General features: G+C 40.8%; 1 protein-coding gene across 1 annotated transcript; it reads right to left on the reverse strand.

The window, feature by feature from the left end:
- Positions 1–15532: 15532 nt before the first annotated feature.
- Positions 15533–55526, reverse strand: LOC145822768 (uncharacterized). The gene is made up of 8 exons (XM_082920698.1): positions 55454–55526; positions 54812–55019; positions 54471–54609; positions 53960–54109; positions 53730–53840; positions 17632–17729; positions 17451–17520; positions 15533–15947 (listed from the first exon to the last, which is right to left on the reverse strand). Exons 1-8 carry the CDS (start codon positions 55524–55526, stop codon positions 15858–15860), a joined length of 939 nt encoding a protein of 312 aa, XP_082776824.1. The 3' UTR covers positions 15533–15857.
- Positions 55527–72089: the final 16563 nt, after the last annotated feature.

Below are 72089 nucleotides of genomic sequence, written 5' to 3' on the forward strand. Positions count from 1 at the left end.
AGACATTAAAGCAAGCACCAGCGCACCAGCGAACTCAAAGCTTTAAAAAATAAAATTTAAAAAAAAAAGGAAGAGAACCTGCGACAACATGGGCAGTAGGCGAGGAATGCCACGGATAGACCCACGCTGCGTTGAAGGGGCGGCGTGGTCGTCACTGGTCGGTTACAGTTGACAGGTTCAACGGTGGTGTAAGAGCTGCGTATGAGACAGACGAGCCGCATGAATTGAAGTGGTCACGCATAGAGCAGCGCCATTGTAGGTTCGCGCAGAAACCGACGGTGGCGCTCGGAGGATTGAGACAACGGACGATACACGAGCAATGGTGGTATTTGTCAGCGTTGATCAGTAAGAATGGAGCTCTGGTGTGTCTGGGTCTTTGAGGAGCTGCTCGTTACACTAAAGAGAAGCACCGAAGGTGAGTGGCAGCTTGGGCCGCGACGCCTACGACTATCAGAGCTACGACAAGTTGATGGCTAGGTCTTCGGCGACGTTGCTTGAAGCCGCGATGGAGGTCTGTGCAAACGGCAGCAGTGCTAGTTTGTTGAAGAAGAAGGATGGCCTCTCAATCTAGAAAGAGAGTAGGCTGAGAAATGGGTGTGGCAGCTGTGCAAAAAGTTGGTGAGGTTTAGGGTTTTGGGCCCTTTCCTTAAATAGAAAAAAAAGGGGGTACTATTCTTTGAATATTCCCTCGATATTCTGTATACACGTATATAAGTATATATATGTAGTGGATTTGTTGATTTGCCAAACAAGAAAAATGTGTGTATGAGCCTTACCTTTTCATATTTGTTTAAGAACAAAAACAAAAAATATAGGTGCTTTATTATTCTTTGTTGGAATAAAAGAAAATTTATATATATATTTTCTCAGATGTTATAAAAATATATATCGGTGAAAAACAAAAAAAAATGTAAAAAAATATATATCGGTGAAAAACAAATCCTTGGTGGGCCCTGATTATGTGAAGCCCCTGAAAAATGTATTTTCTTTAAAAACCCTTATGTTTGAATTATTTTCTTAAAGCCTCTCAGTTTCTTAAATTATTTCGAATCTTGTCGATTAGCATTTTTTTTAATTTTTATCGAAACATGAATATCCTAGCCGAATTAGGTTCCTTAGTCTAATTTAATTTAATTCTACATAAATAAGGTTCCAACACATGAGTTTAATTCCAAGCCCTCACTTCTTTTATTAATTTCAAGAATTGCCCCAAAACTAGTACATGTACTTTTTATACTATAGGTACCATCAAATCAATTTGAGATCTATATATATACATTGGGAAATGTGTCCATAGTACTCATATAATGAATAAAATATTCCCCATTTCCCTTCCTCATGGCTGGCCAACCTTAGAGAGTGTGAGAGACCAATTTTCAAGATTTGAAATTATGGCATTCTAGAAGCTCAAGTACCAAGTACAAGGGTTGTGTTTCTAACCTAGTTCCATTCCAACTAGAGGCTAACTAAATCTTGTCTAATCACATAATTAAGCCCCCTAATCACTCTCTATTCCATTAGACTCCAAGTAAATCCAAACTTCTCAATCCAATTCCAACTAGTGGGCCTTTATGTCTTTTCACACCAAAATTGCCTATAAATACAACCACCCTCTTAGCAAAGCATACACAAACAACACATACACACACCTACATTCAGCCTAAAGGAGAGAAAGGAGAGCAAGAGAAAAGTCTTGAGAGAAAGAGGAAGAAAGAGGGGAGCAATCTTGTTCAACTTAGTCTAGCCTAGCAAGTAAGCCACAACACAACTCTCTCTTTTATTTTCCTTTTTCAAATACACGTTCTTAAGGGTTCTACCCATTGTTTTCAGATGTATTATTAATGATTTTCTTGTGTTAAAAATGATAAGAGTTGAACCATGATTCTAGCCCTCTTGTAGTTCCCCTCATTTCGGTACAAAACTATCTTTTTCATACCAATCTCTCAAACTTTCCAAAGGCACACCTTCAAGATAATTTTCTGAGTTCAATATATATTATTTATCATGTTTTCATCACAAAAGAAATGAAAAATTTCCCTTAGTGGATCCCTTTCTCACTAATCTTCTTGTTTTGGGCATTGTGCCTTAAAAATCTGTTTTCACAGCCAACTTTCAAAATTTCTATAAAAATGTAGAAAGTTATTCTGGACCTTCATTTTATTTCAAAATCTTCCTTAAGGAGTTATCTTTCAACTAAAATTGGTTTCATTGAAAAATAGTGAGCGGTTTGTATGAAAATCAAATTTTCGTAACGGTCGACGAATCTGGACAGTGCTGCAGTGTTCCTTAAATAACTAAAAATCTAGAAAAGCTATCCCATTTCCGAAATATGTTCTGGAAACTAGATTAAATTCTCTACGAACCATAGGAAGGCCGAGTCCGGTAAAAATCTAAAATAGCCCTTTTTATTTTAATCTTTGAAGGGTATTGAATCTGGAAATTTTGTTGTGCATGGGTGTTTTACGCTCTTGTGTTCATGAATATGCTTATTAGCTTATGATCATGTCTTGGCATGATATTGCATGTGTTATGGTTATGTTCCTTATCTTCTTCATTCTAATGATGCATGCTTACGTGGATATTATTATCTTGTTAAGTTGGTCTAACATTGATTTAAAACATTTTACTCAATGGAAAACTTAATTGGAATGGTATTGGGTTTTCGATTACTTGAGTAATGAAAGATGATAATATGTGATGTATGGATTGTTGGGATGTGTTCCCTATTTGGAAGTTAGAGTCCTGCGCAAGTGGTTTTCAGAACCCTTGAACGGAGCGGTTGTATTCGGACCCTAGGTATTTGGTGTGAGGAGGGATTTGGGCAAGGCTCATTATTACCGTCTCTTTTGAGGCCCTGCGGTTGGCGCTACGCGGTATATAACCATTGGTAGGCATCCAAGATTAGTTCTACAACAAAGAAGCAAAAGAGGGGGCATACCGAATAATTCGCGTCCGATTCTTGTGGTTGGGATGACGAAATCTCTTTGGGGGATTTCTAGTTTACTAACATCTAACCTTGTAACCCTTTATTTATTTAGTTGAGTATCATTCTTTATTACGTGCTGTCATATTTGTGATTGTGTATTGGACTGGGAAAAAGGGACAGGGTGTGTGTGCATTTACTGGGCATTCAAAGCTCACGGCATATCATGCCAGGTGCCGAAGAGGAGCTTATAGCTGGAGACGACAAGCCTAAAATCTTCGAAGACTTTTTGTGATACCCCTGTTCCGTAATATGCGTTAATTGGCCCTTAATATGAATTTGATTATGTTTGATATGATTTGGTGTGCCATTATGTGATATATGTGATTCTAGAATTCTATCTGTCCACCGTAGAAATATCTGTTTGAATAATCTGCTTTGGAATTAAATTGAGGGCCTTATCGGCCACAGAACTCGAAATTGATTACGCCATTGTGGTTGGCATAATTTTTAGAGCCTACGGTGAAATTTAATTGAAAATTGATTCTGGTCAATTTAAACTGATTAAATTGATAAATTAAGTACCCCATTATTTTATATTAAAATATTTATTAGTGGGGCTTGTTGTATATTTGCATTGCACTCTCCTTTAGCTCTCTCAAAACTCAAAATCTGAGTTAGACAATTGAGAGTGAGAGAGAGACCGGCTATAGAGAAAGAAAGGAAGAGACTTGAGCAATTTTTGGCTCTAGCTTGGGAATTTGAAGATTTAACTCAAGAATTGACTAGAGTTTGGAAGATTAAAGCTCCTAGGTGAGTAACCAACCCCTAACTCATGAATTTGAGTTGTGATTTCGTGAATTGAAGATTAATTTGTGATCTAGAACATGAAAGGAGTTGGTTTTGATGAATTTGAAGACTATATATGCATGCATGTATGTATTGTTTTGAATCTGCATATTTGAGCTTGAATTACATGACTCATGTTGCAATTTTGGTTGAAATCCATGTATTTGACCATCTTTTCATCATATGAGACGAGAAGGAAGGTTATATGTCACATGCATATACAATCCATGGAAGTAGAAGCTTTGAATGCATGAAATGGTTACATTGGTAATGAGTTGGTGGAAAATGAGCCATGCATGTAGATAAAGTATGAAATTGAGCTTTAATATGTTGTAATTCTATGTTTGTATCATGTTAGTACATGATTATGTGAAGTTTGGACCGAAATCATGCACTTAGAGCCTTTGAATGTCGAGATGAAGCTCAAGAACTCAATCTGGAAAACCCAAATTTTCGATGTCCGCTCAAGCGGGTGAAGTGCCGCTCGAGCGGAGAAATCGAGCTCCCAGCATTTTCTGAAGACATGGTTCCCGCTCGAGCGGGGAAGTTGACGCTCGAGCGGGGGGCTATGTAAACAGGCAGTCCGCTCGAGCGGCCGAGTTCACGCTCGAGCTGGAATTGAAGGCAACCAGTACTTTCGCAGACCTAAGGGTCCGCTCGAGCGGGGAAGTCCACGCTCGAGCGGGAACCCTATTTTCTGAAATCCTGTTTTTGCATTTTGTGTTCTGCTTTCCGTTCTGTTTCACTTGCAAGCACTCTTAGGCAGATGTTCAGCATTGTAAATGAGTTAATGAGATAATAATAAAGCCTAAAGGGGAATGTGTGAATTAAAAAACGGATTGAACTGTTAATGACCCTTTTGTGTTCATGAAACGTGTAGGGTCAAGCTCCAGGGCAAATCCATAAGCCGATCACTGTGAGTAATATCGATATTTGAATGCTTGTGAATGTCCAATTGTCTATTCCCTTATAAGCTTTATGAATTGCTAATTGGGATTATGGACGTAAGTCTGATATGAATAAACATAAATGGACCCAAGGTCGTTTTGATAAACGTAAATGGACCCAAGGTCGTTTTGATAAACATAAATGGACCCAAGGTCGTTTTGATAAACATAAATGGACCCAAGGTCGTTTGATAAACATAAATGGACCCAAGGTCGTTTTGATAAACATAAATGGAGCCAAGGTCGTTTTGATAAACACAAATGGACCCAAGGTCGTTTTGACATAAATGATTGGGCCGACGGCCGTTTTGAAATGAATGAGTGGGCCGAAGGCCGTTTTGACACGAATGTATGGGCCGAAGGCCGTTTTAATACGAATGTATGGGCCGAAGGCCGTTTTGACATAAATGATTGGGCTGAAGGCCGTTTTGTCATAATCGAGTGGGCCGAAGGCCGTTTTGAAATGAATGAGTGGGCCGAAGGCCGTTCTGACATAAATGAGTGGGCCAAAGGCCGTTTCGACACGAATGTATGGGCCGAAGGCCATTTTGATACGAATGTATGGGCCGAAGGCCGTTTTGACATAAATGATTGGGCCGAAGGCCATTTTGACATAATCGAATGGGCCGAAGGCCGCTTTGACAAGAATGGAGATCTGAATGGGCCAAAGGCCAGAATGATTGGAGTTACAGTCACTCGATTTATATTTAGCTATATATCTGTTAAGTAGGAAAATGAATTGGGCCCAAGGCCGTTTGGAGTATGTTGTTCTACGTATTATTTATATGACTTTTGTATTTGACATTATTCACTGGGCTATCGCTCACACTCATTCATGTGTTTGTAGGTGAGCCAAGAGAAGTCCAAACCCAGCCCCAGCCCCAGTGAAGTCTGCCAGGAACAACATGAGTTTGGAGAGTCAGCCTTGTGTCTCACGCACGAGACTCAACCTTGCCATTCTGTTATGTATTTCCATTTTGTCTTGTTGGCAAGGATCTTGTGTATATCGGTATGTAGTTGTGTCATGGGTTGACTCAATTTAGATGATCCTGTCTGTAAAGGATTTTCTGGTACTGTATTTCGTTGTGGGTTATTAATGTATATGCGTATGGTTTGTTTTAAAGTGCATATAAGCACGGCTCTATGGACAAAGTTTTAAATTGCTTCCGTTTGGCCCCCTTTAACTCTCTTAAAAATACATTTGGTTTGGTTTGAGGCCGTAGGTAATCTCATGATTACTGGCCGGTTACGTCTTTAACCCATGGGGGCGGGTTCGGGTCGTGACAGAGTGGTATCAGAGCACAAGTTAATAACTCACACACTTGTCCAAAAGAGCAATAAGCGTCTTGAAAAGATCTAGGATGCATTCACGCGATAAATATAAATCTGAAAGCATCAAGAATATGCTTAAGTGTTTCGGTATGAACAGTCATGTGCTATAATTTGTAAATTGCTTGCATGGTAAACCTTTGGAATACGTATGCTCTCTGGTATATGCATACTTGTGAATCTCTGTATTAAGTATAATGCTATGTTTGGTATAAATGAATGATTTCCTAAATTCTCCTTGGACATAATTGTGGTATCCTTAGCGGAGGCCCTCGCCCAGGGGATATAATACTGTGGCTTATGGTCATGAAGCCCTAGCCCGGGGGAAATAATACCGTGGCACAGGCCCTCGCCCGGGGGAAATAATACCGTGGCCTATGTATGAGATATGTTGATATGCTTGACCAACATGATATGTCACGCTAAAATAAGTACCACACATGATTCGAATATGAGATATAAATTGTTACACTAATGTGTACAACAAGTTTGTTTTGTTATAATGCACATACATGAAAAGTTGTGTATGTGCATTCAATTCTGCCTACGGGTGACTATTTGAAATATGAATATGATTTGAGTATATAATTACTTAGTAAATGTTCAGCATGCGATATTTGATAAATATGCAATTATCTGTTACGTAAGTGATTAATTGCGTACGATATGTGAAAGGAGAATATAACAATGTGCCTATGTGCGAATGTACTCATGTGATTTTGTGTTTAATTTCGTATTGGGCATCCCAGTATTTGGTAAAGTTTGATAAGAATTTGTGTAGAGTATGGGCAAATTAAGGGCATACGGGTTGGAAGGTTCTTCCACAGCCCGACTTGATAGTCCGGAAAGAGTAGTACAAGAATTGGCAGAGATCTTGAGACAACAGCGTCAGTTGCCGCTACGGCAAGAACCTTTGCCACCACCAGTGTGAGAAACACCGAGGAGTTTGTTATCAGACTTCTGGGGCTCGTTATAGATATGGTAAAATGGACCATACGGCAAGGAACTGTCCCCGGATTGAACGAAATGTGAATGAATCCTCTGCCTTGGCTAAATCCGTACCAGTAGTAGGAATTGCTACTCAGGATGGAGTAATCACACTCATCCCAAAAAGCACTCAGAATGTTGTAACCATTATCCCAGGTATCTATACTGTTTACAAATGAATGCTTATGTGTTGATTGATTCTGAATTAGTACGTTTGTACATCTTCGCTTGGGATATTATTTGACTCGGATCGGCATATATTTCATATCTGCTGCATGTGTATCTAGATTGGTTAGACCCATATGATCGAGACTGTATTCATTGGAGGTATATGCCCTGTTTGGGAAATTTGTGAAATACGTTTTGGGATATTGATTGACTCTGCACATGCACATATATATCTACACCTATGCTCAGGGTGATTTATTATGTTACCGTCTTCAATGACTAAACCACTGGAATTATGATTCTGTAATCGTGTGACCAAGTTGAGCGCCCTAAATGATGAACTCTATAACTGTGAGACCATATATTTTGATTGGTAGAAAGTTGACTGGGTGATGTGACTAATTTAGAACTTTTGCGTAACAATCCCATACTATGTGTACCCGAGGAACTTTGTATAATGTATTACTGTGCACCATGTTCTTGCATATAAGGCTTATTTGGGAACTGCTATACTGATTATGATACGTACCTCCTAATATGAACACTTGCATGCTTATGTAACTATACTTGAACTTGTGTGGACAATACCGTATTGTACGTGATTTGAAACACTTTGATATGAACAGTTGTGATGAATGATTCTGATACGACCTTGAGAACTGACAAATTTAGGGCAGTTGTGAAACTATCAGCCATGTGCCTAAACAAACGAAGTGAGCTTTACAGAATCAAATGTACCCTATTTGAGAAAACTTCTATCTGACTTGATCCAATAGAACCTTTGTCTGAATTGACCCGATAGAACCCTCATTGGATATAATTTGACGGGACCTTTGTTTGATTTAATCTGACAAGACCTTTGCTTGGATTGATTGATAAGAACCTCTATCTAAGTTGATTTTCTAAAAGGGGGTTAAGAATTGTCTATAAATAAATGACCAGATTATTATTGGCAGGAAAACTGATGGACCCAAAACTTGAATCCGTTTGGAGTGCTTGACTTATTTGAAAGACCTTTTGTGGGCTATCAATAGATTGATCTACCTATGAACACCATTGAGAACCAACCTTCAACTATTGAGGACATATGTGTTATAGATGAACTGAATTGTACAAATCCCGTGATTGGGTGTCTTAAGGAACGATGCTTGTGTATTGTCCCATCCTGGTTGGTTTGATGCTATGGGGACTAATGATGGCAGATTGATTTGACTATAAGCAGTACTGAACAGTTGTCCTTGACTGAGCAGAATATGTTGTGTATGGGAGAGTGGTTGCTTCAGTGTTATCGGATTTTGGAAAATCAGGTTACGGTGAGTGGTATTATGTTTGTTTTGATGACATTCTTGGGGCGTCCTTTCATGCTAGGGGACGTTAAGCCTATGTAGCACCTTTGATCGAGATACCTTTTGCCACCGACGGTTTCGTACGGGTGGGTTTGACTAATCGATCTCGAGTCGGCCACCGACGGTTGTAAACGGGTGTGCTTGATTCCGAGACGATTATTCCTTTGTTTTGTCCGGAATATCATCCTTTGGTATTATGCAGATGTTATAGACATCCAAGAAGCTTTGAAAAATCCTGATTATCCATAAGTGTGCGAATTCAGTACACCTTGTGAACGCCTGCCCAGCGCCATTATATTCTGTAATTGGGGCCCTGAGGATGTGTAAATTGTGCTTAACATGTGATTGACTCCTTTGATACTACCTTTCCATTATGGAGGTTTATATATGAATTGCCTTATGCTTTTGATGACTATCAGATAATGTGGAAAGACTCGATAGAACAGGGAATTGAATATTGAACTGAATTGTGAACTGTAAACTGTTGAATGAATTGAGAACACGTGTATTATGTCAGAAATTGCCTGCTTCGATGTTATTGTACTTTACAATCAGTATTATGGGGATGTCTGGACTATGTGTATTGTGTGGGTAATTACTTCGATGTTACCTTTGTTGTTTCGGGAATCAGTATCTGGATCCACCTTATATTCCTGAAGACTTTTAATTGACCTTGGATAATTGTGATGAGTCACTGGACTAAATACTGAATCAGATCGTGAATTGGGGAATTATTGAAGAATGAATTTAACTTTTGTGACACGGAATAGACCGAACTTCTGTGATAAAGTTAGTTGACATTGAAATAAATATGTTGGTGACCTACCTTGAAGAGGGCAGTTGGTGAATATGTCTAAATATTTTTCGGTGCCAACAGGTCGAAGTTGAATTTCAGATAGTGGCGGGACTACTTCAACCTCTCTCCATTTTGGAATGGAAATGGGAATATGCGGCTACGAATTTCGTTGTGGAGCTACCTTGAGCACCCAAGGTATAAGTCCCATTTGGGCTATTGTAGGTAAAATTATTGAAGTTGCCCATTTCTCCCTATAAAATTTTGTATGATGCTTGTAGACTAGCCACTGTTTACATCGATAAGATCGCTTGTTTACATAGGGTCCCAGTATCTATTGTTTAGACAGAAATTTTAAAATGTGTTTGAATTTTGACAAGCCTTCAAGAGGCAATGAGAACTGAAATGGGATTCAGCACTACTTTCCATCCATAAATTGATGTATAGTCAGAAGGAACTATTTAGACTCTGGGAAAAATGCTCCAAATGTGTACTTTAGATCTTCGAGAAGTCAGAAAAATCTGTTCATTGTTGGCAGACTCTGCTTACAACAAAAGCTTACACTCTAGATTGGTATGACACCATACAAGCCTTGTATGGAGAAAAAGTTGAGTCGTTGACTGATTGAGAACAGAGTGTTGCTTGATTTTGAGACTGAGTAGATAACTATCAAAAGGAACAGAACTGTTGAATAAGAAAGTGTTCCGAATTGTGCCTGACTAAAGGTAAATTAAGTTTGGAGGACCAAACTTCCTAAAGGGGGGAAGACTGTGATACCCCTATTCCGTAATATGCGTTAATTGGCCCTTAATATGAATTTGATTATGTTTGATATGATTTGGTGTGCCATTATGTGATATATGTGATTCTAGAATTCTATCTGTCCACCGTAGGAATATCTATTTGAATAATCTGCTTTGGAATTAAATTGAGGGCCTTATCGGCCACAGAACTCGAAATTGATTACGCCATTGTGGTTGACATAATTTTTAGAGCCTACGGTGAAATTTAATTGAAAATTGATTCTGGTCAATTTAAACTGATTAAATTGATAAATTAAGTACCCCATTATTTTATATTAAAATATTTATTAGTGGGGCTTGTTGTATATTTGCATTGCACTCTCCTTTAGCTCTCTCAAAACTCAAAATCTGAGTTAGACAATTGAGAGTGAGAGAGAGACCGGCTATAGAGAAAGAAAGGAAGAGACTTGAGCAATTTTTGGCTCTAGCTTGGGAATTTGAAGATTTAACTCAAGAATTGACTAGAGTTTGGAAGATTAAAGCTCCTAGGTGAGTAACCAACCCCTAACTCATGAATTTGAGTTGTGATTTCGTGAATTGAAGATTAATTTGTGATCTAGAACATGAAAGGAGTTGGTTTTGATGAATTTGAAGACTATATATGCATGCATGTATGTATTGTTTTGAATCTGCATATTTGAGCTTGAATTACATGACTCATGTTGCAATTTTGGTTGAAATCCATGTATTTGACCATCTTTTCATCATATGAGACGAGAAGGAAGGTTATATGTCACATGCATGTACAATCCATGGAAGTAGAAACTTTGAATGCATGAAATGGTTACATTGGTAATGAGTTGGTGGAAAATGAGCCATGCATGTAGATAAAGTATGAAATTGAGCTTCAATATGTTGTAATTCTATGTTTGTATCATGTTAGTACATGATTATGTGATTTGGACCGAAATCATGCACTTAGAGCCTTTGAATGTCGAGATGAAGCTCAAGAACTCAATCTGGAAAACCCAGATTTTCGATGTCCGCTCGAGCGGGTGAAGTGCCGCTCGAGCGGAGAAATCGAGCTCCCAGCATTTTCTGCAGACATGGTTCCCGCTCGAGCGGGGAAGTTGACGCTCGAGCGGGGGGCTATGTAGACAGGCAGTCCGCTCGAGCGGCCGAGTTCACGCTCGAGCTGGAATTGAAGGCAACCAGTACTTTCGCAGACCTAAGGGTCCGCTCGAGCGGGGAAGTCCACGCTCGAGCGGGAACCCTATTTTCTGAAATCCTATTTTTGCATTTTGTGTTCTGTTTTTCGTTCTGTTTCACTTGCAAGCACTCTTAGGCATATGTTAAGCATTGTAAATGAGTTAATGAGATAATAATAAAGCCTAAAGGGGAATGTGTGAATTAAAAAACGGATTGAACTGTTAATGACCCTTTTGTGTTCATGAAACGTGTAGGGTCAAGCTCCAGGGCAAATCCACAAGCCGATCACTGTGAGTAATATCGATATTTGAATGCTTGTGAATGTCCAATTGTCTATTCCCTTATAAGCTTTATGAATTGCTAATTGGGATTATGGACGTAAGTCTGATATGAATAAACATAAATGGACCCAAGGTCGTTTTGATAAACATAAATGGACCCAAGGTCGTTTGATAAACATAAATGGACCCAAGGTCGTTTTGATAAACATAAATGGAGCCAAGGTCGTTTTGATTAACACAAATGGACCCAAGGTCGTTTTGACATGAATGATTGGGCCGAAGGCCGTTTTGAAATGAATGAGTGGGCCGAAGGCCGTTTTGACACGAATGTAGGGGCCGAAGGCCGTTTTAATACGAATGTATGGGCCGAAGGCCGTTTTGACATAAATGATTGGGCTGAAGGCCGTTTTGTCATAATCGAGTGGGCCGAAGGCTGTTTTGAAATGAATGAGTGGGCCGAGGGCCGTTCTGACATAAATGAGTGGGCCAAAGGCCGTTTCGACACGAATGTATGGGCCGAAGGCCGTTTTGATACGAATGTATGGGCCGAAGGCCGTTTTGACATAAATGATTGGGCCGAAGGCCATTTTGACATAATCGAATGGGCCGAAGGCCGCTTTGACAAGAATGGAGATCTGAATGGGCCAAAGGCCAGAATGATTGGAGTTACAGTCAATCGATTTATATTTAGCTATATATCTGTTAAGTAGGAAAATGAATTGGGCCCAAGGCCGTTTGGAGTATGTTGTTCTACATATTATTTATATGAATTCTGTATTTGACATTATTCACTGGGCTATCGCTCACACTCATTCATGTGTTTGTAGGTGAGCCAAGAGAAGTCCAAACCCAGCCCCAGCCCCAGTGAAGTCTGCCAGGAACAACATGAGTTTGGAGAGTCAGCCTTGTGTCTCACGCACGAGACTCAACCTTGCCATTCTGTTATGTATTTCCATTTGTCTTGTTGGCAAGGATCTTGTGTATATCGGTATGTAGTTATGTCATGGGTTGACTCAGTTTAGATGATCCTGTCTGTAAAGGATTTTCTGGTACTGTATTTCGTTGTGGGTTATTAATGTATATGCGTATGGTTTGTTTTAAAGTGGATATAAGCACAGCTCTATGGACAAAGTTTTAAATTGCTTCCGTTTGGCCCCCATTAACTCTCTTAAAAATACATTTGGTTTGGTTTGAGGCCGTAGGTAATCTCATGATTACTGGCCGGTTACGTCTTTAACCCATGGGGGCGAGTTCGGGTCGTGACACTTTTGGCTATCTTAGAAAAGTTAGAAATTTCCCTTTTGATATTTTGTAAGGCTCATATGAAGATTTAAATTTTCTTTTGGGATGTAATGTAATGGAACAAGCTTTTGAAATTAAGGATATTTGTGGTTATTATGTACTCATATTCTAATATATACATATATAAACCCTATCGTTGCTTATGAGATCTTGTGTTAATACCTTTTAAGATCTGTCAAAAGGGTAGTGCGCTGCCTAAGAAAGCTGGACTTAGAAGGGAGGCTAATTTGACTCCTCTGGCGATCTGGGATCTTACTTGGTTATTGACCATAGGACTCATTAGTGACTTTCCCTTGACTGCAACCAATAGTGTAGATTCGGAGCGTCACAGATTAATTGCCATCAAACGAGTCGAATTGCTCTAAGCCTCAAACAGGTTCGAATCCACGAACTTAGAGACTTACTCGGGCTCGGACTCGAAAGGGTTTGGATCCACGAACCTAGAGATCCGAAGCACTTGGCTTCGAACGGATTCAGACGCAATCTAGAAGCAACTCCATTAATGAAGCCCAAAACACTTGCAGGCTCGGAGCTTTCCGAGATCTACGCACCAGAACCATGGGCGTAATGGAGTTTGAACAAAGGACCCGATCCCGAAGACGGTGAGTGGAGATAAATTGACTCCTCGGTTAAACTAGCCTATACCCGGGGTGAGGTGGCACGACCCTGGGGGGTCCATGAGACTCGGCATTATTTAGTGGCGGGGAGTCCTCTAGGACTACCTCGGCCCTTTGGGATGATTGGGGATCATTTGTTAGGTGTGGCTAAGAAGAAGGGTTCGCCGAGAGGTTGATCTCCTCTTCGGGGTTTTCCTCATCCTCGGAGAGGTCACCTCCTCGGACAAGGTGGTTAGAGAGAATATTCCCCATGTACCTTGCACATGGGCTCCATTCTACATCATGAGGTGCCTATAAATAGCACCCACCCATAGCTTTACAAGTGATGGATTTTCGAGAGAAAACTCTTGGGAAAGAACTAATTTTCCATCTCCATTATCAATCTTGAGAGTGAAAGTAGGAGATCCATGAGAGAGCCTTGCCATTATTCTCTCTCTATCCACTTTGCCTTCTTCTTCACCCAATCTCTGATCTCTATCATATCATTTGTTTTGTGTTCTTAAGTTGAGACTATTGAAGAATCTAAGCCTCTCATCATCTTCTAGGGAATTCAAAGTTGTTCTTCAAGGATCTTCGAAGATTTTTTAATTTTCCAACGACGTTCTTGAACCCTCTCATGCAGACTGAATTTTTGCTTTTTCAGACACTGCATCAACAATGCATTATTTCATTTTCCGTGGGTCCATTTAAATGAAACTGGTACGTAGCCATCACTTTCTTTTTGTGTGTGTGTATAATTCATCACAAATCTTATTTTAGATCTTTACATCCAGAAGGATTGACAATCTTTATAGTTTGCTTATCTAAGAATAACAATTCAGTACATGGAGCATTAACTAATTACAGCAATCTAGCAAAAAGAAAGTATCTCGGTGCAGATATGACTCACTACTCATATGCTTTAATTTTTTTCTAATCGAATGGATTGGGCCACAACAAGAACTTTTATTTGGTTGTAAGTTTTTTTTGTATTGTTTTGTTTTTTATTTTATGTCACAGATTTTTCCTCCCTATTATTTTCTGACTCGATAACCAAAGTAATTCAAATGAAATTAGTCCCAGAGACCTTAGAGAAGGATTTTGAACCCCATATTTGGTAACACTTGATTCTGCCAAACAATCTAAGAATACAATTCACAGCACATGCAAACATTACTTAAAACAATCTATCAAAAGAAAAAGAACACTACAGCACAACCAAGATTCATGGGTCTCACCTATGGGTATGGCTACCAATTTTTTGACCCATGTTGATACTATGTAGAAGTAAAGAAACAGAAGGGGTTTTAAAATGCTAAATTTTCTTGATCAGCTCATTACTTCCCGTATCCGCTATGTCTAATGCACCATCATATGACAACACATTGTTGTAAGCACGACTGAAGGCTGAACAGAACGGTTCTTCCACCGGATCATTTTCGGATTAGATCCCATCTCCATATCATTGTTCCAAGTCTGCTGCAGCTGCAGCGCAATCTGGGGGCTCTGCTCCACATCATCAATTGATGGCCATTCTGTTCCCCAATCAAGCAGGCAATTCCTCACAATCTTGACAAATTCCCTCAAATGTTCCGGGGCTATTAACTCCCCCTAAATAAACATTTGAAAGCTGTGATTGACACAACTACTTTTTTTTGTCACAGCATTAATTCATTTTTCCTTTTGATAATCCATTAACTCATTTTCATGGGGCCATTTAAATGATATCTGTTGGTGACTGATGATTTTTTAATTTTCTTTTTTTTTAATTTTTATTTTTTATAATCCTTCACAAATCTTAATTTAGCTCTTTATAGCCAGATGGATTGACAATTCTTTTAGTTTGCTTATTCAACTGACCATCTAAGAATAACAATTCAGCACATGCAAAGAACACTATTAGGTTCGTCACACAAGTCTAAACTTGCACAACCATCACCCCCAGAGAGAGAGAGAGAGTCCCTAACTAATGATGCTATTGTTCTATTTCCATAGAACATAAACCAAATTTATACTAGAAAAAATAAATAGCCAAATCGCAATATATCCTTTTCAATCATTTTGTAAGTTTATCACTTCCTGTAATTAACCATTAGAAACAGAAATTAAGCAGGTAAAGTGAGATGGCCTATGTAACCAAAAGCCTAGCTCTCTGATAAAGTAAAAATAAAATACATGTGTGTGCTAATGATACATTCCATCCATCAAACATCAAAATTTTGGAGGATATATAAAAATGACTTGTCTTCGTCAAAATTTCCAGGGTATATAAATTCAGTTCAACTAAAACAAAAGAGAATCGCAACTACTGTAGTTTGGGCCTAACCTATCACTTAACAAAGAGGAGGATGTGGTCAGAACTCAATTGCAAATAACAGAGCACTTTAACGTATCATCAAGCCCTGCACTGCTTGTGTGGCATCTTCCGTTATCTTGTTAGCTTGAATGGTGCTAATGACATTGGTTATATTACCCTGGAAAAAGTGGCACCAAAACTTGAATCCCCAGAAAAATTCAACAAAAAATAATGTTGGCATAGCAATGGAATGACAGAGACATCAATAGCACATCCAAAAATTCACTCATCAACCTAACTAAAAGATGCTCAAGATGAGGTTTATATTGTTAGCATCAGGTCCAGTAAACAGGTAACACTAGAAGCCTGAGAAGTATCTTAGATTGGAAACTACCTTCAGCAGGACCAATATGAGGACCAAATGAACACGATACCTTCTGGACAGACAAAATACCAGATACCCAGATATAACCTTTTCCATTAGAATCACAATTCATTCAAAGATATGACTAATCTAGTGGTTGGACGGTGATCAAAGCGAGGCCAATACAACCTAAGTTTTCCCAATTTAAACACTAGTAAACCTAACATAACCAAATTTATTAACAATAATTTTGAATTATGTACTTTCAATAACATAATTTCATCATTTCTGACTCCTAATTTTCCATACACCAAGCTGACATTCACAAAATTATTCTCGCAAGTACGAATAACTATGCATTTATACAACTCTTGAGATACTAGCATTAAAAGCTCTAATGTAATTAAAAATAAGGGTAATTACACCATTTGTCCGTCTAATTTGAGAGAGGTTTTACTTCGGTCCCTATAATTTCAATTTCATCAATTTAAACATCACATTTCCAATTACGTTTCGATGTGGTCCCTCCCTCAATTGTCATTAGCTTTTTGGACTGAAAAAGGCCCCATATGACTCACACAAGCATTTTAGCAATACCCGTCCAAAAAGAAAAATAAATAAATTATAATGGTGGTCCCTAGTTATATATATTTTTTAATTCCACTTTAGTCTCTTTAGTTCCCACGGCTTTTTGGCTCCAAAATGCAAATGGCAACTAATGGAAGGACCATATTGAAACGCAATTGAAAATTCATGCAATTGAAAATTAGGGGATTAAATTGATGAAATTGGAACTATGAGGATCAAAGCAAAATCTCGCTAAAACTATATGAACCAACAGTGTAATTTACTTTCAAATAATGCTATCACTTTCACTTTGCCTAGATCACTGGCATATTTCTGTGCAGGGCTAGAGAAAGTACAGGAACAGGATTTACTTCTATTTCTTATCCACACCCACCAATAGAGATACGAATCATTTTAATTTGCCTAACGAAATGGCCTTGAATAGAATCGAGTGGAGAAGAAGGATTCATGCAGCCACCCCATTTAATGGGACTTAAGGCTTGTTTTGGTTTGGTTCCTATCCACACCCACCACCTATTCTGGGCAAACAAGCATAAACTGAACTAACACTTTCTTTCCTATTACTACGTAACAAACGAAAGTCCCATTCTTGTACCGTCAAGGCCCAGTTCCCAGTGCTGCATAGTACCACAAAAAAATATATACACCTGTAATATACATATACATACCTATAGATTAACTGAGAAAAATATAAAACAAAATAAATAACAAGGATTTGGTCAACATTACCCTCCATGTTGCTAGCTTTTCTCGGTGGGTTTGCCATTGATGCTTCCCAAAGATACGCTCAGTACAACGGCTAAACACAAAATAGCATTATCTTCACCAGTTAATGCGGAAGTTCACAAATCAGATCCACTCTCCCATGCAGAAGCACAGAGAGTGAGCAAACGAGAGAGAGAGAGAGCACCTTACAATTACAATTTGGTTCATCTGATCCATCCTACAATCAATTAACTTTGCTGTGATTGCCTTAACTACCCACATTTCTACCTCGTCATCATTAACCTGCAAAAGAAACTTACATCTATGTATTGACAATGAAAATTCTAGAGATCCCCTAGATGTTGATTTGTGATTATGTATCAATTTTAAGCAGTAAATAACCATCCTAATCAAACAATAAAGACAAATCGACCCAACGATTTTACGTGGAAAAAACACAATTGGATGCCTCCAATTGTGATAAAAAAAACCATGAGCAACAGCCACAAAACAATCCACTAAGAAGATATAAAGGAATTACATAGGTATACTTCAATTACTTAGCGGATCCATGCCCGAATTGAACCAACCTCTATGTGCCTCTTCCAACCCCGTCTTCACCTCGGAATTGTCTTGACGATGAGCCACTCTGGAATCCACCAAAGCTTCAGGCTCGAATTCTTCAGAATCCACCGAAGAACAACTCTCTTTTTTGTGTAGAACAAACAAATAATCCTTTGATGTATACTCTTTAAACCATGAGTTGAATACTCAATCAAAACATCAAAGAAAACTAGCAAAATATCCCCCGATATAAACCCAAGAAGAAGATCTGGAAAAGTAATTCTAAAATCTGACAGAAACACATACTTATAGAAATCTGAATCGCAATGCTCGCTCGAGCGACGACTCTCTCGCTCGAGTGAGGAACCAAAAACGCGTGTTTTCCATAAGTGGCTTCGCTCAAGCCACGCAGCCTTCGCTCGAGCGTACATTCATCTCTTTCTGATTTTTACACAGACGCAGCCTTCGCTCGAGCGAGGACTTCTTCACTCGAGCGAACAAGGGCAGACAGGCAACTTTGAATGTAATTTTGCATTTTGCTTTGCAGGCGCTGCCCCTCGACCCCGCCTGGGCACTGCCCCGGACCCGCTAAGGGGCGCTGCCCCCTCGACCCCCGCGAGCTGACTGGGCAGCTCGATCCCCGTCATAATTAGCGAAGTAGCAATATTGAAAGTATTAACATCACAAACTTCTCTGCAAGGCACAATTCGGGTTGGATTCGCATCTAAACACTCATAGCCTCACTGAAATAAAAAGTGCGAAAACAAATACAACTTAAAGGAGTTTTGTCAAACGGGATTGCCAAGAATAAAAACCTAACAATCTCCCCCTTTGGCAATGCCGTGACAAAACACACCTAATAAATAAAATCCTAATCACCCTAACCTATAACAGCCAACAAAAGCCAACTTCTTTCCCAAGGTCATGATCTGCAAAACAATTATTAGTGCCACACTCTCCAAAACAACTATTAGTCCCACAAGAGTATAGGAAAAAACAATAGACATATGACATGATTATCTTGAAACATGAGATGGAAAACATGAATAGATGAAAACTAAGACTCATGAAAAACAACTCTCAAACAACAAAAGCAAGATCATAAACCACACAAGCAATGATATGACGATGTAAATACCAGGAACATGCAAGAAGGAAATAATTAGCAAACAGTGCATAGCAACATGCAAAACAACTATAGCCAATCTCCCTTACCAAACAAATCAAAGTGTTCATGCTAACAAACTCTTGTAATGATAAACCAAACTCCGCTTCACTAAAAACAATGAACAAGAAGAAAACGACAAAAATAATATGGTAGAGCAAGCAAGGAATTTCAGATTAGTACCTTAAAACACACAAGACTATCCAAGAAGCACAACTACTAGTAAACACAGTGTGCACAGTCTGTAGACGATTCCTCATGAAAGAAAGTGATGCTACATGTGAAAAGCATAGTTCCCATGATAAAAGTGTGTGTGTGACTCTTGGAGTTCGACAAACACAAGATTCAAATCCTAGTAGTGATCTGATAGCTGGACCTCTGACAAGAGAATCTAAGCACAACTACGGAAAGTCAAACCACTAGGACTCAAGGGGTATTTGGTGAGTAAAGGCGGAGGCTCCCCCCTCAATTAATGAATCCTTTATTTGTTCCTTTTTTTTCACATCTTTTCCTTTTCTTTCTTTTGCACATTTTTTTTTTCTTTCTTTTGCACATTTTTTTCTTTCTTTTGCACACTCATTGGTGGCTGACACGCTCAAGAGTATGGAAACCGAACCAGAGAAGCATGGATATAATAAGAATGGCCTGGTTCGTGACTCTGAGGTAGCCTTTTTCTCATGGTTGGACTACAAAGAATAGAGAAGAAAGCCATGGAGATGCAAAAAGATGGAAGATGGTTAAGAGACTCAGCATCACCCATGATATGCTAGTATAGGTCAATTCCTCTAGAAAAGTAAAAGATACAATGTCAAAAGTCCATACAAAAAAAAAACACTAAGGCAGAAGACTTCGATATTTGCTAATCCAAGAGTGTGTACAGAATGAGACATACTAATTAAAGAACACACACTCCAAAATGAGTAATGACCACAGAAAGCACACATATATTAACATGTAATGGATATTCTCATCAATTTCAATATGTACCAAGGACCACTCAAAAATTTCAAGCTTGCAAAACCATACTAAGAAAATCTTTTTGGGATTTTTTATTTTTTTCCTTAACCAAAGCAAGACAAAAAACGAACATGCATACATTAAATGACAAAAAAAAAAAAAAAAAAACACACAAAAACCCAAAAACAAAAATGAATAACCAAATTAACACAAGTCAAGTTTTCTCACCCAAACCGCTTTAGTCTGAACACAGTTGTGAGAATGGTGGTTCTTGGGTGGTGTCTTGACGTTGTGGTTCCTTTCCTTATCAATGGGAACCCGTCTCGACGTGGTTTCCAACTTCCTATTTCTAGGTCTGGGCAAATACAAACTCGCTCCATGTTTGGTCTCAAGCACATCAAAATAACGAGGTCTAAAATGACCCTTAACCTCATTACCACCAATGAAGTGTCTCCTACCCCACGAGATGTTGGAATTTCTTCCATCTCTATGAGACACTTTCCCATTCAACTTATAACAACAAGGGCGAATATGACCATGCATACCACAATGATGACAAATGAAAAAAGGGTGTACAGGCTGTACCTTCTTTTCTTTTACCTTACCAACTCTAGGAAGTTTGAGAAGTTCATCCTTATGTTGAAATTTTTGTTCTCCCTTTCCTTGAGTTCATGTATCATAAGATGTAGATGCACTCTGTTTTTTCTCTTTGTTATCACCAAAGCCAATGCCACTCTTGTCAGAACAAATTTGTTGAGACCCAATGATATTGTCCAAAGTCTTTGATCCTCTGTTCCAAAGACCAATGGTAGCCATAGCACACTTGAGTTCTTCCTCTTTCTTGATCATTAGTTCTTCCAAAGCAACTTGAGACATCTCGAGAGTTTCAATTTTTTCTTCATATGTTGAATAGATTTGTTGTAGCTCATTCCTCTCTGTCTCACAAGTCAAGAGTTTTGCATAAAGAGCTTGTCGATCATTAGCTATCTTGATGGCATCAATCCTAGCCTCAGAAATCTCCTCCTTTAGTTTGACATTCTCACTTTCACATGCTGTGAGTTTCATAGTGAGTTTGTCATTCAATTGGATAACTTAAGAGATTCCTTATACAACTTTTCATAAGCTTGCTCAAGCTCTTCATCATCACTTCCCGAGGATTCATCATCAGTGGCATTCTCAACCAGGCTCTTCGGATACTCTGTTTGTCCTTCAGTTTCAGAAGTAGCCATGAAAGCAAGGAATTGTGTATGCCCCTCTTCGCCTTGATCTTCGTTGTCACTTTCATCTTCATCAGATTCTGATTCATCATCCCAAGTGATGGCGAGGGCTTTCTTCTTCTTCAAACGAGTAGGGCATTCTGAAGCAAAGTAGCCAAATCCTTGGCATTCATAGCATTGGTCTCTTTCAGAGTTCCCTTGTATCTTTCCTTTCTCCTTCTTGGCTATAGAATTAATTTTGAGTTTATCTTTGCCTTTAGATTTATGAGTATGAGTAGATTCCAAAAGATTAGGATTCTTTTTCAAAAAAGATTTTTTAAATTGTTTAACAAAAGCAGCTGTAATCTTGGAATCTATCTCACAATCCTCATCTGAATCCTCTCCAACTCTATGAGCACTACTAAAAGCAATATCTTTTTTTTTTTTTTTGAAATTCCTATGTGCCTCATAAGTTTGGAGATTTCCAACCAACTGATCCAGCTTGAGGTTGTCAACATCTTGAGCTTCCTCAATAGCCGTAACTTTTGGTTGGAACCGATCAGGCAAGGATCTCAAAAAGTTTCCCACAACTTTGGATTCTGGTATTTTTTCACCTAAATTGAAGCTGGAATTTATAATGTCATTCAACTTCGCATAAAATTCATCAAAGGTCTCACTATCTTTCATTGAAAGGTTTTTGAAACTAGACGTGAGCCTTTGAAGTTTTGAGCGTTTAACAGAAGAAGTGCCCTCATAAATAGTTTGTAAGATATCCCAAGCCTCTTTTGCGACTTCACAACTGCAAATTCGACTAAACGCTTCAGGTGTGACAGCGCAAAAGAGAGAATTGATAGCTTTACTATTCCAGCTACTATTTTGGTAATCAATTGTGCCCCACATTTCAATTGGTTTGGGGAAAGTTACTCAATCAACGGTAATTGTTGGTTCAGTCCACCCATTCGTGACAGATTGCCAAACTTTTTCATCAATAGATTTTAAAAACGATCTTATTCGAGCTTTACAAAACGAACAATTGGATTCGTCAAGTAGGGTGATCGAACCATAGAATTTCCCTCACGAATTGAATTCATTATCACAAACCAAACAAGATCTCATTCTAAAAGAATATATTTTTTAAAAAAACATAGAACGACCTGCTCTGATACCAATTGAAAAGTCTAGAAATCCCCTAGATGTTGATTTGTGATTATGTATCAATTTTAAGCAGTAAATAACAATCCCAATCAAACAATCAAGACAAATCGACACAATGATTTTATGTGAAAAAACCACAATTGGACACCTCCAATTGTGATAAAAAAAATCACGGGCAACAGCCACAAAACAATCCACTAAGAAGATATAAAGGAATTACACAGGTATACTCTCAATTACCTAGTGAATCCACGCCCGAATTGAACCAACCTCTATATGCCTCTTCCAACCCCGTATTCACCTCAGAATTATCTTGACGATGAGCCACTCCGGAATCCACCAAAGCTTCAGGCTCGAATTCTTCAGAATCCACTAAAGAACAACTCTCTCTTTTGTGTAGAATAAACAAATAATCCTTTGATGTATACGCTTTAAACCATGAGTTGAATACTCAATCAAAACATCAAAGAAAACTAGCAAAATATCCCCAGATATAAACCCTAGAACCCAAGAAGAAGATCTGGAGAAGTAATCCTAAAATATGACAGAAACACGTACTTATAGAAATCTGAATCGCGATGCTCGGTCGAGCGAGGAACCAAAAACGCGTGTTTTCCATAAGTGGCTTCGCTTGAGCCACGAACCCTTCGCTCGAGCATACATTCATCTCTTTCAGGTTTTTACACAGACGCAGCGAGCAAGGGCGGACAGGCAACTTTGAATGCAATTTTGAATTTTGTTTCGGGGGCGTTGCCCCTCGACCCCACCTGGGCACTGCCCCAGACCCGCCAATGGGCGCTGCCCCCTCGACCCCCGCGAGCTGACCGGGCAGCTCGATCCCCGTTATAATCAGCGAAGTGGCAATCTTGAAAGTATTAACATCACAAACTTCTCTGCAAGGCACAATTCGGGTTAGATTCGCATCTAAACACTCATAGCCTCACTGAAATAAAAAGAGCGAAAACAAATACAACTTAAAGGAGTTTTGTCAAACGGGATTGCCAAGAATAAAAACCTATTATAGAGATCCCGGGTTTACCCTTGTTGTACAGTGATCCGGACATGTGTCCGTGGATGATAGTAGTTGATTATTACCTGGTGTACATCCTTTCTTACTTTGTATTTGAGTTATAGGATGTGTTGGGCAGATTTGTTACAGGTTGGTTGAGATTAGAAACCAAAACTAGTTGCCCAGATTTTGACTTGTCCGCTCGAGCGGGGGTTTTGGCGCTCGAGCGGGAGTTTCACCCATCTAGTATTTCCTGTGCAGTGTTCGACGCTCGAGCGTGGGATTGGCCGCTCAAGCGGGATTGTGTGAGTGCCGCTCGAGCGGGGAGTTGGAAGCTCGAGCGGGAGACCTGTCTGCAAAAGTTCTAGGAGTGTGTATCCGCCGCTCGAGCGGGATTGTTGACGCTCGAGCGGGAGTCTGTGAGTGACGCTCGAGCGGGGAGTTTGACGCTCGAGCGGGGCGACTTTTATATAAATCCAAGATCCGACTTTTGGATTAGTTTTTCAAGATCTTTTCTCTCTCTTACTTTTCCAAAAAGCCATTTTCAGAGTTTCTCACTCTAAAACCGGCCCTTCTCTCTTAGATTTGATCTAGTAGGAGTTGCTTGCTCACTTTTGGTCTTTACGAAAGTTGTGTTGATCGTCGAGGGCTACATTTTAATCTGAAAATTTCGAAATTTGAAGCATTTTGGTTTTGGTCTTCATCTCCATTGGAGCTCAAACTTTGAGGTAGGGATATCTTACTCCTCCTTATGAGCTTTGTCTTTAAATTTTAGTATTTTGAGATGTTGGGGTTGGTTTAGTAATTTATGAAAGTTTGGGGGCTTTTGTGTAAATTTACAAGAGTTGGGGTTTTCACTATATCAAACCTAGATGCATGTTTGGCATGGAAAATGTGAAATTAATGTTAAGACATTAATGAAAATGGAACCTAAGGGTTGTAATGTAAATTATGGAAAATGCCCTAATTACATTGGTTAATTAATTTGCATAATTAATTATGAGAAATGAGGAATTGATTTGGGAAGTCATGGGATAAAAGGGTGTAGTTGGATTATTTATCACTCACCGAGTTGGAATGCTGATTATATATCCATTGTTGCATTTATTTTCTGTATAGAAATAACTGCTTTGGGCTATCGGTGGAGGATAGTCTTGATTGTTGTAGACAATGCATGATGATTAGGCAAACTAAAACTAATCGATTGAATGTGTCATAGAGTATGACGGTGGATTGAATACATTAATTTTATGTATTGATTGATTGTGTATAGAACCTTTGTGTTTATATGCATTATGTATAGAGGAGGAGATGGGGGATGTACTCCGCGGTTTAGGGGAAGATGGGGGATGTACCTCTAAACTGGATAGTGTTGGGATGAGATGGGCGATGAACTCTGTAGATACAGTTCATATGCTTGTCTAGAGAAGTGAAGGTACAGCTCATAGGCTTATCTTTGAGAAGTGTAGATACAGCTCATATGCTTGTCTAGTGAAGTGTGGATATAGCTTATATGCTTATCTGTTGATGCGTGATATGTTTATCTATTGATATGTTGATATAGCTAATATGCTTATCTACTAAATAAAGCTGGAGAAGGAAAGGTAACATAGACTTGTATGTTATGAAACTGTGATGAGATATATGTGGATGTATCGGTATTGGCCATCTATGAATTGCTAATCTTTTAGTCATCGTTCATAGTTGGTTTAGTATATCTCTGCTGGGCTGTGGCTCACCCTATATGGGAATATCATTTTCAGGTACAGGTAGCATGCCACCTCCAAGGACGTAGCGTGGGAGGCTAGAGGCAGGCGGACTTTTGTCGTTTTATTTCTTTGATGTATTACATGTATATTCAAGCCAAGGGCTTAATGTGTAAATGAGTTAGCACTCTTTTGTTGTGACCAAGTGTTAACTTGGAAAGCTGTAAGGCCGTAGGGCATTTGCTTTTGTTGTTAACATGTAATACTTTTGTAAGAAACTACTCTGATGAATAGAAGAATGTTTATCTTTATTACCAATTCATGTCTATATTGATGGGTTTAATGTTATTATTTTGAGGGTGTTACAACTTGGTATCAGAGCGTACCGGGTTCGAATACTTTGGGTACGTGGGAAGTGATTAGGATCACAATGGGTTTGTCTCGCTTGATAGAGACTTAGATGTAGTGTCATATGTTATGTGCTTAATTGATAACATGCTTATGTGACTATGTGGGTATGGAATGTAGTTTCTAGGATGTTGATTGGATCCTTGGGTTTCTGGGAGTCTTGTTGGAAAGGCACTTGATCAATGCTGTTTCTAACCAGAACTCTAGTAACGCCTCGGGACTATCATTATCCGGAGATGAAATTCGTAAGTGCTTATGTGTTTATGTGCTTACGTGGAGTGAATTACAGTTGTCCATACATTAGGACGTGAGTGTTTAGTTTTGGCACATTTGTGAATGTGCTAACATTCTGTATTACCTTTATTAGGATGTCAGGACGAGGAAGAGGTGCTAGGCGTGGTAGGCCTGCGAGGCAGGAAGTACCCTTACCGAATGATATTCCGGCAGTGCAGGAGGGAGTTGGCCAGGCCAATGTGGCCGAGCCAGCGGGTCAACAGGCTATGAGTACCTTGGCATGAGAGATAGCAGGGGGTTTGGGTATTCTCAGAGCAGGAAATCAGGCAACTGAGGCAGGGCCTTCTTTCTTGAAGAGGGAGTTCTTCCGGTCTAACCCGGATGAGTTTGTTGGGGATCCAAAGGAGCCACTGAAGGCTGACGAGTGGTTGGAACAAATGAGTAAGACGTTTGAGATGCGTGGCATCGAGGACGGGGCACTGAAAGTGACCTTGGCATCCTTCCAGCTAAAGGGAGATGCGGGTCAATGGTGGAAGTACGAGAAGGCTTGGGTTGGTGGTACATGGGAGGCGTTTGTAAATGCTTTCCAGGAGAGGTTTTTATCTGCAGTGGCTAGGGAGAAGTTGAGGGATCAGTTTAGCCGGCTTAATCAGCAGGGCATGTCTATGGCAGAGTTTGAGGCCACTTTCACTAGTTTGTCCAGGTTTGCACCTGAGTTGGTGGCGTCTGAAGAACGCCGTTGCTATGAGTTTGAGCGGAAGTTGAGGCTGGGCCTCAAGTTGAGGGTTGGTGGGTCTTTCATCCGTGAGTATAGACATTTAGTGGATGCTGCAGCTCATATGGAGCTCTTGATGCAGGAGGAGGATGAGGGGTAGAGAGGCTCCAAGATGAGCCAAGATGGTCAGGGTGATGGCAGGAGACAGAGGGGTCCTAATCCTCAGCAGTCTCAAGGTGGTTTGGCTAGATCGACCTTTCTAGTGCCGAGTGCAGGCTCCGGGAGAGGTGGTCAGGGGGATTTCACCTGTTACAAGTGTGGCCAGCTGGGTCACAAAGTTTCGGTTTGCCCGCAGAAGGGAGGGGGTCAGCGAGCTGCTTCTTCATCAGCTAGACCTCAGGGCCAGAGTCAGGGCAGAGGCCAGTCCTTGTCTTGCTATCAGTGTGGTCAACCCGGGCACCTGAAGAGGTTTTGCCCGCAGTTGAGTGCCACTTCAGGAGCGTCTGGTTCCAGGCAGACGCAGAGTTTTCAGCCAGCTCAGTCTGTGCAGGCCTCGAGGGCCAATCCGGGGGCTTCGTCGTCCCAGTCAGTACAGCAGTCGTATGCTCCTAGAGGTGAGCAGGGGGATCAGGGGCCCACAAGGCGCGTGTATGCTGTTACCGCGCAGGATTTAGTACCGGCTCCATCGGTAGTGAGAGGTACTTTTCTGTTTTGCAACTCGGTTGCTAGTGTGTTGATTGACATGGGTGCATCTCATTCTTTTGTATCTGCTGCATTTGCATCTGTTTTGGAATTGGAGTTAGCACAGTTAGCATCTCCTATTTGTGTAGTGTCACCTCTTGGGGGTGAACTGATCTTGAAACAAGGTGTTAGAGGTTGTGATATAGAGGTCGCTGACCACAGGCTTTCTTTTCCGTTTGTTGTCATGCCCATGAAGGGCTTTGATGTTATTTTGGGTATGGACTGGCTATCGTCATACCGGGCTGTTATCGATTGCTACCGCCAGAGGGTCACGTTATGTACCTTGAGCGGGGAGTGGTTCCATTTCTTGGGAGACCGGGTTGGTAGTGTTTTGCCACCGGGGTATGATTCGCGAGGGCAAAGTGAGCTTAGTGGTCTACTTGCTAGCTTTGAGAGTGGTGAGAGTGGTGAGACCCAGATTGTATTGCCGAGGGTGGTTTGTGAGTATTCGGATGTCTTTCCCAAAGACCTTGTTAGTTTGCCACCTCACCGAGAGATAGAGTTCTTTATTGATCTAGTGCCCGGCACGGCGCCGATTTCTATGGCACCTTACCGTTTTGCTCCAACAGAGTTGATTGAGTTGAAAGTTCAGCTCCAGGAATTGCTAGATAAGGGTTTTGTTCGCCCTAGTGTTTCACCGTGGAGAGCACCGGCCCTCTTTGCTAAAAAGAAAGATGGTGCCTTGAGATTGTGTATAGACTACCGGAAGTTGAATCGGGCTACGGTCAAGAATAAGTACCCTATGCCCCGTATAGATGATTTGTTTGACCAGTTGAAGGGTTCCCGTTGTTTCTCTAAGATAGACTTGAGATCAGGTTACCACCAGTTGAGGGTCAGGGAAGAGGATATTCCTAAGACGGCATTCCGTACGCGGTGTAGACGCGCCCGCATGGGGGGCCTCGATGCTACAGTTCGGACTCTCGGTTTTGTGCTACGGTTCTAAATCTGAACCAAAGAGTCCAAATCTGGCAAATCATTTGAGAAAACAGATTTTTTTGAAAAGTAGTGCCAAACATGGACTGCTTTGCCAGATACAGAGTCGCCACCTAAATATTTTTAAAATGGGGAAATTTAGGAAACCCTGACTCGGTGCCGAAGGCCACATGTCCGTCATCACCGGAGTTTGTCTCGGCTCGGGAGCTTGGGTACGATCGGGGAAGGTCAGCTATGAGCACCCCCTTTCGCCCGGTCCGAAGACCGGCCTCTACTAACCGTGATATCCGTTTTTGAAAACTTTATGTGTTCTTAAACCAATTGTTAGCCTAGAATTACTATGTTATGCGCACAGCAAACAAGTATAGACCAAATTGCCCAAATTGGAACAAAACATTTCATGTTTGTTTTGAAAAATGGTTTGCTATTCGTAAGTAGGCTAAAATGCAGGTTTTGCCACCCTCAAGTGGGCTTTTTAGAAAAGACGGTTTTGCCACTATCTAGTGGGCTTAACAAATATAGTTTTAACGCATTATCCCAATTTAAGCAGTTTGACCTCCACCCACAGGCATTCAGGCAATTTATCTCATGTAAACACTTAGCCGCATGGCAAGCATACTCTTATGGCAACATTCACACGCATGTTGGATGCTAAAGCATAACCACTTACATTGTACTCCGTGCCAAAACAATAAACTAGTTAGCAAATGTGCGTGTCCTAGTTCATGTTATTTTGCCTAATGCAACACATACAAGGTGCAATTCTAGTTAGGCTCGGTTAACCTAGATATGGCATACAATATGCAACCAACTAATTCATGTATTCAATTTTGGAATTTGAAAATACGAATGCGGTTAGCATGATGTACCGAGCCCGGTGCATGTTAACAGATGCATGAATGCACGCATGCATATCATAAGGTATGTTAATTTCAAAAATGCCCTAATCTACCATCATAAGCTGGTAAATAAAAGGGAAGAAAGAAATGGGGATTGGAAGACATACACACACTCACCCACACTTATTACATGTTTACCCTCACTCAGAGGGTTCGAATTAATATTACAGTCCCAAAATAATGAACAAATAAAATTATTACAAAATTCCTAATTAATAAAAAAAAAGGAAGCAAAAGAATGAAGAGGGTGGCCACAGCCTCTGCCTCGGGGCGCGCAGATGATGCATGCTCGAATCCGTCCTGCCCGGAAAACTCGTATTATGCTCTTGTCGCTTCTGTTTGTACTGCCTTGTCTTTCTGAAAATATCCAAAGTGCTGGAACAAGCTCTCTGCATCCTGCAGAGCACCACCGGCCAGACAGAATTGCCACCGGCACTCCAAAATTCCCGTCGGCACTTTATCAGATTCATCGGCACTCCAGATAGTGCCGGTCGGCACTAAATTCTGCCGGTCGGCAGAAACTTCCTGCAGCAGACAATTTGACAGCAAAACAGAGAATAGACAGTGCATGGCATGGGGTTTTTGGACACATGTAAGCATGGTCCTACTTCTTATCATATTTCGAACTCAAAGAAGCATGACCTTCGACCTTTGAGCCATCCAAGGTGCATGATGACTCAATGGATCAAATTTGCTATTTGATATGGAAATGCATGCAACAAATAACGTGAAAACCGGGGCCTTATCAAATTGGAGTCAAAGGTCCCGATGACCGGGAATCAAGGCGCGTTGCATCACTTGAAGTATGAATGGTCCTTGATTCCCGAACTTAGTTTGACACCCCAAACCAAGTAAATGCAATGCATGTAATGCTCAACAAGGCTCAAATACATCATGCCACCAAGATATAAAGCACAACAAACATTATGCAACCAATATGACAAATGTACAATGCTAAGCATACAAGGTACAAAAATGGTGCAAACATGGACCAAATTGACTATGGGATCGATGTGCTACAAAGCTTAATGGAACAACTATGCAACAAACATGGAGCAAGCATGCAAGAGGGCTTAAAAATGGCAAAGGGGCAGACCCTTACCCTCCTCAAAACGGTGGCCAAGAGTGCTCAAAATGATAGACAATCAACTCATGTTAACAAGCAAATTCATGGTCCCAAAGCTAAGGCACACAAGGAGACAACTTACCTTCAATGACATGACCACTCATGGCATGATCAAGACAAGTAAAAACAGAATCTATGCATGCAAAATAGGACCCCAAAAGCTCCTAATATGGCAACTAAGATATCCCCCATGAAGCAAACACACTAAGGCTCATTCTTAGGCATAAGAGGACACATCTTCAAGGCATGAAAGAGGCCATGCATGCACACATACAAGCATGATTCTTGGACTAAAATATGACCCTAGATGATGCCAAATCAAGAGGGTAAACACAACCATGCATGCTAGAGGTCAAAATGCTCAAAGCTTCCAAGCCAAAATACAAAGCAACTCTAACAAACATGCTAAACATGACCAAGTTGATAACCAACAGATGTTAAGCATGGAAAAACAATGCTAAATGCTCCATGGAACCAAGCCAACACACACAAAAATCATGGCCTAATCATGGGATGTACTTTTAAGCAAGATGGAGCAATACAAAGCAAATATCACAAGCATACAAGAGGGCCAAATCCGGCCAAAAAACAGAGGTTATGTAAGACCTAAGATGCCTAAAAAAGTACTGAAATGAAGCCAAGAAACAACAAGCACACATGCTATCCTTTTGAGCCCAAAAAGCAAGGAAACAAAACCATAAAGGGAGAGGGGTGTCCCTCCCCTATGCAAGACTTCAAACCAACTTTTTTGACACTAAAATACACTGATTTTTGGTGATCAAAAGATCAAAATGCTGAAGTGAACGAAACCTTATCAAAAAGGCACCAAAATAGGCCAAACAAGGCCTATGAGAGTGAGTTTGCAATCTAACCACAAAGTGACCTTAATGAAAGTGTTAGAGCAGGAAAATATGAGCCTTTTTTATGTTATACACAAGAGCCAAAACAATAAACAAAATAGGTAGAAAATCAATGCAAGTTTGGGGAATAAAAGGGAAGATGCTCACCCTTGAAGAACCCTTGAAGAACAAATGGCCTAACCTCCTTCTTTGGATCAAAACCAGTCCAAAACTCAAGAAACAACTCCCCCAAGCCCCTCAATCTCGGACTAAGGTGTAATGGTGTGTGTAATGGTGCAAAAGTAAGGTAAAACACACCTTTTGGGCCAAGAAACACACACAAGAAGGGAGAGGGAGAGAGGTATAGAGATAATATGTATCTATATCTCTAAAGGCTGATTTTGCTTCTGTTTTTCTAACCTAGAACCAAGAGGAAAGCCTCCCTCTTATAAGGATCCCTCTTGCAAAGCTTATTCAACAAGCTTGGCTAGAGGGAAATCCCTCCATACACGTGTATGGAGGGGAAAGGAGTTGGTGCCAGCTATCACAGCTGGCACAAAATATCTCCACAAAGTGGATGAACAGTGGTCGGCTGCCCAAAAAAGCTATTTCGGCAAAAAACAGTGCCGACCGGCAACCAAATATGCCGACCGGCAATAAAGTGTGCCGACCGGCAAACAAAATTGCCGATGGAAGAAAGAGGCCAGCCGGTGGCCTCCAGCCACTGCCGGTGGTGTATGGGGATGTCTCACAAGGCATTCCCTGCCCCTCTAAGGCAAAACAAAAGTGTTTGGTGCAAAACCAGACACTAAACAGTCGAGTTCGGGGATCCTGAGGCAAGGCGCGCGAGCCGAGACCTCCGGGAACTCCAAACGAACACAATCATGGATGATCACCGAGTGTTCAAACGGTGACGTCCAAGTCTTGAGGACGGTCAAAAATGGGGTGTCTACAGTTCCCCCTCTTTGACAGAACTCGAAAGTCATAACAATGACGGGAGTGAATGTCAAAGCCCAGAGACGACCCATTTTTGACAAGGCCGAAGACTTAGACAAACATGCAATACAAATAAGATATGCGCCCGAAGGCAGGGGCAAAATGCAAGACAATGCACGGAGCCGAGCATAACTTATGATCATGCAAAGAAAGCTGTAACGAAGCAAACATGCAACAGTTTTAAGCTAGCATACCAAACTACACTACAATGCAGAAAGGACGTAAGAGAATTATGGAATTCTCAAAAAGTCTCACTCGGGAGATACAATACCTGTGCGGCTCGTCTGGTTGCACCAGCTTCAAATGAACCGTACATACAATATCGTGCCTGCAAAGAAAACAAACTTAACAGGTACAATATGGTTAGCGACATGCATGACAATGCAAGAATAGTGGTGTACTCGAAATGCGTGACAGCGCGAAGTAAATAGAGAGCATGACAATGCATATTGAAATACAACTAGGCAAGCGGAGCAAGCGGTCTACGCAGGCGACGAAATTGATCACAAGCACGCGGTCTACGCAGGCGATGAAACTAAACAAGCGGTCTACGTAATTAACACATGCGGTCTATGCTGGTGACGGAGTTAAACATGCGGTCTACGCAAGTAATGGAATTAAACATGCGATCTATGCAATCAAAACATGCGGTCTACGCAGGTAATGGAATTAAACATGCGATCTACGCAGTCAAAACATGCGGTCTACGCAGGTAATGGAATTAAACATGCGATCTACGCAATCAAAACATGCGGTCTACGCAGGTAATGGAATTAAACATGCGATCTACGCAATCAAAACATGCGGTCTACGCAGGTAATGGAATTAAACATGCGATCTACGCAATCAAAACATGCGGTCTACGCAGGTAATGGAATTAAACATGCGATCTACGCAATCAAAACATGCGGTCTACGCAGGTAATGGAATTAAACATGCGATCTACGCAATCAAAACATGCGGTCTACGCAGGTAATGGAATTAAACATGCGATCTACGCAATCAAAACATGCGGTCTACGCAGGTAATGGAATTAAACATGCGATCTACGCAATCAAAACATGCGGTCTACGCAGGTAATGGAATTAAACATGCGATCTACGCAATCAAAACATGCGGTCTACGCAGGTAATGGAATTAAACATGCGATCTACGCAATCAAAACATGCGGTCTACGCAGGTAATGGAATTAAACATGCGATCTACGCAATCAAAACATGCGGTCTACGCAGGTAATGGAATTAAACATGCGATCTACGCAATCAAAACATGCGGTCTACGCAGGTAATGGAATTAAACATGCGATCTACGCAATCAAAACATGCGGTCTACGCAGGTAATGGAATTAAACATGCGATCTACGCAATCAAAAAAACGTACTATTACACAGCATAATCGAAACAATTTGCGGGGCTCGCAAAGCATGAAAAGGATACGGGGCGGGACATTCTTCGCATGCATCGAGCGTTGCTTGCAGAAGTTGTGATCTGAGGTCAACTCAAAGGTTCACGTTTCAAAGGTGTGATTTCCCGTAATGTGAGGGCGTCTGACAACGCGGCTGACCCGAACAAAGACACGGAAGGTGCGTTAACCACAAGGGGAGTTTCATCGGTATCAATTCTGATACTTGGCTACCCTGCCATTCTACGTTTTATTTTCCTTTTTACTAGTAGTTTAAGCACATTGCACTGCCTCAGGCAGGTTTATTTTCTTTCTCAAAATTCACGCACTTTACAAAACATGTGATGGAAATGAAACGAATCATTTTGTTCAAAAGATGTTGCAATTGTGGATCTTCTGTGCATCGCATCGCAGGGTTTCACACCACAATGTGAACGAAATTGAACCCATTTTGGAAATTTGCCATCGTAATAATCAGGTAGCGAACCGACTTACAACTCGATAAGCAAAACAAGGACATGACACAGCCAAACAAGTGTGAATACAACTCGATAAACAAATCAAGAGCTCAAAGAGAGCGAAATACAACTCGATAAGCAAATGTTCAAAACTCGACAAGCAGACAGGCGTGGCTCCGCAAGAGTCGATCGCCGGGGAGGGGTTGGAGGTGGTTAAGTTCCCCAATTCTTAGCATAAACAGCTCAGGAGACCAGGGAGGAAGCCCACCGGCATGGTGTAGGAACCACCGGCTGCAAGGAGTGGCTACCGGCCGTATGTCTGTTTTGTCGGCAAACTGAAATGGCCGGTCGGCATATTTTTATGCCGGTCGGCATATATTTCTGGCCGGTGGGCACTAAACGAGGGGAACCACCAGAATGTTCACACCTGTCTCCCCACTCAACCTTATCTCCTACAAAAGATCCCAGCTTCGTAGTTTTCCTCATTTTCACACTGATTTGCTCCAATGGAAGAGTTTCTTGCTCAAAATCTCACAGCTTGGATTGCTAGCTTGGATGGCTCGGAAAAGGTGAATTTCTGGGGTTTCGGCATAAATGCACTATTCACTCTGGGTCGTACCCCGTTGCATCTGCCGTTTCTTCATGCCGCGGCAAGGTTTTGGAATCCGGTGACACATGTTTTTAGCTTCGCCGGGCAAGAGATATGTCCTACCTTTGAAGACTTTCGAGCATTAATGGAGTCCGAGCGCGACGAGGAACTCCTACCCCAACTTAATTTTGGTCATGCCCAATCCTTAGGGCGCATGTGTGGACTCAGCATGCGCGATGCTCGGTCTCTGATGGGCGACGGGATGTTAGATATTCCGAGTTTGGCCAATCGATTTTCTGATGCTGGTGATCGCAGCAACCATCACTAGCAAGGCTTCCGGCGACATGCGCTCTGCTTGTGCATGCTGTCTCATTTCCTGTTCATTTCGGGCTCTGGAGGGGCTAGTGTCCGGCTGATTGAGGTTGCCCAGGGCTTGAGAGAGGGCAAGAGTTGTATTGCCATGGTTCTGGCCGAGACACTAAGGGGCTTAGACGCCTTTTACTGTCATGAGGCGACTAGGTTGGCAGGGAGTCCACTATTGTTACAGGTAATATTTCCCACCCAATCTCGCATTTATGTATTGCTCACATCACTCGGCCCTCGAGCTCGATCTTTTTCTCACAAAACCCCATTCTCACTTTTCTCTCCTCGTACATCTCTCTATTCTTTAATCTCTCATTTTTCAATCCCTCCCCAGGTGTGGTTGATGGATAAATTGCAGGTTGTGGACTCCTGCCCAACATACTCAGCTCGCGGCTACTTCTTCCGGCATCGTCTAGTCAATGCCTTGGATGAGGAATGGTGGTTCACTTGGATGTGCCACTTGTCCGCAGACCGTATTGCTTGGCGGTGCCCTTGGCTGGACCTTCCGGCAATGAGTTACAATATGCCCCGGCAGACTGGGATTCAATTGGTTGGTCTCACTCATTGTGTATTCTATTTCCCATTTCGGATTCGACGCCAATTTGGCCATGATCAGACCTGCCCGCCAGAGGGGATAGAGTATCCTGCTGCATTCCCAGCCCGGGGTGCGCAGCTTGCTTGGCAGGCCACTGCGTGGAGGATGAGAGAACTCCTGGCCCCCGCTCCTACTTTCAGTTGCACTTTATCTGACGAGTGCATAGATTGGCTCAATGAAGAAGCACAGATCGGGCCCAGCTTGGCATCAAAGGCTTCGACCAGCTCCGGGAGGGGGCGCAGGAACACCTGACTTGACCATGCCCTAGGTTTATTGCTTTATTAGTATTTTCAAGTTTTCTTTCATGAATGTAATAAAAAGCGATTTCAATTGTTTGTAAGAGCAGGGAGACTCTGTTTTGAAATCAATGAAATTGAAAGTTCTGGTACTAAGAATTTTCCACTTTGGTCCGAAAATAGTCGAAGTTGTAAAAAGATTATTTGAACGAAGTCAACTTATATTAAAACTTTTCAAAAACATTTTTGATGTGGATCAGAACTGGACACGCCTGAGATCTGTCGCTTGAGATGCACAACCCCAAATTCCCGCAACTGGAAAGTTGCCCCTAGTCTGAAGAGCCTCGTAGCACCGCCTAACAACGGAAAGTTGCCCCTAGTCTGAGTGGCACTGCACCGGAGATTCCAACGAATGCTGATGGACAAAGGTGGCTGAGATGATCAAATGGACAAAGTTGATCGGGGAAGTGTGATGGCTGAACTTCAGGATGAAGCTGCCTACGTATCCCAAAGATGGGAATCAAGCCTTACGTAGTTCCGGCTCGGGTTCACTCGAGTATTTTCACTCTCCTTTTGCGCTCTAACTTTTGCCAAGGCCGCCCTTTGCGGGTTTTCAGCCTTGCGAGCTCAGTTTTTATATTTTCTAATTTTTTGTGCTCTAACTTTTGCCTAGGTCGCCCTTTCGGGTTTTCGGCCTAGCGAGCCTCTCAAGGGTAGTATTTCTTCAACTTGTCCATATTGATCGGTTGAGAGAATTCTAAGCCATCTAAGTCCATTAGAACCACAGCTCCGCCTGACCAGATGGTTTTGATGATGTAGGGACCAGTCCAATTGGGTCTGAACTTGCCCCTCGGGTCGTGGATGGGAGCTCGGTTGTCTTTGAGTACCAAATCCCCTTCCTTTAGATTTCTGGACTTAACCTTCTTGTTAAAAGCCCGAGCAATCCTGCGCTGATAACTCTGAACGTGGTACAGTGCTTTCAGTCTTCTTTCATCAAAGAGCATTAGTTCCTCGAACCTGCTCTGTTGCCAATCTGCCTCAGCTATCTGACATTCGGCCAATACCCGTAACGACGGCACTTCAATTTCAATAGGTAGAACAGCCTCCATTCCATAAACTAACGAATACGGAGTTGCTCCGGTAGAAGTTCTAATCGAAGTCCTGTAGCCCCACAGAGCAAACGGCAACTTATCTGGCCAATCTCGATAGGTCTCCACCATTTTCCGCAGTATATGCTTGATGTTCTTGTTGGCGGCCTCAACTGCTCCATTGGTTTGCGGCCGATACGTAGATGACTTATGAAAAGCCACGTTATACTTTTCCAACAAGTCGACCACTTCTTTCTTAAAGTGGGATCCATTGTCCGAGATGATCTCATTTGGCACCCCGTAGCGACAAATGATGTTGTTTCTGATGAACTTTGCGACGTGCGACGCCTTCAACACCGCGTATGATTGGGCCTCGACCCACTTTGTGAAATAATCTATCGCTACGAGGATATACTCATGTCTGTTCGATCCCTTCGGGGTAACAGCTCCGATTACATCGATCCCCCACACGGAAAACGGCCACGGGGAAGTCATATTGTACAATTTGGATGGTGGGATGTTCATACGGTTTGCATGGATCTGGCATTTGTGGCATCGCCGAACAAAGCCGATACAATCCTCTTCCATGGTCGACCAATAATAGCCCTGTCTAAGGATTTTTCTGGCCAACATTACTCCATTCATGTGTGCACCGCATTCTCCTCCATGGATGGCCTCCATTAGGCGCTTCGACTCTTCAGCTTCTACACAGAGCTTATGCATTCCCAGATGACCTCTTTTGTACAGTTTACCTCCGCAGATGATGAACTGAATAGCCATTCTTCTAATGGCCCTTTTATCCTTGGTGCTTGCCCCTATCGGATACGTCTCCTTTTCCAAGAAGTTCCAAATATCGTAATACCAGGGGTTGTCGTCTTAGGTCTCATCTATGGCGGAAACTGACTCGTATGCTGGCGCAAACTTCTGATCAATGATGACTGGACGCATCCGGACTCCTGACGGGATGTCTATCATGGAAGATAGATTTGCTAACGAATCTGCAAACCTGTTGTTCTCTCTTACGAGGTGGGTGAAATTTAGTTTCTCGAACCGAGGAATTAACAAATCCAAGGTTTGGTGGTAAATTATCATCCTTTCCTCCTTGACCTTCCAGTCTCCTTTTGCTTGAGACACAACAAGATTCGAATCCCCAATGACGTCCAACCGTCTTATCCCTAGCTCTAGGGCTGCTTCCAGACCAGCAATACATGCCTCATACTCTGCCTCATTGTTCGAGACTCTGAACTGGAGCTTGAATGCCAAAGGGATACGGGAATCGTCAGGCGCTATCAGCAACACTCCTATCCCATACCCATACTGGTTTGACGCTCCGTCAAAGTACATCGTCCAAGTTTCATCCTCGATATACAGAATCGCTTCATCTGGGAATAGGTACTCAACCGCTTCATCCCCCTCAACCGGGTGGTCGGCAAGGAACTCCGCTACTGCTCTCCCTTTCACCGACTTGCGTGTTACATACTTCAAGTCGAATTCGGAAAGCAAAAGCAACCAACGAGCTAGCCTACCTGTAAGTGCTGGTTTCTCAAAAAGATATTTGATGGGATCCAAACGTGAAACCAACATTACAGAGTGAGCTAACAGGTAGTGCCGCAGCTTCCGGGTAGCCCATACCAAGGCCAAACAAGCCTTTTCCAGTGGTGTATAGCGGGTCTCGTAATCCAGCATCTTCTTGCTCAGATAATAGATAGCCCTTTCCACTTTGTCTTCCGACTCCTGTGCGAGCATGCAGCCCATGGTGGTCTCAGTTACCGAAAGATACAATATCAACGGTCTCCCTGGTTCTGGCGGTGACAATACAGGCGGGTTCTGTAAATATTCTTTGATCTGCTCAAAAGCTGCTTGACATCGGCCGTCCCATTGGAATTTCTTTCCTTTCTTCAGGAGGCCAAACAGTGGTTCACAAGTCACGGTTAGTTTAGAGATGAACCGCCTTATGAATTGCACTTTACCTAGAAAGCCTCGCACCTCCTTTTCAGTCCTTGGTGGTGGCATTTCTAAGATGGCCTTGATTTTGGAAGGGTCGACCTCGATGCCCCTTTGCGTTATCAGAAACCCTAGCATCTTTCCTGCTGTAACACCAAAAGTACACTTCTGGGGATTTAGCCGCAGCCGAAATTCTCTGATCCTTTGAAAAAACTTTTGTAAGGCGGTGTAGTGGCCCTCTCTTTCTTTGGACTTGACAATCATGTCGTCCACATACACCTCGACCTCTTTATGGATCATATCATGCAATATCGTAGTTGCTGCCCGCTGATAGGTAGCTCCCGCGTTTTTCAGCCCAAATGGCATCACTCGATAACAATATGTACCCCACGGGGTAGTGAATGCAGTCTTCTCCCGGTCCTCGGGCGCCATTACTATCTGATTATAGCCTGAGAAACCATCCATAAATGAAAGCAAGGCATGTCCTGCCGTGAAATCTACCAGTTCATCGATGTGTGGCAAGGGAAAGTCGTCCTTCGGACTGGCCCTGTTCAAATCTCTGAAGCCTACACAGACCCGAATTCTGCCGTCTTTCTTCGGTACCGAAACAATGTTGGCCAACCAAGTCGGATACTCAGACACCAACAGGAAGCCTGCGTCAATCTGCTTGGTGACCTCTTCCTTGATCTTAATGGCCCAATCAGGGCGGATCCTCCTGAGCTTCTGTTTGACAGGTCGGGCCTCGGGATCAAGAGGGATCCGGTGCTGTACAATCTCAGGATCGATTCCAGGCATGTCTTCGTAGGACCACGCGAAAACATCTTTGAAATCTTTTAACAAAGCGACTAAGCGCTCGCGTTCCTCAGAAGACAACGTGGACCCGATCTGGACCAGCCGCGGGTCCTTCTCAGTACCAACATTCACAGTAGTGATTTCATCCATTAAAGGTTTAACAAATCTTTCCTGCTCTTGATCAATTAACCGTTGCAAAACCGGAGGAATTTCTTCCTCGTCGTTTTCATCAAAATTTTGAAAATCCTGATTTAAGCAATAAATCAAAGGCACAGAAAAATACTCCGAAACCACACCCACGTCGTTCTCATTAAATACTTCCGAGCCGTCGGATTCTTCCGTTACAACAGACTCAAAAGAAAATGAAAAAGACGATCTAGACAGGACTGTGGTATCCGGGTTATCACCCCCGGGAATACCGGACTCAGACTCAGTTGAGCTGGAATCTGATTCCGACGTACAAGATTCGGTAGAATCAGATTCCGGCTCACTACCTGACCCGGTGCTACTTGATAGAAAGCCTTCTTCATATTGCCAGATGAGAGAAGGTGCGATGGATGCATCCAAAATAGCTGATGGTAGGCCCGCAGCCGCTTCATTCCCAATCACACATACCGAGGAGCTATCCCGCAAGCACCTCTGTTCGATCGGAGGATCTGACAGCAGACATGCCAGCGCTGCCCCCATTTCATTTTCAGCGTCCTCGGACTGCACCTCCTTACTTTGCTCGGCCTCAGCCGATAGATCTGCCTGCCCTTCGGCGATGTCATCCTCAGGTAACTGTAAATCAAAGAAAATTTCAAATCCCGGTACGCGCTTCATCTCCGCATTGAGCCACGGCTCCGGGAAGCCACAGAACGGAAAGTCCTCCCCCTCCCGGACGAAACGTCCGTTCAGGGTCCCCCGAATGGGCTGGTGCATCAAGTCAAAGGGCTTCCCCATCTGTTTCGCCCTGGCCCTTCCGGCCATTTCCTTTCCTTTCCTTATCCAATCCTCTTTGGTGGGTAGGTAGCCCAAACCAAAGGTATGGGGGTTATGTGGCACCTCGGTCGATGCTGCGGCACCTTTCCTACCGCTCTTGCCTAATCCCATCCCGGGGATGTGCTGGAGTTTGTTCATGAGATAAACTGCTTGGGCACTGACATATACCCCTTCATTAGCTGCCATGATGTTTTGTACGACCCGAGCCTCGGCTAAGGTAAAACCCGATATGAACACCTCTTCCACACCGTGTTCGATTTCTAGAACGGGCGTAGACACTTCTGGTGGCGGATGAATTGATGAATTTCCAAAAACAATGGCTACTCCCTTCCCATAGGGGTATTTCACCACTTGATGTAAGGTAGAGGAGACCGCCTTTACCTGATGCAGCCACGGCCGCCCCAAAAGCAAGTTGAACGTTGCAGGAACCTCCAAGACATGGAAATCTATCTCGTGCTGTCCCAGCCCAACCTTTGTTTGAATCTTAACTGTCCCCATTACTTCCCGACTTGTGTTGTCATACGCCCGAATCACCTGGGCCGTTGGCACGAAATCTGCGACTTTCAAACCAATCGCATAAGCTGTTCTTGCCGGGCAGACGTTGATGGCTGACCCCGTGTCGACAAGTACCACAGGTATCCATTTATCTCTGCACTCGACAGAGATATAGAGCGGCTTGTTATGGTTCGCACCCTCGGGTGGCAGCTCTTTGTCAGAAAAACTCAATGCTGGGGAACTTCCTCCCGAAAAGACTAAGCCCACCAGCTGTTCGGGCGTGGTATCTATGGAAAGTTTGGCCTTATCCATGGCTGACAGGACAGCCTGCCTATGTACTCGAGAAGCCATAAGCAGTCCCCAAATGGAGATGTCTGCTTGTATCTTTTTCAGTTGTCTCAACACAGCCTCGTCTTCGAGTTGCCTCTCCTTTTGTTTCTCTGCTTCATTATCTTTCCCAGACGCCTCTGGTTGATCTAGGTGTGGAGGCTTGAAATACCGTCCACTCCTAGTCATGTGATCGACTTCGCCAATATACCAGGTATCATCTGGTTGGTTACCTTTCCAATCCTCGTCCGTGTGGGCAAGACATAGATCGTCGTCTTCCCACCACATACCATCTGCGACTGACAAGCATCTGTCTGGTTCTGGCACAACTGTTTCGATACTCACAGTACCTTTTATCCCTATGTTCACAGCATCCTCCATTTCCGTACTTGCGGCGGTTTCGACCCCTACGTGGCCTTTTACTTTTCTAATCCTCGCAGAATCCTCGAATCTTTCTTGTTCTGACTTTGTCAATGCAGTAGATTGCTCACTGATCCCTGTACTTAAAATGCTCCATTCCCGAGCGAAACTCTCGACGCCGGCGCTCTCCGGCGATATATTCTGCTTTTCGACACTCCCGGGCGTTGTTGACATTCCTGCCCCTGCCGGGCCTTGTTCTGACTGGAACTCCCCTATTACATCCGGCTGATCATCTAACCACCCCGTGGCCTCTGCTGATTCTTCATTATCATACCAGTTGATGGCTGAGTCTTGGTCATCATGAAATTGGGACTTGACAACATCCTTTTCCACGGCTGTCAAATCATCCATTTCCTGTCCTGAATTGTCCCCTCGGATTACACACAGCTCTCCCCTGACTGGAAATTCGACATTTGTTCTATTCTGGCCCACGGGTGAAATGTAGTCATTCGGATTGTAAGCGTTCCCAACATCATTCTCAGGCTCCACGGACCCTGGTTTGACAACCCCTTTCTTGTTCTCGATGGTCACCACCACTGGCTTGGGTTGGGTTATGGAGATGTCCGTCATGCACAAATCGGTGCAATCGGGGAGGAAAACTTTAGGTTTAGGTAGGTAGGAGGGTGTGATGTAGATACTGGGATCGTAGGATGCGACCCCAGTGTGGATGAAGTTGACTCTTTTGGGTGGTGGAACTTGGTTATGTGCGGGGAGAGGATTTGTGGTAACATTAGGTTTCTCAGGGGGAAGAATCACCTCATTATCAATGAGATCTTGAATCTCATGACGTAAACGAAAGCATAGGTCAGTGTCATGACCATGCTGCTGGTGGAACGCACAATATTTGGCTGGGTTGTGGGTGGCGGGTAGTCTTTCTGGTAAGGGCCGCGGCTCTAGGGGCTTCAGATGCCCTTTCCTGATCAAAACCCCCAGAGCTTTGGACAGGGGCATATAAAGTGGAGCAAAGGTTCTGGTGTTTCTGGGAGGGTATTTGGCTGTTTGTGAGTTGCTTCCGGACGCGCCGGAGAATGGTGTGGCTGCTGTATTTCTTGGGGAAGGGTTAGTGGTGACCATACTTACTTCGGAGGTCCTGGCAGTCGCAGCGCCACTCGGGCCTGTATTAGTACTACGATTGAAATTTCTGCGGGGTTGGTCCCGATCATTATCAATCCAACCTTGTCTCAAGGCGTCCTCGATCTGCACCCCCATTTCATGTAAATCAGCAAAGGTGGGAAAGGGGACTACAATCATCTTTTGCATTAGCTTCGGCTGAAGATTGCGCACAATCATCCGAATCTGGTCTTTGTCTGTGGGTCTCAAGGTCATCATTGAAGCTTTAGCCCGCCATCTAGTTACAAACTCTGAGAAGCTTTCCTTGGGTTCTTGCCTCGTTGTCTCGAGATCCCGGGTCGTGATCTCGATTTGTGTGTTATACGAGTACTGCAGGATAAAGGCCTCAGCCATCTCGTCCCAGTTTCTCTTGACGTCGTCCCCCAACTTGGCATACCATGCGGACGCCACACCTGACAAGGTCCGGCCGAATAAAGATAGTTTCTGCAATCTGGTGAGGCCCATTGGCCTTAAGACATCTGAGAATAGTCGCAGGTGTACCATGGGATCCTCAGACCCGTCAAAACGATCAATTTGGGGCATCTTAAATCGATCTGGCAGCGTCACGGCTGTGTCGATGTACCCATCTCCAATGTCCGGAATGGACTTCGCACCTTGAGATTTCTTGAACAGCTTTTCAAGCTTGTGCATTTTTAATGTCATGGGGTCTATCTCAGACTCAAAGGGAGAATCCGATACGTTAATGGGAGTGGTTGCCTTGGATTGTTGAGGCGGAATCGGGGGTGGAGCCGGCCCCGTTGGGATGTCTGTATCTTCTTGGACATTCCGGGCGTTTGGTGTCTCTTCGGGTATTGGAACCCTTAATGGAGGAGGGATTTGCTGCGAAGGTGATGCACCAGTTTGCTGTTGCAATCTCCCAATTAAATCCGCTTGCTCACTCATAACTGTAGCCTGTTGCCTGGCAAATTCTGCCTGTCGGGCAGCATCTTGCTGCATCATTTTCATGCTTTCCTGGAGTTGGCGCACCATCTCCTCTAGGTTAGCCATACTGTTCTGCTCTGGTTGAATTGCTGGTATGTGTTCCCTCTCTGTGGGTGAAACGGGATCCTGATCCCTACTGTACACAGGTGGGGTAGACGAAGCCCTCTGTACCGATTGCTGAACCGATATCCTCTGCCTAGTTGCTTTCCGTTTAGTAACCGGGGGTAGAGAATGGTACACTGGTTGTCCTTCTATCAGATCCTCAGATCGATGGAGCCGACGACCTCTGATCCAGAGTGCTTGGGGGATGTCTACTGGGTTAGACGCAATGATGCTAAACTACCCTAGCAAAAAGATAAATAAAGCAATAAATAAACCAACAACTGGACAGCACAACGGCATAAAATAAACAAATAATATACAGTTGGATATTTAAAACACATAGTCGATGAGCCGAACACACTGTTCCTCGATACTGATCACTGTTCTCAAAATCTCTATTCCCAATACTGAACCCTGATACCCGCGGATAACTGATTCTCTTAAAGCTGATACTGATGCCCTCAGGCCAGATGCCCAGACTTACAAACTGGTGTGTTCATTTCCCTGCAGAAATACATTCTAACAGCACATAGCAAGTAAAGAGAGCCAAAACACCCCTATGTTGGGGTAGGGTTTCCCTGTCCTATTTTGTCAGGAGCTAGGGTTTCACTACGCACGCAGCGATTTCAAACAACTTAGCATCGGGTAAGCAACCTGTCCTAGCTTGGAATGGTCACTATGGTTCCGAATATGCACTAGGTCGAATGGTCAAAATGGGTGCCCCGGTAAAAATCGGGGTTTGTGTTCCCATACTGTCAGAGCCCATAGCCAGTCAGCCTTATGGACATGCCTTGACAAGACAAGCCTCCGGCAAACCGTTCAGGAATGGCAGATGGAAAACACTGTGTTCCTAGGCGCACCAATGCACATGCAATGCAAAGAAACACGTAAATGAAATCAAAATAGGATATCATGAGTTCGAGTCAAGCTCTCTAAAAAATCCCCAGCAGAGTCGCCAGAAACTGTAGACGCGCCCGCGTGGGGGGCCTCGATGCTACAGTTCGGACTCTCGGTTTTGTGCTACGGTTCTAAATCTGAACCAAAGAGTCCAAATCTGGCAAATCATTTGAGAAAACAGATTTTTTTGAAAAGTAGTGCCAAACATGGACTGCTTTGCCAGATACAGAGTCGCCACCTAAATATTTTTAAAATGGGGAAATTTAGGAAACCCTGACTCGGTGCCGAAGGCCACATGTCCGTCATCACCGGAGTTTGTCTCGGCTCGGGAGCTTGGGTACGATCGGGGAAGGTCAGCTATGAGCACCCCCTTTCGCCCGGTCCGAAGACCGGCCTCTACTAACCGTGATATCCGTTTTTGAAAACTTTATGTGTTCTTAAACCAATTGTTAGCCTAGAATTACTATGTTATGCGCACAGCAAACAAGTATAGACCAAATTGCCCAAATTGGAACAAAACATTTCATGTTTGTTTTGAAAAATGGTTTGCTATTCGTAAGTAGGCTAAAATGCAGGTTTTGCCACCCTCAAGTGGGCTTTTTAGAAAAGACGGTTTTGCCACTATCTAGTGGGCTTAACAAATATAGTTTTAACGCATTATCCCAATTTAAGCAGTTTGACCTCCACCCACAGGCATTCAGGCAATTTATCTCATGTAAACACTTAGCCGCATGGCAAGCATACTCTTATGGCAACATTCACACGCATGTTGGATGCTAAAGCATAACCACTTACATTGTACTCCGTGCCAAAACAATAAACTAGTTAGCAAATGTGCGTGTCCTAGTTCATGTTATTTTGCCTAATGCAACACATACAAGGTGCAATTCTAGTTAGGCTCGGTTAACCTAGATATGGCATACAATATGCAACCAACTAATTCATGTATTCAATTTTGGAATTTGAAAATACGAATGCGGTTAGCATGATGTACCGAGCCCGGTGCATGTTAACAGATGCATGAATGCACGCATGCATATCATAAGGTATGTTAATTTCAAAAATGCCCTAATCTACCATCATAAGCTGGTAAATAAAAGGGAAGAAAGAAATGGGGATTGGAAGACATACACACACTCACCCACACTTATTACATGTTTACCCTCACTCAGAGGGTTCGAATTAATATTACAGTCCCAAAATAATGAACAAATAAAATTATTACAAAATTCCTAATTAATAAAAAAAAAGGAAGCAAAAGAATGAAGAGGGTGGCCACAGCCTCTGCCTCGGGGCGCGCAGATGATGCATGCTCGAATCCGTCCTGCCCGGAAAACCCGTATTATGCTCTTGTCGCTTCTGTTTGTACTGCCTTGTCTTTCTGAAAATATCCAAAGTGCTGGAACAAGCTCTCTGCATCCTGCAGAGCACCACCGGCCAGACAGAATTGCCACCGGCACTCCAAAATTCCCGTCGGCACTTTATCAGATTCATCGGCACTCCAGATAGTGCCGGTCGGCACTAAATTCTGCCGGTCGGCAGAAACTTCCTGCAGCAGACAATTTGACAGCAAAACAGAGAACAGACAGTGCATGGCATGGGGTTTTTGGACACATGTAAGCATGGTCCTACTTCTTATCATATTTCGAACTCAAAGAAGCATGACCTTCGACCTTTGAGCCATCCAAGGTGCATGATGACTCAATGGATCAAATTTGCTATTTGATATGGAAATGCATGCAACAAATAACGTGAAAACCGGGGCCTTATCAAATTGGAGTCAAAGGTCCCGATGACCGGGAATCAAGGCGCGTTGCATCACTTGAAGTATGAATGGTCCTTGATTCCCGAACTTAGTTTGACACCCCAAACCAAGTAAATGCAATGCATGTAATGCTCAACAAGGCTCAAATGCATCATGCCACCAAGATATAAAGCACAACAAACATTATGCAACCAATATGACAAATGTACAATGCTAAGCATACAAGGTACAAAAATGGTGCAAACATGGACCAAATTGACTATGGGATCGATGTGCTACAAAGCTTAATGGAACAACTATGCAACAAACATGGAGCAAGCATGCAAGAGGGCTTAAAAATGGCAAAGGGGCAGACCCTTACCCTCCTCAAAACGGTGGCCAAGAGTGCTCAAAATGATAGACAATCAACTCATGTTAACAAGCAAATTCATGGTCCCAAAGCTAAGGCACACAAGGAGACAACTTACCTTCAATGACATGACCACTCATGGCAGGATCAAGACAAGTAAAAACAGAATCTATGCATGCAAAATAGGACCCCAACAGCTCCTAATATGGCAACTAAGATATCCCCCATGAAGCAAACACACTAAGGCTCATTCTTAGGCATAAGAGGACACATCTTCAAGGCATGAAAGAGGCCATGCATGCACACATACAAGCATGATTCTTGGACTAAAATATGACCCTAGATGATGCCAAATCAAGAGGGTAAACACAACCATGCATGCTAGAGGTCAAAATGCTCAAAGCTTCCAAGCCAAAATACAAAGCAACTCTAACAAACATGCTAAACATGACCAAGTTGATAACCAACAGATGTTAAGCATGGAAAAACAATGCTAAATGCTCCATGGAACCAAGCCAACACACACAAAAATCATGGCCTAATCATGGGATGTACTTTTAAGCAAGATGGAGCAATACAAAGCAAATATCACAAGCATACAAGAGGGCCAAATCCGGCCAAAAAACAGAGGTTATGTAAGACCTAAGATGCCTAAAAAAGTACTGAAATGAAGCCAAGAAACAACAAGCACACATGCTATCCTTTTGAGCCCAAAAAGCAAGGAAACAAAACCATAAAGGGAGAGGGGTGTCCCTCCCCTATGCAAGACTTCAAACCAACTTTTTTGACACTAAAATACACTGATTTTTGGTGATCAAAAGATCAAAATGCTGAAGTGAACGAAACCTTATCAAAAAGGCACCAAAATAGGCCAAACAAGGCCTATGAGAGTGAGTTTGCAATCTAACAACAAAGTGACGTTAATGAAAGTGTTAGAGCAGGAAAATATGAGCCTTTTTTATGTTATACACAAGAGCCAAAACAATAAACAAAATAGGTAGAAAATCAATGCAAGTTTGGGGAATAAAAGGGAAGATGCTCACCCTTGAAGAACCCTTGAAGAACAAATGGCCTAACCTCCTTCTTTGGATCAAAACCAGTCCAAAACTCAAGAAACAACTCCCCCAAGCCCCTCAATCTCGGACTAAGGTGTAATGGTGTGTGTAATGGTGCAAAAGTAAGGTAAAACACACCTTTTGGGCCAAGAAACACACACAAGAAGGGAGAGGGAGAGAGGTATAGAGATAATATGTATCTATATCTCTAAAGGCTGATTTTGCTTCTGTTTTTCTAACCTAGAACCAAGAGGAAAGCCTCCCTCTTATAAGGATCCCTCTTGCAAAGCTTATTCAACAAGCTTGGCTAGAGGGAAATCCCTCCATACACGTGTATGGAGGGGAAAGGAGTTGGTGCCAGCTATCACAGCTGGCACAAAATATCTCCACAAAGTGGATGAACAGTGGTCGGCTGCCCAAAAAAGCTATTTCGGCAAAAAACAGTGCCGACCGGCAACCAAATATGCCGACCGGCAATAAAGTGTGCCGACCGGCAAACAAAATTGCCGATGGAAGAAAGAGGCCAGCCGGTGGCCTCCAGCCACTGCCGGTGGTGTATGGGGATGTCTCACAAGGCATTCCCTGCCCCTCTAAGGCAAAACAAAAGTGTTTGGTGCAAAACCAGACACTAAACAGTCGAGTTCGGGGATCCTGAGGCAAGGCGCGCGAGCCGAGACCTCCGGGAACTCCAAACGAACACAATCATGGATGATCACCGAGTGTTCAAACGGTGACGTCCAAGTCTTGAGGACGGTCAAAAATGGGGTGTCTACACGCGGTATGGCCATTATGAGTTTCTGGTGATGCCATTTGGGCTTACCAATGCACCGGCCGTCTTTATGGACTTGATGAACCGGATTTTTCGGGAATTCTTGGATCGATTTGTAGTCGTTTTCGTGGACGACATCCTTATCTATTCGCTTTCAGAGGAGGAGCACAAGGAACACTTGAGAGTGGTGCTTGAGTTGCTTAGAGCCCATAGGCTGTATGCCAAGTTTGGGAAGTGTGAGTTCTGGCTAGGAGAGGTGAAATTCTTAGGCCACATGGTATCCGGAGAAGGAGTGTCTGTTGATACATCCAAGGTAGAGGCAGTGCAAGATTAGGCACAGCCTAAGAGTGTGTTTGAGATCCGCAGTTTTCTGGGATTAGCTGGGTATTACCATCGGTTTGTGAAGGATTTCTCCAGGCTAGCTTCGCCTTTGACTAGATTGACGCGGAAAGGGGTCAAGTTTGTGTGGAGTGAGACTTGTGAAAAGTCGTTCCAAGAGTTGAAGGTTAGATTGACCCCCGCTCCGGTTTTGATTATTCCGGAGAGAGGGTTGGGTTATACGGTTTATTGTGATGCCTCGCGAGAGGGTTTGGGTTGTGTGTTGATGCAAGAAAGGAAAGTGGTAGCTTATGGCTCACGTCAGTTGAAAATTCACGAAAAGAGTTACCCCACACACGACCTAGAGTTAGCAGCAGTGATTTTTGCCTTGAAGATTTGGAGGCACTACCTTTATGGTGAGAAGTTCGAGGTGTTCTCGGACCACAAGAGTTTGAAGTATCTGTTTACACAGAGAGACTTGAATTTGAGGCAGAGGAGATGGATGGAGTTCATTGAGGACTACGACTTTAAGTTGCATTATCACCCGGGAAAGGCCAATGTTGTGGCCGATGCCCTTAGTAGGAAATCCATTAGTGATGTAGCTTGTATTGCCATCCGAGAATGGGAGATGTTGGGAGCACTTGGCGAGTTTGATTTGCTACTGGGTGAATCTGTTGAGGCTGCGGCCTTGTTTTCTGTTGTCGCGCAGCCTACACATGTGACTAGAGTGTTAGAGGCACAGAGAGGTGACCTTGAGGTAGAATCGCTCCAAGAGAAGATCTCAGGTAGGAAGGTTGAGAAGGGTTTGATGGTGTATCCCGACCTGAGTGTGAGATACCGAGACCGTTTGTTTATGCCGGAGTCTTGCCGAGAGGAAGTACTCCGAGAGTTTCATCATTCACGTCTTGCGGTGCATCCGGGAGGCACTAAGATGTATCGGGATTTGGGTCGCCAGTTTTGGTGGCGGGGTATGAAGAGAGATGTGGCTGTTTTCGTATCGAAGTGCCTTACTTGCCAGCAAGTGAAGGCCGAGCATCAAAGGCCAGCGGGTTTGTTGCAACCCTTGTCTATTGCCGAGTGGAAGTGGGAGCATATCACTATGGACTTCGTTGTAGGTCTTCCGAGGACTCAGTGGGGTAGTGATGCCATTTGGGTGGTTGTAGACCGGTTGACTAAGTCGGCGCACTTCATTCCTATGCGCGTGAGAGATTCGGTAGACCATCTCGCCGACTTATATGTTCGGGACATAGTGAGACTGCACGGGGTCCCAGTGACGATCGTCTCAGATAGAGATCCTCGTTTTACTGCTAGGTTGTGGCAGAGTTTGCAGAGTGCCTTGGGCACTAAGTTGACCTTTAGTACGGCTTATCATCCGCAGACTGACGGGCAGTCCGAGCGTACTATTCAGATCCTTGAGGATATGCTTCGAGGTTGTGTCCTTGACTTTAGTGGGACGTGGGAGAGGCACTTACCATTGGTGGAGTTTGCCTACAACAACAGCTTTCAGTCTAGTATCGGTATAGCACCGTTTGAGGCCTTGTATGGCCGACCGTGTAGGTCTCCAGTTTGTTGGGCCGAGGTGGGTGACGCACCTTTGTTGGGTCCGGAGTTGGTTAGAGAGACGACGGAGAAAGTTGAACTTATCCGTAGGAGGCTGGTTACAGCCCAGAGTCATCAGAAATCTTATGCCGACCGTAGGAGGAGGCCTTTAGCGTTTGAGGTAGGTGATCATGTTTTCTTGAAAATATCACCTAGGCGAGGTTTGATGAGGTTCGGGAAGAGTGGGAAGTTATCCCCTCGGTTTATTGGGCCTTTTGAGATCCTTGAGAGGATTGGCGAGGTTGCTTATCGTTTGGCTTTGCCGCCGCAGTTGTCCGGAGTGCATGACATCTTTCATGTTAGTATGCTCCGGAAGTACGAGCCGGATCCATCGCATGTGTTAGATTGGACCAACTTAGAGGTAGATGAGGATGCCTCGTATGAGGAGAGACCAGTTCGGGTCTTAGATAGACGGGATCAAGTCCTGCGTGGCAAGACCATCCCTTTAGTGAAGGTTTTGTGGAAACATCACGGAGTGGAGGAGGCCAGTTGGGAACGTGAGTTGGAGGTCCGCGAGAAATATCCGGACATGTTTATTGATGTGTAATCTTGTGTTTAGACTTTGTAGTATTGTTGGACTTAAGAGCTTTATATATGTCTTAAGTTGTAAAACATTGGTAGTGTTTTGGTCTAATGGAAGTATGTTGTAGAACTTACCTTGATATGGGAAGTTGATTATGATATTGCATATGTTGGCTATATTGTAGAATTGGAGTTGTATCATGTATATTGATAATGATATGAACTGTGAACCATGCATGTTGAAAATGGTTGGAAATGGAAGGAAATTGCATGATAATAATGCACTTATAATATACATTGTGAAATACCTCTTGAAAAGGGATGGAATTGACCGGTAATGGGTCGAAATGTTTAAATATCATGTCGTAATATTGTTGGACATGGGGAAAATCTATTTTTGAACTTGTGTTTAATTTCGGGGACGAAATTCTTTAAGTGGGGGAGGTTATAGCGATCCCGGGTTTACCCTTGTTGTACAGTGATCCGGACATGTGTCCGTGGATGATAGTAGTTTATTATTACCTGGTGTACATCCTTTCTTACTTTGTATTTGAGTTATAGGATGTGTTGGGCAGATTTGTTACAGGTTGGTTGAGATTAGAAACCAAAACTAGTTGCCCAAATTTTGACCTGTCCGCTCGAGCGGGGGTTTTGGCGCTCGAGCGGGAGTTTCACCCATCCAGTATTTCCTGTGCAGTGTTCGACGCTCAAACGTGGGATTGGCCGCTCGAGCGGGATTGTGTGAGTGCCGCTCGAGTGGGGAGTTGGAAGCTCGAGCGGGAGACCTGTCTGCAAAAGTTTTGGGAGTGTGTATCCGCCGCTCGAGCGGGATTGTTGATGCTCGAGCGGGAGTCTGTGAGTGACGCTCGAGCGGGGCGACTTTTATATAAATCCGAGATCCGACTTTTGGATCACTTTTTCAAGATCTTTTCTCTCTCTTACTTTTCCAAAAAGCCATTTTCAGAGCTTCTCACTCTAAAACCGGCCCTTCTCTCTTAGATTTGATCTAGTAGGAGTTGTTTGCTCACTTTTGGTCTTTACGAAAGTTGTGTTGATCGTCGAGGGCTACATTTTAATCGGAAAATTTCAGAATTTAAAGCATTTTGGTTTTGGTCTTCATCTCCATTGGAGCTCAAACTGTGAGGTAGGGATATCCTACTCCTCCTTATGAGCTTTGTCTTTAAATTTTAGTATTTTGAGATGTTGGGGTTGGTTTAGTAATTTGTGAAAGTTTGGGGGCTTTTGTGTAAATTTACAAGAGTTGGGGTTTTCACTATATCAAACCTAGATGCATGTTTGGCATGGAAAATGTGAAATTAATGTTAAGACATTAATGAAAATGGAACCTAAGGGTTGTAATGTAAATTATGGAAAATGTCTTAATTACATTGGTTAATTAATTTGCATAATTAATTATGAGAAATGAGGAATTGATTTGGGAAGTCATGGGATAAAAGGGTGTAGTTGGATTATTTATCACTCACCGAGTTGGAATGTTGATTATATATCCATTGTTGCATTTATTTTCTGTATAGAAATAACTGCTTTGGGCTATCGGTGGAGGATAGTCTTGATTGTTGTAGACAATGCATGACGATTAGGCAAACTAAAACTAATCGATTGAATGTGTCATAGAGTATGACGGTGGATTGAATACATTAATTTTATGTATTGATTGATTGTGTATAGAACCTTTGTGTTTATATGCATTGTGTATAGAGGAGGAGATGGGGGATGTACTCCGCGGTTTAGGGGAAGATGGGGGATGTACCTCTAAACGGGATAGTGTTGGGATGAGATGGGGGATGAACTCCGTAGATACAGCTCATATGCTTGTCTAGAGAAGTGAAGGTACAGCTCATAGGCTTATCTTTGAGAAGTGTAGATACAGCTCATATGCTTGTCTAGTGAAGTGTGGATATAGCTTATATGCTTATCTGTTGATGCGTGATATGTTTATCTATTGATATGTTGATATAGCTAATATGCTTATCTACTAAATAAAGGTGGAGAAGGAAAGGTAACATAGACTTGTATGTTATGAAACTGTGATGAGATATATGTGGATGTATTGGTATTGGCCATCTATCAATTGCTAATCTTTTAGTCATCGTTCACAGTTAGTTTAGTATATCTTTGCTGGGCTGTGGCTCACCCTATATGGGAATATCATTTTCAGGTACAGGTAGCATGCCACCTCCAAGGACGTAGCGTGGGAGGCTAGAGGCAGGCGGACTTTTGTCGTTTTATTTCTTTGATGTATTACATGTATATTCAAGCCAAGGGCTTAATGTGTAAATGAGTTAGCACTCTTTTGTTGTAACCAAGTGTTAACTTGGAAAGCTGTAAGCCCGTAGGGCATTTGCTTTTGTTGTTAACATGTAATACTTTTGTAAGAAACTACTCTGATGAATAGAAGAATGTTTATCTTTATTACCAATTCATGTCTATATTGATGGGTTTAATGTTATTATTTTGAGGGCGTTACAGACAAAAGTGTAAAAATTCAAACCTACTGATGTAGGGATAGGAAATAATTTTACTTGGAAAGTGTCCTTGATTAGTGGATAAGAAATTTGGCCAGATTTTGCAGAGGCAAGATCTACGAATTGCATCAACCTCATCTTTACTAAACAGTCTTCATGGACAAGACCTACACCATTCAAAGGAACAAATTCAAGAAACAATTACATATAAGCCAGAATGTTAAACTCAGCTCAGCTCAACTCAGCTGCCTGCCAGAAATTTAAATGTGGCAAGATGAATAATTTCCATAGCTTTTCAACAAAGTGGAATTTGCTGCATAAAAATCTAAGTATGCATCCAGCCGTTGTGTTAGAAAGATTTTCAGAAGCTGATATACCAAAGCATATTTAGCATCTTTCTCCAATTGTGCCATAGCAGGCATAGCTAGCAAATCACACTGCCATGAAACACCACAAAGAATACACTTTGAGAACCAAAAACTAGAGTATGATCTAGGCTAAAGTAGGTTAAAAATGTGCAACACCTGTGCATACACTCTACAAGCCTAGAACCATAGTAAAGCAATGAACAATAAACACAACGTACATGGACAATCACTTAGCATAACTAAAGCATGCATCACACATCTTTTATCCAAAGAAAATCCAAATGATTCATCACAATGCTGCTTGACTCCCCACTTCAATCGAAGCTAGTCTGATTCCTCATTTTCACCTCTAGATCCCATATTCAAAATTCAATTCAGAATTCAATTTCCTCTAAACCCATATTCAAAATTCAGTTAAAGACTAAAATACCTGAAACATGTCAGGTGCCTTCACAAATTCAATAATAGTGCGGATAGCTTCCTCCTTGGCTTTCCCAATATTATATGCGTCTTCACCAGAAAAAGTTGCTAGATATTTGGTTAGGAATTTGAAAGAATTCCTTGCTGAGCTGGAATTACAATATATAACGTAAACAGTAACAATAAGAATTCCAAAATAAATTAGGAATTTTTTATAGAAAATGTAAACAGAAAGAATTAGTCACAATTTTAAGCATAAAAAACTTTTTCTACAACAATAAACAAGCATAATCCAATAGAATTAGTTACACCTTCGTCTAAAAATGAATCCATACACTTGGACGGCTATACCTTTTACTGTCTTTCAAGATATTAGCAATGGTGCAATGGAGTTTTCTCTGATCCTGGACCCCAATATTCCATTTCATCAATAAGTTATCCATATTTTTAAAAGAAGGTATAATATGTTCAGTGACCTTCCCATTGACTGCTAGATCAAGGGCCTTCACGTAAACAAAGATCTGGCTGTACGAATTCTCCGGCTCATAACGTTTGCAAACTACAACGTGCTCTCTATGGTCTCAAGCAAGCCTCACGAGCTTAGTTTTCAAAATTCAGTTCCACTATCTATGACTTTAGCTTCACCTCCAACTCATATGACTACGGTATATTTGTTCGGACCACTCCTCATGGCACCACTCTTCTTCTTCTTTACGTGGATGATATGATTATCACCAGTGATGATGTGGCTGGTATTCTTAGCCTCAAACAATTTCTCAATTGTCAGTTTGAGATGAAGGACCTTGGTACTCTTAATTATTTCTTAGGGCTTGAAATCTCTCATGATTCCAATGGTTATAATTTGTCACAAGCCAAATAAGCATCCGATCTTCTGGCACATGCTGGTCTTACCGATTGAAAGACTGTCTCTACTCCCGTTGATCCTCAGACTCGTCTCACTTCTCTAGACGGGGATCTTCTCTCTAATACTACTCTTTATCGCCAACTGGTCGGTAGTCTTGTCTATCTCACTGTGACTTGTCATGACATTGCCTGTGACGTCCATCTTGTTAGTCAGTACATGTCGGCTCCCCGCACCCCGCATTACACTGCTCTACTTCGCATACTTCGCTACCTTAAAGGCACTATGTTCCATGGACTTCATTATTCTGCCCACTCTTCCCTCGAGCTTCGTGCCTTTTCTGATGCTGATTGGGCTGGGGACCTTACTGATCGACGCTTCACCACGGGTTTCTATTTCTTCTTAGGAGATTCTCTTCTTACTTGGTGCAACAAGAAACAGTCCCTCAATGCTCGCTTTAGTACTGAAGTTGAATACCGTGCTCTTGTTGACACTACTCAGGAACTTTTATGGCTTCACTGGCTCCTTGCTGATATGGGTGTTTCTTCCCATGGTGCCACCTCTCTCTATTGTGACAATCAGAATGCCATTCAAATTGCTCGCAATGATGTCTTCCATGATCGCACCAAACATATTGAGATTAATTGTCATTTCATTCGACAGCATGTTACACGTGGCACTATTAATCTTTTTCCTATTTCTTCTGATGATAACCTGCTGATATTTTCACCAAGGCTCATCCTCCTAGTCGTTTCATTGATCTAGTTTCCAAACTCAAGTTGGTTAATGCTTACCCACCTTGAATTTGAGGGGGGCTGTTAATGTATATATTAAATTCAGATTTATACTTATCTCCTTGTATTGTAGATATATCTTGTCTATATCTCTCTTTCTCTCTCTATCTGTATCTTCTTCTATACTTATCTAGGTTTGTGTTCAGCCTATAAATACAGGCTATTCTATTGTATCCAATTCAATTCATATAATACAGATACACATTTTTCATATTTCTTTCAGCCATTCTAACATAATAAATGATACAGTGGGAGATAATAATAAGGATGATTGTGACATTTAATCACATTGTTATTTAAAGACATACACACTATTATGATCACAAAACAAGAAAAATGAATCAAGAAGAACCAAGAGGCCTGAAATTCTCCCATATGTTCCAAATTACTCACGACATCACATGAAAAGACGATTGTGGCTTGATCATCAATTCAGCGGGGACGGGGACGGGGACTGCGTTGGCAACGGTCGTAGGTGGTACAATGCCGACTATTTTTATTGGCGAGCAACATGCAACTGCTGTACCGCATTGCGTTACATACCGCACCCTTCTTTATAGAGTTATCACTACAAAAAAATTAAGGTTTTAGAACCAAAATTTAGGGACAGAATTATTTTTTAGGAACCAAATATTTTTATCGCGAAAGGTGTAATTATTATATTTTTAGCAACGAAAATTGGACATTAGTGATGAATTATTATCTTTTTGGGAGCAAAATTTTTGTCTAAAAAAAAAAATCATTTTGAGACCAAATTATTTTGTCCTTAAAAGTGTATTTATTAGTGACATTTTCAAAATTTTATCGATAAAAGCCTTATTTTTGACTTTTCGGGACAAACTTTTAGTGATTATCCTCACGATGATAAAACTTGGTCACTAAATGCCTTTTGCAACAAAATTTTCACTTTTAGAGACCAAAAAATTTGGTCTTTAAAACTCTTGTATGTTGTAGTGTATACATAATTGTTGAAGCAAGAAACCTTATAATCGTCTTTGATTCCATCAAGAACTCTTCTCCTCCTTCTCCTTCATCTGTTAAGCATTCGCCAATGGTGGTATTGCATCTTCCAGAGATCGTTGAGTTGCTCTTTTTAGCCGAACCTGCTCTACATATGGAAAAATGGAGCAAAACCATCAAAAGCAAGACAAAAGAGAAATTGATGTGGTATGGTTTGATCTTCATTTTATTCTTCATTTCTCCCTTTGGGCTTCTTCTCTTCTCTTGATTTTAGATATCAATTTCATTATCTGTGTTAGGAAAAAACTAGTATTTGTAGCACGGGAAAAAGCCTTGGCACCTTTTTGGATAAGAAATCAATGGATGAGCTTGCATTATTATTATTATTTTATTTTATTTTATTTTTTTCTATTTTGTTTTGATCTGCATGTGTTTGCTTTGAAAAATTCTCTATACACCTTGTTATGTATTTTTATGATATATATTATATATTTTGTGGTAAATAATTTTTAAAATTACGACAATTTGTGATTTAAAAATAAAATTATTCATTTTGTGGTAATGTTGTGTATTTTTGTGCTAATGTTATATATTTTTCTATTTAAACATTTTCTAATAAAAAAATATGTAATATTACTCCCTCTACCCCATAGGAATAAAAAAAAGGGGCATTTATTGAAAAGTCTTATTTTTGGAACTTCTATACCATTTGGTCACACGTTTTAAATAGTTGATTGAGAAGTATTTATTAAGTGTAGTGTATGACCAGTAAATCCTTTTTTAAATGTGGATGCATATTGGTTGGACAAATATACCCTCACTGGTTAATTGGGGAAGTTTTTTTGGGGGGGGAGGAGAGTGTGACATGTATGGTATGATACTTTAATGTGGCAGGTACTAATGTTGTAATGACCCAAATTTTTATAGCAGGCTTTCTCTGAAACACTACATGAGAGTGATGAGTGGATATTATTTGCTTGCAAGGCAATTGGAATTTTTTAGTGAGAGGAATAAAATAGGACCCACTACATACACTTTAGCTGATGCTTTGGCAATTGCTCAACATCATGATGCAGTTAATGGCACCGAAAAGCAGCATGTGGCTGATGATTACGTGACACGGTTGTCAATAGGCTACAAGGAGTCTGAGGAGTTAATTACAGCTTCACTCGCTTGTATGGTAGAATCAACATCTTTTTTTTGGCCGAAAAAAGCAAAATTCTGATCATCGGCTGAACAGGATACATCAGAAAATTCGTAGTCGAAGCGAGCGCCAAGTCTGGCCACCCAACTTTCGCTTTGGTGAGAGAGAGCATTGTTTCCAATCCTGTTAAGGGAAAACTCATCGAGGGTTTCAAGAACTCCAGTGTCACTTTGGTCCATGGTGATCTGCACAATCACGAGAGTTTGGTGAAGGCGATTAAGCAGGTGGATGTGGTGATTTCAACAATTGGATCCATGCAGTTGGAAGATCAGACCAAGATCATCGCTGCCATTAAAGAAGCTGGAAACATCAAGGTTAAGATTTGCCTTCTTTGTTGCCTCATTTGTCCTTTCCACATGATTATAAAATAATTATATATAAAAAAAATGTTGTAGGCCCTAGTCCACATGATTTGCCTTCCTTTTTCTATTTTACAACTATCATGTAAAACCTTTGATCCACCAAAATCGATTAAGTTTTAGACCCTAGTTCGTGAGGTCAAAATGAAGAGCTTGGCAAGAGCAACATTTTGACCGGTGGAGATCGAAATTCGGCAAAATCAAAAATTTAGATTTTTGCTTGTTTCCTCTTCTAGCTCGAGGTAGGGATTTTTCCTACACTTCTTTATGCACTTTTACTTGATTATATGGAGTTTAGAGTTGTATATAATTTAAAAAGAATTTTTGAAAAATTTGTGATTTATTTGCTTAAAAGAGAAATTTTGAGAAAAATAAAAAGTTGATGCCCAAATTGCAAAAGTGTAAACTTGGAATATGTTTGTAAGGTTATGAAAGAGTTATGTTTTAAATTTGAACAAAAAAAGACTTCAATTCGACTGGTTTTGAAATGTTTACCGGTTTGTGGCCAAAAGAGCATTTTCAAAGAAAACAAAAGAATTACGTTTAACTTTTGGGGCTTTCGATCAAAATAGGATGCCATAGTTGAATAATGTTTGGAGAATGAGTTTGGAAAGAAAATGATGTTTTCTTGGGCATTAACGGTATTATTTTGCTTAATGTATCCGTTGGAATAAAACCGACACGGTTAGAAATGGACCTTGAGAGGTTACCGGGCGTAATTGTGATATGAAAACTAGTGTAGTTGTTCATATTTGATGAGATGCGGAATAGATTGTATTTTATCAGAATTTTTAGAATTTAATTGTTTAAATATCTATTTAGAAATATCTATTTTGGGCTATTAATGGAGGATAGCCATGATGATTGTAGAAATGCATGAGACTTAGGTAAATTGAACCACATTCCTCATTTGTTGCATTGGACATTGCATTACATTCATTTCATTGGAAATGTATCTGCTTTTGAGAAATGTTTAGAAATGTATTTGTTTGCGAAAAGGTGAATACTTGGTGAATCTGGGTAAGGGGTGTAGAACCGCGCGGTTAGGTGTCGAGCCTTCCAGTTTATTGGTAAAAATGACAGTGGTAGTGCATTAGGGCCTACTTGCAGACACTCACCTAGAGATTCACAGAGCCTGTATTCATGTAACAGATATGGTTTAAAATGGAAATGGTTTTATATCTGTTATTGCATCTTAGCATTGCATACTTTTATAAAAAGAGAGATAAACTGTTTTATCATGAGCATGGCATGAGCATACTCCTCTTTAGTCTTATCATGGTCCATATGTTGTGTAGTATATCTTTACTGGGCTGTGGTTCACCCTATAAGCGAAATCATTTCAGGTACATATGATATGCCTCCGCCAAGACGTTGACTTGAAAGGACTTGGAGCTGAGGCTTCATTTTTATTTTATGGTTATTTGTTGAATGTAAGCCCAGGGCTGTATTTGCGTTGAGTTGAAACTCCATTTTGTGTAACCAAGAATGTTCTTGGATAAATTTGTAAGCCTGCAGGGCATTTATTATCTGTTTAGTTTCCATTTCATACTTGTTGTAAAATGCATGGCATTTGGGATTTAATAGAAATGAATGTATGGAATAGTTAGCTATATATATATGTTTGTCTATTAGGTGGGTTTTGTTGCACAAATAGATATACCCTGCCCAATTTTCGGGGCGTTACAAATGTGATACTCCAACGATGGGACACTCCAAAAAAAATTAAAAACTCTTTAGTGTACTTTTTCCAAATGTAACAACGTGGCAAGTATGATGTGACACTCCAAAATTTTTACTCATCCTTAGTGTTTTTTTCCTAAATGTGACAACGTGGTAGATATGATATAACACTCAAAAAAAAAAAAAAAAACTCCTTAATATACTTTTTTCATATGTGACAACGTGACAAGTATGCTGTGACACTCTAAAAAAAATTAAACCTTTGTGTACTTTTCCTAAACGTGACATGATACTCTAACGTGGCGGACCCAATTTGATTGAATTATTGCTTGTCTTCACGTCACGCGCTAAAATACAATTAGTAAGGAATTCACGTCCTACACTGCGTGTGTTGAAAATAACCAAAAACTTCAAAAATCTACTAGTGCGCTTTTCGAACAACGTAACACACAAACACCCCACCACCTTCCCCATACATAATCACGCCACCTGTCCCCCAACTGTACTAACAATGGCAAAATAGTCAACAAATAATTTAAGGGACCACTCATCACCAAAAAAATATTTAGGACCTTCTGATTACAAGTCTACAAAACGGGATTTACTGGTCAATTCCCTATAAAAAAAAAAAGGGCAAATTACACTAATGATCCTTGTAATTTGGGACTTGTGTCACTTTAATTCCTGACCTTTGAATTGTGATACATTTGACACTGAAATTTGAATCTCATTTCAAATAAGAGCAATTGAAGACACCGTTGCTCCATTTTAAGGGCAAAGTCATCAATTTGATAAAATATAAACTAGTTTGACAAAAATAAATGTCAAAAAAATATTTTAAATTTTAAAAATTATTTTTACCCACTAAAGATAAAATTATGTAAAAATAATGAATCTTTTACATTTTTATTTTTATTTTTTATACTTTTACCAAATTAATTTTTAGTATGTGTTTGGATGATGATCATGTAATGGGTGGTTGTTTTTGTTAATGTTTTTGGATAGTTATCATGTAATAGATGGTTGTATTTGTTGTTAGCATATTTTTTTGAATGATTATTATGCAATGTATGGGTATTAGACTTTTCGATATATTTAATATATAAAATATTTTTAGTTTTGAATTATTTGATTTAATGGATTGGTTTAATAATGATATCAAAGTTGTCGCTATATTTGACTTTTGAAAAAATAGAAACTAATTTAACAAAAATAAATATAAAAAAAAAAACAAGAATTATTTTTACACTACCAAAAAATAAAATAATATAAAAATAATATGTTTTTAATTTTTTTTTTACCAATTTAATTTTTAGTTTCTTAGAAAAAAAAATTGAAAATAAATTCTGAAAGCCAAAACAAACAGAACTTTATAACCAATAAAGTTCTAACATTATTCATTAAAAAGTAGACTATTACATTTCAAACAATATATAAGTTAACCAACACAAAATTATTGTATGATGACTTTACCCCTAAAATGGACCATATGCAAAAGAATTTTTGATTGTCTTTGTTTGGAACAAAATTCAAAATTTAGCATCAAATGTATCACAATTGAAAAGTCAAGGACCAGAATAACATAAGCCTCAAATTACAAAAACTATTAGTGTAATTCGCCTATTAAAATTTTATTTAGTGGCAAGCTGGTCCATTTGACAACATGGTTGGGACTAATTTAGTCCATTAAAAAATAAAACAGACTAAAAAATTAATAAGATAAATATCACATCTAAATCATGAGTATTTCATTTTTTCTCTCATAAAACTATAAAAAACTAAAAGTTCATCCTAAGCAGAACATTTTTTAACTAGACTAAAATAATCAAAAAATTAAAAAACTGTAAAAAGTTCTTTCCAAATAGATAGGGGTGTAATAATGGCCCGGCCCACATGGGCCTAGGCTTGGGCCCGATCTCGGGCCAGCCCATGGCAAGTTGTGTGGACTCCCGCCTTTTTTCCGGGCCAGGCCACGGGTCAAAAAGTGAGGCCCAGGTCCACTCAGATTAGGGCCTGGGGTCGGGCCGGCCAGCCGGCCTACCTTATTTTTTTTTTTGAAAAATAAACGATAAATATATTATGTATATAGATTATTTATAAGAGATAAAAAAAACGAAAGAAAAATTATACTAGAGTATTTTAGTTAAGATTAATAAGATATTTGGTTATATTTCATGTGTAGTGGTATTTAAATTTAATTATGTATGACTTATGTTTTTTTTACTATGAACTTAAGACTAAAAAAGTACGAAATTATGTAATTTTCTTCTTTTGAAGTAAATAATTTTATATTTATTAAAATGAAACTTGCAATATTACAATCATTAAAATAAATAGATAACATTTATTGAATGAGTAATTTTTATTTCAAAATGAAATAAAATATTACAAAAATTTATATCATTAAATAAAATAAATGTAAATTATTGATGATAGTAGAGCAATTGCATCACTGTATGTCAAATACATCCCAACTAAGTTGGCACCTACTAGCCCACCAATCATTTACATTATATTCCATCTCAATAATCTAATACAAAAAAAAAAAAAAACAATGAAATGAAATAGTGAAAAATAAATTGTTGATCAATCATTGGAGAAGGCAGACAATTCACTCGCGTTGTCCGAGGATATGTCATCCAAATTGGTTTGAATTATCTCATTTCCACTATAATTTTGTCTTCTCATAAGTGCGTACATATGATCTCTGGATATCATCAGTGCCTCAACTAGTTGAGGCGAAAGTTTGCTGCTGTAATTACTCAGCACCCGTTCGCTTACACTAAAAGTTGTTTCCAAAATAACTGTAAAAATAAGAACGGTTAATATATCACGGGCTATCTGTGAAACCACAAGCCACATAGTTTCATTTTGTTTCCACCAATCCAAAATGTCAAAATTATCAAAATCATCCACTGATGGGATTTTCAAATAACGTTGTAGTTTCAAAACTGCTTATGCTTGTATGTTGAGATATTATTCTACTTTTTATTCCTGAAAAAACACTTAATCTTTCACCTCGAGATGAGGCTGCTGGTGTAGTGTGTGTCAGTGTATTTACAGATGCAACTGTCATGTATTCTTCAAATAATGTTTTGCATGTTTTTATAGTAGGGGCAAATTATTTTTGATCAACGAAAATATGCTCTAAAAATGTTTGGAAACAATTTTTTATACCTATGATCAATTATTATGGCCAAGCCTAAAAGATAAGGTAATGGATCAAAATATTTATCAAATTTTTCTTTCATTGCAGTAATAATGGTTATATAATATTCATTATCCATATATTTTACGAAAACTTTCATTACTAATAGAAATATTTCTCCTAAGATATGTAAAACAAATGGTGAAGTAAAAAAATATATATATATATATATATAAATAAATTTGTTGTAGTATCAAAAACTTTTAGAAAATCTTTATACAAGGTTACTTGGCACTAATTAAGTTTCATTGGAGTTAATACTTCCCCCATTGATGTTGTTACAAAAAATAAATTTATTGTTTTTCTTTGTTTACAAGTGCTTTTTAACATATTATACGTTAAATCCACATGCAGTCTATATCTAAAATTAATTTTTTAAATGACACACCTTCTCGTTGACAAATTTTCGTGTATTCCAAAAGTCAATTAGCAGAAGACATAATAGTAACAATCGCATTTTTTATTATCAGTACAAAAGTCTCGTATACATGCATGGTTCCTTTAACAATAAAGTTTAAAATATGGGCACAACAACAAATATGAAATATATCATCACTAACAAGCAAATGTAAAGTTGATTTCAAATGGGTTACACTATGATTGTAATATGTTGCATTATCTAAATTAATAGTAAATATTTTATTTTGCAAAACCCACTCATATAATGCATTTCTTACTTCTACACCAAACAAAATGACTAGTGTATGAAAATTCAACTAATCTAAATGAAATAATTCTTTTTATTTAATTTCCAATCATTATCAATAAAATGTGCAGTAATACATTAATATTCTAAACCATTATTTGACCACAGATCAGATATTAAACAAACTCTTACATTCAAATTTTTGAGGATGTCAAATAATTCAATTTTAATATCCTTAAATTTCTTTAAAATCCGATTTCTAGTAGTATTTCTTGAAAAACTTTGATATTACGGTGCAAAACTTTCGTGAACCATTTGAGCAAAATCGAGACATTCACTAGCAGTAAAAGGTTGCTCTTTTTTAACAATATAATCAACTATAGAATTTTATGCACGTATAGGATCATATGAAAATGTTTGCAGATGGCCAGTTGATGGAACCCCTAACTGCATTTGATTTCCAATATCAGGTTGTTGACGTTGTAAATATTTGTTAACATGCCTTTTTAGATGACTAGTATCCCGTACAAATGCAACACTAAATAATGTGCACAATATTTATATTTTACTTTAAATGTAATTTTACCATCATGATTATTTATAGATATTTTTTTGAAATGTTCCCAAACACCACTAGTCGTGCCCTTAGATGATGATCCATCTATTGGAAGAGGGATATTAGGTACATTAGAAAGAGAATCAACAGATTCATATTGTGTATTATATGCATCAATATCGACAAAAACATTAGGAATATTAGGATTCGTAGTAATGTAAGTAAAATAATATATAAAAACTAACAATTAATTTCAATAATGAGTAAACAATAACAACTAATATATGTTAAGAAATAATAATGTAAAAAAATGAATAACTAATAAATTTAATTCAACTAATTAATGTTACCGACTGGCGAATGCGATACAAAAATTAATTTTTTCTGATAAAAGTTTCTTCTCGCACAATTGTAATTGTCACTTAGGGATGAGACTTCAAAAATTAATCGAGAGAGTTGAGAGTTGAGGGTTGAGAGAGATTGAGAGATTGAGAGAGAGAATTGTTTGTGGGAAATAAAATGGAAGAAGGGGGATTTTTATAGGAATTCGAGAGGATAGGGTCAATTTGTAAATTAATTTTTTTTTGGATCATTTGGTGTTAAACGGTCATGTTTGGCTCACCTGGATGTCTGTTCTTCTACTAATTAATATATAGTCCTTTTTTGCTCAAATATATATATATATATATATATTTACCGTTGTTGCATGCGTAGCAGGCATTGAATTCAATTTTTATTTATTTATTTTTTATTGTTGTTGCACCACAGCATTGAATTTTTATTTTTATTTTTATTTTTATTTTTTGAATTTTGACCGTTAGTCAATGAGCCATTGAGGGAGGGGTGAGTTGGAGGGCTGAGTCAACAGAAATTTTTTTGAGCGGGTTGATGTCACACCCCCAAAATAATACAATAAAGATAACTCATATGGGGAATAAATATGAGAAACAACATACTTTCATATATCAGAGTTCACTGTTTAACAACCAGTTAAATGCCATGTAAGCTTATATGTTTCCAAGTCATTGCTTGGTTACACAAATTGAGTCTCGCTCGTTACATCTTAAGCCCTTGGCTTTACAAATGACAAACATACACACATAAGGCATAATCAAGAAGCTCTTGCTTCCCAAAACTCCATCCACGCTATTTCCTTAGAGGAAGCATCTCACCTGTACTTGTATAGCGATCCCGGTTGTCCTTTTACTGTTCAGTTGTATTCCGGACTCGGTTCCGTGGAGTTGGTAGTTGTATCTATCTTGTTGTCATCCTTTAAATCCATGTGTTTAAGTTTTAGGATGTGTTCGGCTTGGTTGTTACAGGTTGTGTAACGCCCTCAAAAAAGATATACAAAAGATCCACATTTTCTCAAATTCATCGGAGTACTTCATTACAAAAGTATTACACGTTAACAACAAAAGTAAATGCCCTACGGGCTTACCGCTTTCCAAGTTAACACTTGGTTACAAGGAGAGTATTGACTCGGTTACACATTAAGCCCTTGGCATAGAATTTACATGTAACACATCAAATGGAGATAAGAGAACAAAAGTCTGTCCGCCTCTAGCCTCCCAAGCTATGTCCTTGGAGGTGACATGCTACCTGAACCTGAAATGATGTTCCCATATAGGGTGAGCCACAGCCCAGCAGAGATATACTAAACCAATTATAAACAATGCCTAAAAGATTAGCAACTGAAAGATGGTCAATACTTGTACCTCCATTTATATCTTATTTCAATTCCAAGACAACTAAGTCTATGATACAATTCAATTTTCATTTCTTATTCAACTTTGAGTTTGAAAACAAGGCTCAGTACTCTGGCCAAAACATTTGATGAGGTTATAGTTCATCACTAGAACACCTTCGAAATTCACGGTGGATACCCATTTTGATGTTAAATCAATAACACACAAACTACTTCCATACTTCACAAACGATGATGATGTACATTTTAGTGTTATATCAAGTCAAGCCAACTTTTCAATAGAAAAGCATATGAGCTATATCAATACCACAACAGATAAGCATATGAGCTATATCAATACCATAACAGATAAGCATGTTACACATCAACAGATAAGCATATAAGCCGTATCCACACTTCACTAGACAAGCCTATGAGCTATATCTACACTTCACAAAGACAAGCATATGAGCTGTATCTTCACTTCTCTAGACAAGCCTATGAGCTATATCTACACTTCACAAAGACAAGCATATGAGCTGTATCTTCACTTCTCTAGACAAGCCTATGAGCTGTGTCTACGGAGTTCATTCCCCATCTCCTCCCATTCCTATCCGGTTTAGAGGTACATCCCCCATCTTCCCCTAAACCGCGGAGTACATCCCCCATCTCCTCCTCTACACAAGCAATGCATATAAACACAAAGGTTCTATACACATGTAAACACAGAATCACATACTCAATCAATCAATACATAAATTTAATGTATTCTACTAACCGTCTATACATAATGCATATAAACACATTGGTCATATACACAATCACTCAATACATACAGTTAATGTATTCTATCAACCGTCATACTCTATGACACATCCGATTGATTAGTTTTAGTTTGCCTAATCATTATGCATTGTCTACAACAAGCAACACTACCTTCCATCGGTAGCCCAAAGCAATTATTTCTAAGCAGGAAATAAATGCACAAATGGATAATATATTAACATTTCAACTAGATGAGCAATAAAAGATTCATCTACACTCTTTAGTCACATACATTCCCAATTTTAACATTCTCAATTCAATTCCTCATTTTCTTCAATTAATCGCATGCATTAATTAATTAATCCAATTAGGGCAAATCACCATAGTTCACAAAACAACCCTAAGGTTCCATTTCCATCAATGTCCCAACATTAATCTCATTTCTCTATGCCTAACATGCATATAGGTTTATATATTTAAAACCCCAACTTTTGTAAAATTACACAAAGGCCCAAACTTTCTCAAAATTACCCAACAACCCCCAACATATCAAAATGCTAAAATTCAAAGACAAAGCTCATAAGATGGAGTAGGTTATCCCTACCTCCAATGATGGGGCTCAACGAAGGAGATGAAGAAACGGAGATGCTCCAAATCCCGAAATTTTCAGATTAGAAGATAGCCCTCGACGATCAACACAACTTTTGTAAAGGGCCAAGGTGAGAAAACAACTCCTACTAGATCAATTCTAAGAGAGAAGTTAGGGTTTTAGAGTGAGGTGCTCTCCAATGGAGGTTTTGAAAAAGTAAGAGAGAGAAAGGAAATCAAAAAGTGATCAAAAAAGTGATTTCACGAACTGATATAAAAACAGGTCCGCTCGAGCGTACAACACCCCGCTCGAGCGTCAGATACAGGTTCACGCTCGAGCGTCCCAAGATCCGCTCGAGCGCCGGATGCACTCTCCCAGAATTTTCTGCAAATGTCCAAAATGCTGAGAGAAGGAAATTCACGCTCGAGCGTCCAAACGTCCGCTCGAGCGGAAAGGCCGCAACAAAATCCCGCTCGAGCGTCAAATATCCGCTCGAGCGGAGAGACCAAAACCTGGGCAAAATTTCTAAGTTTTAAAACACGACCAACTTATTCCCAACTTGTCCAACACAACCCAAAACTCTAATTAAAAGAGTAGGGGATAGAAATGAGGAAAAGACAACAACGAATCTACGGAACCGAGTCTGGATTACAGTTAAACAACAACAGGAAATACCGGGATCGCTATAGGTTGGTAGAGCTTTGGCTCCCATTTCGGTTGCCCAGTTTTTGAGTTGTCTGCTCGAGCGGGTCATTTTAAGCTCGAGCGGGGTTTACACCCTTCCAGCATTTTGAGTCCCTGCAAAACTTCTGCAGGTGTGTTTTCTACGCTCGAGCGGGTTTCTTGCGCTTGAGCAGGTTGCGCTCGAGTAGGCTTGTTGGCGCTCAAACGGGTAGTACCTCGTTGGTGAAAGTTCTGGGAGATGAAAATCTACACTCGAGCGGACTAGTCTTTCGCGCTTGACCGGGTGTGTTTCGTCTTTGTGTCTTGGCGCTCGAGCGAGAATTCTTGCGCTTGAGCGGGTTTAGTTTTCTGTTCTTGACGCTCGAGCGTCTTGTTATCCGCTCCAGCGGGAATGTCGTATATCAGTTGGCAGCTGGCACGTTTTAAAATCACTTTTTACATTCTCTCTCTCTCTAACTTTCTAAAAACACTTTTGAGAGCTTCTCTCTCTAGGATCTCCCTTCTCTCTAGGGTTTGATCTAGTTAGAGTGTCTCCCTATCCTCCGGTCTTTGTAAAAAGTGTGTTGATCGTCAAGGGCTTCGTTTTGATCCGAGAATCGTGGTGTTTGGAGCATTTTCGCTTTCTTCTCCTTCTCCGTTTGAGCTCTAACTTCGAGGTAGGGATATCCTACTCTTCTTTATGAGCTTTGTCTTTGAATTTTAGCATTTGGATATGTTGGGGGTTGTTGGGTAATTTTGAGAAAGTTGGGGTCTTTGTGTAATTTTACAAAAGATGGGGTTTTATTTATAATTAAAGCTATATGCATGTTTGGCATAGAGAAATGATATAGATGATGATCTATGGATGAAAGTGGAACCTTGGGGTTGTTATGTTAATTATGGGAAAATGCCCTAATTAGTTGGATAAATTAATTTGTATAATTAATTTTGAGAAATGAGGAATTGAATTGCGAGTATTCAAATTGAAAAGATTATGGGGTTAACAGGTGTAGTTGGATTCATTTAATCGCTCACCCAGGATGAATGTTGATAATATATCCATTTGGTGCATTTATTTTGTGTTTAGAAATAACTGCTTGGGCTATCGGTGGAGGATAGCCTTGATTGTTGTAGACAATGCATGATGATTAGGCAAACTAAAACTAATCGATTGAGTATGCTATCGAATATAGCGGTTGTAATAATACATCGACTTTATGTATTGAATGTTTATGTATATGATCTATGTTTATATACATTGTGTGTGTGGGAGGAGATAGGGGATGTACTCCACGGTTTAGGGGAAGATAGGGGATGGACCTCTAAGCCGGGTTGTGTGTGACATTGATACAGCACTACAATGTATATCAAGTGTTGATTATGGAAGTGTTTAGATTGATTTGATATAGCACTAAAATGCATATCGTTACCAATTGTGAAGTATAGAAGTGTTTCTATGTCATGTTGATACAGCACCACAATGTGCATCGTTCGTATAGTATGGGAGTGGCTTATGTGTTATTGATACAACATCAAAATGTGTATCCACCATGAATTTCGAAAGTATTTTTTTAAGATGAGTCTTATTCTCATCAAGTTATTTGGCTAAGTTTTGAGCCTTGTTTTCAAACTCAAGGTTGAAAAGGAAATGAGAAATGAAATGTAACATAGACTTAAATGTCATGAAACCGGAATGTGATATAAGTGAGTGTATCGGTGTTGACCATCTATCAACTGCTAATCTTCTAGTCATTGTTCATAGCTGGTTTAGCGTATTTCTGCTGGGCTGTGGCTCACCCTTTATGGGACATTATTTTCAGGAACAGGTAGCATGCCACCTCCAAGGACATAGCTTATGAGGCTAGAGGCAGACAGACTGCTTTTGTTGTTTGCTTTCTTTTGATGTATTACATGTAAATCCAAGCCAAGGGCTTAATATGTATTGAGTTAGCACTCTTCTTTTTGTAACCAAATGTTAACTTGGAAAGCTGTAAGCCCGTAAGGCATTTGCTTTTGTTGTTAACATGTAATACTTTTGTAAGAACTACTCTGATTAATGGAAAGATGGTTAGTTTCTTTTATATCAATGCATGTCTAAAGTGATGGGTTTTATGTATTATTTTGAGGGCGTTACAACTTGGTATCCGAGCATTACCGGGTTCGAATACTTTGGGTACGTGGGAAGTGATTAGTATCACAATGGGTTTGTCTCGCTTGTTAGAGATTTATGTGTGACATGATGCGTTTATTTGATAACATGTTTATGTGACTACTTGGGTATGGGATTTAGTTTTTAGGAAGTTGATTGGATCCTTGGGTTTTTGTGAGTCTTGTTGGAAAAGCACTTGATCAATGCTGTTTCTAACCGGAATTCTAGTAACGCCTCGGGACTATCATTATCCGGAAATGAAATTCGTAAGTGCTTATGTGTTTATGTGCTTACGTGGAGTGAATTGCAGTTGTCCATGTCTTAGGACGCGAGTGTTTAGTTTTGGCACATTTATGAATGTGCTAACTTTCTTCGTTATCTTTATTAGGATGTCAGGATGAGGAAGAGGTGGTAGACGTGGCAGGCGTGGTAGGCAGGAGATGCCCTTACCGGATGATGTTCCAGCACAGCAGGAGGGGGTTGGCCAGGCCAATATGGTAGAGCCAGCAGGTCAGGAGGCTATGGGCGCTTTAGCCCAAGGGATAGCCGATGCTTTGAAGGAGTCTATGGGTATTTTCAGAGCTGAGAATCCAGTTCAGGCTCCAGTGCAGGCCCAAGTTGTTGAGGCAGGGCCTTCCTTCTTGAAAAGGGAGTTCTTCCGGTCTAACCCGGATGAGTTTATTGGGGATTCGAAGGAGCCACTGAAGGCTGATGAGTGGTTAGAGCAAATGAGTAAGACGTTAGAGATGCTTGGCATCGAGGACGGAGCGTTGAAAGTGACCTTGGCATCCTTCAAACTAAAAGGGGGTGCGGGTTAGTGGCGGAAATACATGAGGGGCCGTATTGCTGGCACGTGGGAGGCTTTTGTGGAGGCTTTTTAGGAGAAGTATTGTAACAACCCACATTTATGTCTTAGTCATGTTCATGAGTATTTGTATGATTATGACTCGTTAAGCTTGCATTTGTATGTTTGTGACTTGTTTTGCCTAAGTAAGGTTCATGCCTTGTTTTTTGTTTATGTGATTTGCCTAAGTGTTGTGTGCATGCTTTGTTCCTTCCTTGGTGTCTCAAGCCTAAGTTATGTTAAGCCTAGGTCATGCCAAGCCTAGGTTATGTTACGCCTAGATCATTCTAAGCTAAGGTCATCTTTAGTCTAGAATTATCTTGGAGCCACTTTGTTTGGCCTCCACCTTCGCCCTGACATATTGGCCGAGATGTCATTATCTAGGCCGAGGTGTTCATCACCAAGGCCGAGATGTTACCTTTGCACCTAAGTGATCTTGTCCTGGAGTGGTATGACCTAGACCGAGGTGTGGCACATCTAGGCCAAGGTGTGGCACAGCTTAGTCAAGTGTTGTCCTTCCTAGCCGAGGTCATTGTCACCTTAGTTGCCGAAGCTTTGTCCTTAGCCGATGTCATTACTTGCCGGAGTGCCTTACCGGGCAGCTTGTTAGATACACTTTGTCATAGTCTTGTCTTGTCAATCTATCACCTTTTTGAAAAG

Source organism: Camellia sinensis, chromosome 1 (assembly GCF_055761805.1).
Source record: "Camellia sinensis isolate YWXY chromosome 1, ASM5576180v1, whole genome shotgun sequence".
Lineage (NCBI taxonomy): Eukaryota > Viridiplantae > Streptophyta > Magnoliopsida > Ericales > Theaceae > Camellia > Camellia sinensis.

Bases quoted from the DNA above. Each gene is read 5' to 3' on its own strand.
- LOC145822768 (XM_082920698.1), bottom strand. From the start codon at position 55,526: ATGGACGTCACAGGCAATGTCATGACAAGTCACAGTGAGATAGACAAG. The intron at 54,610-54,811 runs GTATAGCCGTCC...TTGTAATTCCAG, and splicing joins ATCTTGAAAGACAGTAAAAG to CTCAGCAAGGAATTCTTTCA. The intron at 54,110-54,470 runs GTATTTTAGTCT...GTTTCATGGCAG, and splicing joins AGGCACCTGACATGTTTCAG to TGTGATTTGCTAGCTATGCC.